Here is a 72,089-nt window from a genome sequence, read left to right as displayed (position 1 = left end):
GAGACGATAAACCGAGGTCCTGTGTGCAGCATGCACTTAGCGCACGTAAAAGAACCCACGGCAACAAAAGGGTTGTTCCTGGCAAACTTCTGTAGAAAAATCCACTTCGATAGGAAAAACAAATAAAACTGCATGTAGGAAAAAAATACACACACACACACACAAAAAGGGTGGCGCTGTCAGTGTAGCGACGCGCTCTCCCTGGGGAGAGAGCTGCCCGAATTTCACACAGAGAAATCTGTTGTGATAAAAAAAGAAACACAAATACAAATACAGACATATTAATATTATTGCTGCTCTGTGCAGCCCGTCATGGCGCTGTTCCGGCCCCACCCCGGCACGGACAGACGTCCCCTCTTCAACTGGGCCCACTGGATGGTGGGGTCCGGGGCCCACATCCTGGCAGGTGAGACTGTGCTGATCTCTGCTGTCCACTGGTAATACACCCGACTGGGAGTTGTCCGGGATGATGATGATGATTGCTGTTGTTGTTGTTGTCCTCCTCCTCTTCCTCCTCCTTCTTCTTCTCCCTGATAACCTCCGTCATTCTGATTCCCTCGCATCTTTTAAATCTCGTCTCAAAACTCACCTTTTCCCTCAGCAATAAGTTCAATTGTGGCAGGTCCACTTCCTTTGCGTTAGCTGTGCTTGACTATGTGTGTATACATATGTATGATTACATAACTACATGCATGTATGTGAATGTGTATTGTGTGTGCGTGTGTTTATGTAAGTTTGTGCCTGCCTATGTGTGCGTATGTGTTAGGGTAGCTGTTAGATACACATGTATGTTAAAATGTATGTATGCAGCGTGTGTGTGTGCGTGTGTGTGTGTGTGTGTGTGTGTGTGTGTGTGTAGTCACATTTTGGTGGGTGTATGTAAAATAGATATGATGTATTTTGTTAACAAAAGCGTTTTTGTAAAGCACATAGAGCAGATTTCTGGATAGTGTGCTATATAAGTATCCATTATTATTATTATTATTATTCTCCTCCTCCTCCTCCTTCTTCTTCTTCTTCTCCTTCTCCTTCGTTTCGAGGGCTGCAACTCCCACATTCACTTGTATATACACGAGCAGGCTTTTACGTGCATGACCGTTTTTACACCCCACCATGTAGGCAGCCATACTCCGTTTTCGGGGGTGATGATGATGATGATGATGATGATATGGATACTTACATAGCGCCAGTCCTCGGTCGGAGACCTAGCTCTATAAGCACTATACAAACACGGGGGCCATTTCTTGCACAACAGGCTGCCAGCTTGGATAGAGCCAACTGCCACTGGGCGCTCATCATTCGTTTCCTGTGTCATTCAATCAGATTTCAGGCACGTACACACACTCAGACAGACATGTAACATTTTACGTGTATAACCATTTTGTCTATTTACCCCCGCCATATATGCAGGCCATACTCCGTTTTCGGGGTGTGTGCATATTTTAAATAATATTTTTAGATAGATTTAGATTTTTTTTTCTAATTTCACCCAACCCCCTCCCTTATTTGTCCGGTTTCCCCCAACTCACCATTCATCCACATCCCCCCCCTCTTCTAAACGATAATACTCAAATGTATACATTAATACTCTAACAAAATGTCTTCAATCACCGATGATTTTTTTTGTGTGTGTGACGGGATATTAAACAAAATTCCTCCTCCTCCTGGCTAGAGCTCAACTGACGGCTGCCACTGGGCGCTCATCATTTGTTTCCTGTGTCATTCAATCAGATTTCAGGCATGCATATATGAACACTCGGACAGACATGTAAATATGGTAATAAAATGAAGAGAGAGAAAAAACAACACATACACACCAAGGGTTTGGGTCCCATATAGAGACCAGGATTTGAACTTCACACCCTTACCACACCCACTTCACTCGATCATGAGTTGTAGTCTGAATGCTAGTCTTTGGGAAGAGATGATAATAATAATAATAACTGGACATTTATCAGCGCTTTCCTCATTGCACAAAGCGCTTTACAATCCACACAGACACGCATACAAAACACTCAGTCTTCAACTCACAATCATGCACAATAAACATATTTTTTATATATGCGCATACAATTTCGTACGTACAAAACATACATGCATGATAAACGCATGTAAAAGAAATCACGGTAGCAAAGCGCTTGCCCCTGGCAGAATTCTCTAGAAAAAGAACCACTTTGCTATTAGAACAAACTGATACACTTGCAGACAACAAAGAAAGAAACGGAGTGGTGCTCTATCGTAGCGACGTTTTCCCACATAGTAGAGCATCCCGATTTTCGCAAGGAAAAATATGTTGTGACAAAAAGTGATTCCAGTACCAATATCCAACAGCAATTCAACCATGTTTGGGGAAAAAAATGATGGTTGACCTTTGCTGTCAATGACAAGACTGACGCTCTGAAAACCCTGATCTTATAAGCATCAACCGATAGGTGGTTAAACTCAGCTCTTTAAACGAGTCTTTCTAGTTATGTATATCAAATCCATGCGCCGAAAACGCCGTCTGTTGTTTTGCAGCATGTTCATCAGCTTCTTTCCATCCCCCAGTTCCGCATCGTTAGTTTGACGATTCTCTTCTTGGCCCATGGATGCGCTGTTGCAGAATCGGTCAGGTGTTGGGCTTCAGATCACCAGTGAACAGGGTTCCAGGCCTCGTTTGGGCAGTGGCGTTGTGTCCTTGGCAAAGGCACTTTACTTTGGTTTTCCTCACTCCACCCAGGCATGAACGGGTACCCGACTTCAGTTGGGGAAGGTCAATACGGCTGGAGTTAGAGTATTTTGGTCCCACCTTTCTACGTCCAGCCCAAGACACCGTATGTATGAATTAACTGTCCCCATGGAAGTGGAGTGTCATGGGGCCTTTAACCTTTTTGGTGTCATATACTGTACCATGTCAAACTGACGCAAACTAGGCCTGTCGGTTTGCTGTGCTTGGCCAAATTTTGCGCGGCTAACAGTGAAAAGACGACATGTCTTGCCCGGTCCGTTCTTAGCCAATCAAACGCTTCTAAAAGCTACAAGCGCTGAATCATTCCTTTGGCCAAAGCTCTCGTAGTGCATTCTGTAAGAAGGATCCTGTAGCGAGAACAGTGTTGAAATTACCTTGATTTCTTTCTGAAATGTCCACTTTGATAGTCAACGAATACATTTGCACACAGACAAAGAAAAAAAGGACAGCACTGCACTCTGTCGATACATTGTCCCTGGGGAGGGCAACCCGAATTGACACAAGGAAATATGTTGGGACGAAAGTACACTTTTAACTCTTGGAACACCACAGCACACTTTCAGTCAAAGCTGATCTTTTCTTTTCGCCCTTACAAATAACGTACTTTTCTGTACAGATGAAATGTTTTACAATCGATCGATTAAGCACAACTAGACATTATAATACATCATTTCAAAAGCTGTTTTTATAAGCAGTAAAATCAAATAAAATGCTAATAATTGTTTCAAAAAGGTAGAACCAGATACGTCATTATAAGGTGTAGCAGTGCTGTAATATTTTCTAATACTTCAGTGGTATATCCACTATTTTCACAATGGAGATTTATGACTGTGTAGTCATGTATAGTCTGCAGAAAATGAGCCGCAGAACCGTCTACCTTTCTGTACAAATTTTCTCACAGTTTTTGTTGAACTAAGGCGCCTAGGGCTTTTCAGTGTGTTGCTTTGACACAATAAAAAAAGAGAAAAGAGAAAAAGTGTTTGCTGGCTCTTCAGGTTGTATTATGATGTGCGGTGTTGATGTTGTTTACAGTGATCACCATATTTTTCGGCGTGCTGCTGACCAAGTCTGACGCTCCCACGTACATCATCTACATTCTGGCAGCTTACGTGGGATGGCAGGTCCTCATTCAGGTCATGCTGGAAATCGCACAGTGCATGGGACGTGATCGCAGTAAGCAAAATTGCTCCTCTCTCCCCTTTTTTTTCAGTGCAATAATGAGTTTAACTTATTCAGCGAAAAGTAATGATGATGCTAACAGATTATTTGCAGCAAGGTTTATTGATAAAACAACAATCAGCTTTAAACAAGAAGGTTGATTCTAGCTTCTTCAATGAACACCACTTGTGCACCGGCCGTTTTGCAGTGTCTTTTGGTTCCCCAGAAATTTAGACATTTTGTTTTCTATATATCGATGATTATGAATGATGATGGGGGCGATGAAGATAACTGCTATGAGGGAGGTGGGGTCAGTTTAAGTTTGAGAGCGCTTCAAAAGCTGTACTCATGATATATTCAGAAAAAAGATACACACAGCTGCAGTGTTTGTCAGGAAATATGAGCAACACTCCCAAATACGCATCCGTGAAGCGGATGACCTTTCGACTGTGCATCCCAGTTTTTCTGCTGGAGCCGAGAGCACACAGCTGTGGGAAGGAGCTGGCCATGGGTCGATGAAGCCCGCTGCTGATGGGGCTCGAACCTATATCGTCCCAGTCGTCAGTTTATGACGAAAAGCACTTCGCCACGACTGCTGGTACTTTTGCACCTGTTACGGAGCGATGGGGTTTCTTGTTTAGTGTTTATGATCAAGCTTAGACTGATGCTGCTCCCACGTATTCTTCAAGAAATTATCCAGATAGTACGTCAAGATCTGGGCTGCTCAGGTTTGTTTTGTGCATAGCATAAAATTCATTTTTATGTGTAGTTGTTTTTTGTGGGGTTTTTTTTGATGGTTTGTGTTGGTTTTGGGGGGAGGGGGGCTAGGCGGGGGGGTTGGGTGGGGGGGTAAAAAGGAAAATCTTAGTGTGCTTTAGATTGACTTTTGGATTTTGGTACACAAATCATGGGTTGGTTAAAAAAAATGGTTAAAAAAAAGAAAAGAAAGAAGAGTGGACCTGATGCATAGTTGTACTCACATCAAAAGTAGACTAGACAGTCTGTCCTTATAGAGTCAAAGGTTGCCGCTAAATTTGTTTTCAATGTTTAACCCCTTGACTACTGACTGTAGTGAAATGAGAGCAGTGTGGCAAGAGTTTGACCTTTTACATTGGTGCCTATAGTCCAGCCGACACACAGGGCCTTGCCAAGACCTTGTATGAGTTCGAAATACAGTCACTACTTTGTACTTTTCAGCGGTATAATAGATTTTGCTGAACAAAAGTTATGCAATCCCAGGACAAAGACTTTCAAATACAGTGTAGTGACTGAACACCTTGACCTGTAAGCCCTGTCTCATCTCGGTCAGGTGACAGCCCTTCACTGACGAGCATATGTGACGGCGGCATTGAAGGAGTTAAACTGATGAGCATACGTGTCGGTAGCATTCAAGGAGTTAACAAGGTTATCAACAACCATCTACCTGAAGATCTAGTCATCAGACCTATCCATATACGATATGCAGCTTCTGTTAAGTGTGTGTGTGTGTGTGTGTGTGTGTTGTGTGTGTGTGTGTGTGTGTGCATGCATGTGTGTGTGTGCAGTGTGTACATGTGTGTGTATGTAGTGTGTGCATGTGTTAGTATGCGCAAGTTTTTATGCACTTGTATGTATCCTAATTTCTACTGTACCTGTGTTTGTGTATGATTTTAGATTTATGTTCGTATCTTGTTATGTACTATCCCCCCCACAATATTCCTTGTGACCCCGGTACACTTGGTAATAAAGACATATTCTATTTTATTCTATTCTTAATATTGAAATACACTGCAGAAGATCGTTTACTTTGTTTGCTGTCCAGTGTTTAGCAGAGAGTCAGGAACACGGCACCGCCCTGATTTTGGGTTGTTTTTTTCTCTCTCTCTCCACCTGTACAGTTTATGCTCAATCAAACTGGATGTGCGCAGGTAATGTCGAGTCGTACGAGATGACATCCATTCGTGGGGGAGACCCTTCAAAACCGCCGTCACGGACAGAGGTGAGTGCCCGTCTGAAGGTGTTTTTTTTGTAGTTCTTTTTTGTTTGTTTGTTGGTTGGTTTCTTTGTTGTTTTTTCGTTTTTGTTTTGAATGCCTCAGAAAATGGGACATATTGTTTTATTTACAAGTTTTTTTCTACGGGTATTGAAGAACAGTATTTATATGGAATTTTCGTAGTTTTTTTTAATTAGCCTAGTGACAGAGCTGGCTAATTGAGAAAGAAGTTTCTCATCCCCTTATTTTTGTACTTGGACATGAGTTCTCAATGCTGGGAGAAAACAAGAGCCATGTGACAGAAAATCTGTATTGTTAACACTGATGAGCCTTAGCTGACCATTCTGCAGTGTTGCTTACCTGTGTGGTCTTTAATATATATATATATTGTGTGTGTGTGTCGTTTTAAAGTATTTTTCATCCTTTTTTAACGTTTTTTTTTGTAACCTGAGGATGTTTTTGTAAATTGCTGAATGAATGTTATACTTCAGTAGTGGAGAATGGTAATGGTTTTGGTTGTGTTCCGTGCTGCAGGCAACGCTGAAGAAGCAGGTACTGGTCTTCCTGCACGTTGTGGTCATCATGGGTTTCACTGTCGCCCTCATCGTCGTCCTCAACATCGGCAAAGACGACAGTTAGGATCACGTGACTGACTGCAGCAAAGAGATGTGTCCGCCATGGCGTTCTCCCTGTGTTGTATTGTATTGTACTGTATTGTATTGTATTTACGGTGCTGTGCTTGGCTGGATTGTACTGTACTGTACTGTACTGTACTGTACTGTGTTATTTATTTTGTCACAAAAGATTCCGCTGTGTAAAATTCGGACTGTTCTCACTGGGAAGAGCATGTCGCAACTGTGGAGCGCCGCTCATATTTTGGATTCCTTTCTTTTTATCTGTCTGCAAGTTGTGTGTTTTACAATCAGAGTGTATTTTTTCCTACAGAATATTGCCAGAGCAGCCCATTTGTTGCCGTGGTTTCTTTTACATGTGATGAGTGCAGGGTGTACAGGAGGCCTCGAATGGAAAGGAGTGATAAATCCCCGTCCGTACATAGGACTCGACTCCAGGGGCACTGGCTTCCTAGTCGTGCATTTTAACCACTGGGCCACGGAGCCACAGGGATGTTGGTGCAGATTTTACCACTGGGCCACCGCTCCACAGTGATGTTGGTGCAGATTTTACCACTGGGCCACCGCTCCACAGTGATGTTAGTGCAGATTTTACCACTGGGCCACCGCTCCACAGTGATGTTAGTGGAGATTTTACCACTGGGCCACCGCTCCATAGTGATGTTGGTGCAGATTTTACCACTGGGCCACCGCTCCACAGGGATGTTAGTGCAGATTTTACCACTGGGCCACCGCTCCACAGTGATGTTGGTGCAGATTTTACCACTGGGCCACCGCTCCACAGGGATGTTAGTGCAGATTTTACCACTGGGCCACCGCTCCACAGGGATGTTAGTGCAGATTTTACCACTGGGCCACCGCTCCACAGGGATGTTAGTGCAGATTTTACCACTGGGCCATGGAGCCACAGGGATGTTAGTGCAGATTTTACCACTGGGCCACCGCTCCACAGGGATGTTAGTGCAGATTTTACCACTGGGCCACCGCTCCACAGTGATGTTAGTGCAGATTTTACCACTGGGCCACCGCTCCACAGGGATGTTAGTGCAGATTTTACCACTGGGCCACCGCTCCACAGTGATGTTGGTGCAGATTTTACCACTGGGCCACCGCTCCACAGTGATGTTGGTGCAGATTTTACCACTGGGCCACCGCTCCACAGTGATGTTGGTGCAGATTTTACCACTGGGCCACCGCTCCACAGGGATGTTAGTGCAGATTTTACCACTGGGCCACCGCTCCACAGGGATGTTAGTGCAGATTTTACCACTGGGCCACCGCTCCACAGTGATGTTAGTGCAGATTTTACCACTGGGCCACCGCTCCACAGTGATGTTAGTGCAGATTTTACCACTGGGCCACCGCTCCACAGGGATGTTAGTGCAGATTTTACCACTGGGCCACCGCTCCACAGGGATGTTAGTGCAGATTTTACCACTGGGCCACCGCTCCACAGTGATGTTAGTGCAGATTTTACCACTGGGCCATGGAGCCACAGGGATGTTAGTGCAGATTTTACCACTGGGCCACCGCTCCACAGGGATGTTAGTGCAGATTTTACCACTGGGCCATGGAGCCACAGGGATGTTAGTGCAGATTTTACCACTGGGCCACCGCTCCACAGGGATGTTAGTGCAGATTTTACCACTGGGCCACCGCTCCACAGTGATGTTAGTGCAGATTTTACCACTGGGCCACCGCTCCACAGTGATGTTAGTGCAGATTTTACCACTGGGCCACCGCTCCACAGGGATGTTAGTGCAGATTTTACCACTGGGCCACCGCTCCACAGTGATGTTGGTGCAGATTTTACCACTGGGCCACCGCTCCACAGTGATGTTGGTGCAGATTTTACCACTGGGCCACCGCTCCACAGTGATGTTGGTGCAGATTTTACCACTGGGCCACCGCTCCACAGGGATGTTAGTGCAGATTTTACCACTGGGCCACCGCTCCACAGTGATGTTAGTGCAGATTTTACCACTGGGCCACCGCTCCACAGTGATGTTTGTGCAGATTTTACCACTGGGCCACCGCTCCACAGTGATGTTGGTGGTTTTTTTTACCCTTTTGCTTGTTTCGTTGGGTTTGTTCTTTTTGTTGTTTTGTTTTTTATCGAATGTCAAAAATGACATTTTTTTTCTAGTTCTTTCATAGGAACGTTTGATTGGTGTTGATTTTTTTTAATTAGCTAGTGACAGAGCGACTAAGAAAAAAGTTTCTCATCCATTTGAGAACAGGATTTCAAGGGGCGAGGGAAAAGCTGCCAGAAATCTGTTTAACATTTTCCCTAGCGACATTCTGCAGTGTTCTGATTGTTTTTAAATATATATAATTCTACTAATGCAGTATATATTTATATTTATATATTGAACTGTAAGTGTTATTTGGGTGGTGGAAAAGATCATCAAAAGAATTGTTGTTAGCATTTTTGTTGCTCTATGTATGTTACTTCAGTTGGTGAATGAATGTTTTGGATTGGTCTCAAGCTGATGAAGCAGCTTTTCCTGAAACTAGTGGCTCAGGGTTTCACGTCCCCTATTCGTCCTCACATCGTGGTGGACATACTACGACAAAAAACCCCATCCACCTTGATTGTTGTTTTTATTTTGTAACGTATTGGTATTGATTTTCTTCTTGGTGTTTTTCTCTTTTAATTTAGAGCACAAGATTCTGCTTGAATTGGGATAACATCGAACTTCTCGCCATATTTTGGATTCCTTTCTTTTTATCCACAAGGTCATTTTAAAATCTGTATGTTTCCCTGTAGCAACACCAAGACAAGCTTTTTGTGTTTCTTTAAGCATGACACACAGTCCTACGATTTTGATATGTCCAATGTTTTGGGGCACGGTTTCCCACGTATTTTACAGGGGAAATGATTTTGCAGTTTTTGTGGACCGCAGTGATTGTAATTTTCACGTGGGCCATTGGTGTTGTGGTTTTCTGGCACGTACGATGTTTCATTGATCGTTTCTGGGGCCATGGGCTCACATGATGTGTTCAAGATTTACACTGCTTGATCGTTTGCTTTTTTGTGTGCAGTTAACTTCAGACAATTCTTTTCTGCATTGGCTCGTTGATGGTGTTGATCAGACATGAGGGGAAAAAAAAATGGTTGCCAAGTCGAAGGACAAAGTAATTTGGCGGATGGTTGCCGGGGAACGTCACTTGTTAAGTTTGCATGTTTTAAGCTTTATCTGATGTAATGTTGTAGTTTAAAACTGTATTCTCAGTATGCTGCCGTTTGTTGTTTTGTTGCTTGTTGGGGTGGTGGGGACCCGTGCACAGAAAGAATGTCGTTACATTTCCTGCCAAAGTCGCTTTTATAATTATCACAAGTAGAAGGTCCAAGTTACTGATAACGTGTGACAGAAAGGGTTGGTTTTTCCACAATATTGCTTTTATTTGTGGTGGTATCGATAGCCCCCATCCACCTTACATTTTCATTTGAACGAGGGAATTTCTCTATGCTATTCTTTAGAACTAAAGCATGTTTTTTTGATTGTTTACTCCCCCCCAATTCGTCATATAGGGCACTACTATATCTGGCGGTGAAGTGGTTAAGCCCCAATGACTTCACGATTTGTTCGCCCTCGTTTCGCCCATCGCTCCTCATGTGTCACTGCCTGTCCTCACTCACAGATCGGATTAGGTTTCGGGTAAGGAGGGGGAGGGATTATATTACGATGGTGTGAGGTAACGGGTTATCCGTTTTTGCCTTATAGAGCAACACATTTTGAACTAGATATGTTCTTTATTCCCAGCGTAAAACAAGGATTATTTGGGGAAAAGTGGGATCGCATCGTGAAGGCACGGGAATGAAATTAGGATACATTCAAGTGCGTATCAATATAAAAAATTGTGCATACTCACACATGCACGCACTGCACACACACACACACACACACACACAAACTCTCTCTCTCTCTCACACACACACACACACACACACACACACTCTCTCTCTCTCTCTCTCTCACACACACACACACGCGCGCGCGCGTTTGAACAGAAGCTGCATATTACATGTGGATGGGGCTGATGACTAGATCTTCAGGTAGATGATACACAATTCTATTTACCATACTGGATTTGTTCGAGAGACAGGGCATTGACTGCTTTGGAGAAAAAGCTATTGGCGAAGCGATTGGTTTTCGTCCTTATACTTCTGTACCGTCGACCAGAGGGGAGCATCTCGAAAATCCCAAAAGCTGGATGTGATTCGTCCTGGTTGATTGATTTTGCTTTTTTGAGTAGCCGCTTATGATATATGTCTTCTAGAGAGCCCAGTACACTTTGAACCTGAATGAACTGTCCCCACTGTCAGAAAAAAAAAGGTTATGGGACGTTTAACCTGAAAATGCTGTCCTTGCCGTGGTAATCTACAGCAAACACCCGCCAGTCAGTAGAATAGTATTTATTGGTCAGGTCTAACAGGAGTACTGCTGATGATCTTCACTTACAAAACGTTTGGGGCAGGAAAATGATGATCTGGTGATCTTCCAAAACGTTTTGGGGGTAGAAAAATGGTTCCCCAGTTCCGTGAGATACAAACCAGAGAAACAAAATGACTGACCTGCACAGTGTGGAGCAAGCCTGATAATGATTGTTGATGAACAGAAGTCACTTGATCGTAGGTCACAAAGAGAATGATGGAACTGAAGACTACACCAGGACCTACGGGGGTTTTATTTATTTACTGGAACTATTTGGACTATTTTAGTTTTGTCTTGGGCGGGTCTAGGGAGAAGTAGGCTTATGTTTGAAGAGATGAAGAACACGTTTCACACTGCAGGTGGGAGGTGTAGGGTGGTGGAGGGCCATGCAGACCCCTTCTCTCGGAAGTCAGGGCTAGTTTTTGGGCCTTGATTTGAGTGGCTTTGAGCTTGCTTTCCACGAGAACACGCTCAATGTCAAGAGCTGCTGACTGCTAAAGGTCACGGATTCGGTGACAAGGTTGCATGCTTATGTTCAATTATATGTGTGTATGTTTGACATAAATGACGTGTTTGCTTTTTGACGAAGAGAAAGAGGATGTTGAATGTGGAAGTTACTATTCTTTTTGATTACGTCCAGTTGTATTGTCAAACATTTTATGCTGCTTATGGGTTTCTTTTCGATGATGTTTCTTGTGTTGTAATGTTGTGTGAAATATTCTATACTGGTTAAGGATTTCTTTTTCATGATGTTTCTTATGCTGTATTGTTGTGAAATATTTCATACTGGTTGTGGGTTTCTTTTAAATGATGTATAGTGTTTTTTCTGATGTTGCTTTCGACTTTGGGAACGAGGGGGTTGGGTCGGGGGGCAGGTGGGGTGCACGGGGGGAGGGGGGCGTGTGGGGAGGGGGGATAGACATGTTCGTGTTTATTGGATTTTTTTTCCAATGCCAATTCAGTCATTCATGTGTTTTTTTGGGGGGGTAAACATTCCGTGCTTTTGAGTGTCTTGTTTTAATGCTAATTCGCTCGTTTTACAACACCTCCATGACCAGCGTGTTCGTCAGGCGCCATTTCCCATGGCGATGTGTTTCCCCTTCAAACAGTTTTGTCATCCTGCTCATGTGAGGTATGTAGTCACTGCTTTTTCGGGTAGCAGCGGGGGGAAAAAATAAACAGAACGCCGCTGAATGGGACTGGACTGTTCTTGTTGTGAATAAAATGAGAAAGAATTACAAATTTTAGGAACGACCTGTTCCACAAACTGGACTTTGTATATGCATTTAAATAACGTAAAAGATAATAAAACAAATAAGATCACAGGACGTGTGAAGTTTAAAAAACAAAATCAAGCATTCAGAATGAACATTTTTTTAAAGCAATAACGTAAGCATGTAAACGTAATTATCTATCTATCTATCTATCTATATATATATCTATATATATATAAATACGATTTTGTGAATCGTTAGTTCTTTCTCTTGGTACATCGATTCTACACCCTACCTATCACTGTCTATTTTATGAGAAATATAAGAAATAATTTTTTTCCTATATATTTGTTTGTTTGTTTTGTTTAACCTTTGCCCTCTGCACCCTCCTACTCTGTTTATCGCTTTGTGTGCGTGCGTGCGTGTGTGTGTGTGTGTGTGTGTGTTATGTTGAGGCATATTGTTTTCATTTCATATGAATATCATGTTGAAACGAAGTTATTACTTTTGCCAGACACGTTTTGGGGATCTCTGGAAGGAAGGAATGAAAGGAGGAAGATGGGAAGGGAGGAAGGAAGGAATTTCGTTGGTTGTCTTATCACACATATAGGTGATGGTAGACATGAATTTTAAAGTATCAATTTTCACATTTGAATTTCATCATTAAAGATACAAAAGTAGTAGAGGAACGGGCAGTTGTGAGTAGCGAGGGTGTGTGTGTGTGTGTGTGTGTGTTTACGCATACCCAGATTCAAACACTTCACTGTTGGACGCCGTTCTTTCTCTGTCTGTGGACCTTGCATTTGGAATGAACTTCCTCTTTCGCTTCATCAGGTCTCCGCACTCACCTCTTCACAAGACAGCCTCCCTCCCCTGCCTCTTCCTTGTCCTCAGTTTCTTCCGTTTTAGAGTTATGCATGCGTGTGAATGACTGGTGTGAAGCGCTTAGATTTGTCTCTGCACAAGATTCAGCGCTATATAAATACTATCATTATCATTGCATGTGTTTGGTGTGTCGATCTGTATGCTTTAAAGAGCGCAGCACGTCTGAAGAAGAGTGATCGTAATCCTAAGTCGTAGAACAGAACCCTTTACACACTCTCTCGATCATCTCACTATACAAAAAAACACATCGCGCACTGATACATAAGAAACAGTGACTGCGAGTTCCAAAAAAATGGAATGATGGAATGAAAAGTGGAGTGACGGCCTAGAGGTAACGCGTCCGCCTAGGAAGCGAGAGAATCTGAGCGCGCTGGTTCGATTCACGGCTCAGCCGCCGATATTTTCTCCCACTCCACTAGATCTGGAGTGGTGGTCTGCACGATAGTCATTCGGATGAGACGATAAACCGAGTCCCGTGTGCAGCATGCACTTAGCGCACGTAAAAGAACCCACGGCAACAAAAGGGTTGTCCCTGGCAAAATTCTGTAGAAAAATCCACTTCGACAGGAAAAAACAAATAAAACTGCACGCAGGAAAAAATACGAAAAAAAAAGAAAGAAAAAAAAAGAATAAAGGGTGGCGCTGTAGAGTAGCGATGCGCTCTCCCTGGGGAGAGCAGCCCTAATTTCACAGAGAGAAATCTGTTGTGACAAAAAGAAATACAAATACAAATAATCTTCTTCATGCACTGCGCTTAATATTTACTATGCATAGACCTTCCATGTCTTTCCAGTGACAATCAGCTGTAAGTCATGTAATCTGTGTGGGTGTGCGTGGTTTGTGTGTGCGTATGTGTGTTTTGTGTGTGTGTGTGTGTGTGTGTGCGCGCGCGCGTGCGTGTGTGTGTGTGTGTGTGTGTGTAATTAATGTAATACGCGTAGTCTCTGATTCTGTTGTTTGCTTTTGTGCGTTAAATCTTTTATGCTTCTTGTATAGCGCTTTGAGTTCCCTTTGAGGGAGGACAGCGCTCAACAAGTATTTATTATTATTATTATCATCATCATCATCTTTACTCACAAAGGTGCAGAACAAGTGGGCTCAGGCTTGTGACCACTCACATGCACGTCAAGGCACAAACTTCTTAGGGACACAGATTTCAGCTGACCACAGTTTTTCATCAGTATGTCTCCGGTCATTTTCACGTTCACGAATGCGAGGAAACAAAAACCCCGACAGGTCCACAGGTCCACACACACACCAGACTGTGGGCTCTTCGTTGGATAGCTGACAACTCCATGTGCTTTCTGGCATTCCAACGCCTTGAGTTGCTTTGCGCAGCTGTTGTCTCCAACAGAAGTCTGGAACATGGTCAGTGGCAGGCATACCCGACTCTGCAGTCACCGTGAAGTGCTTGGTGAAGTCAACTGTCCATGACACTCAGACAGTGTATGTTCGCAGTGGAAACAATGATTCACTCAGAGAAAGAGGAGAGATATCAGTGAGTGAGTGGAGTGGTTGAATCTCTCTGAAGGTTAGTCCAGTTCAGTTACTCAAGAAAGTGTCACTGCGTTCGGACAAATCCATATGCGCTGCAACACATCTGCGAAGCAGCTATGCCCCGACCAGCAGCGTAACCCAACGTGCTTTGTCAGGCCTTGAGGAGAGAGAGAAAAATTCTTTATTTTCGAGGATAATAGATAAGCACTGGCGCGCTTTTTTTCATCCAGTTCCCGCCCTGAAACAGGGTCTACACTACACAATACTACATTATATATGTCATTGCATGCACAACACAATGCCACTTGAAGTCATAGCTTGCGAATACAATACGTATAAAGGCTTAAGCATGGTAATAATAAGACACACACACACACACACAGAGGCACAAGCATGGTATAAATAAACGACATATGAATAAAGGACAAAAAACAAAACAACAACAAACAAAAATAACACACACACACACACACACACACACACATTCTCTCTCTCTCTCTCTCTCTCTCTCTCTCTCACGCACACACATAATTATACATCGTATGTGTTAACAAATACTATAGTAATGTGAATATAAAACAGTCTAATTAAAACATACACATAGCAATAACAGGGTGGTGGTGGTGGGGGAGGGTTGCTTATTGCCAAAGGAAGCGTAATTCAACATATAAAATAGTATGAGAATAAAAATGTCACAGGTGAACGACAGAGAGAGAGAGAGAGAGAGACTAAGAGAGACGGACAGACAGACAGAGAGGGAGAGAGTAAAATAATATCAACTAATGAATAGACAACCTCATATTACATGGAACATGTGATAGACAACAGCAGGTCAGTAAGGAAGACAAAGTTACATGCATTGTATCATCAACAGACACACACACACACACACACACACACACGATAGAGAGAGAGACAGAGACAGAGAGAGGGAGACAGAGAGACAGACAAAGAGATTCACACACACATACAACGTGCAAAAAGGCATGTTGGCTGTATGCAATTTTTTTTTCTTTTTTGACAGGGGAGGGGGGTGGGGAGAGGTTGTACCAGCAAAGGTTTCAAATCTTGCTGTACTTGGAAATGAACTGGAACCACCTTCATAAGAAATTATTTCAATTCAGAGCTACATACATGATTTACTGTAAAATGTGCCTTGATAAACATTGTCACTCGCATCATTCGTTACCAACCAGAAACATTGTTTTGCATATCAGTTTTGTATACTTAATTAAAACATCACATAAAAAAACAACAAACAAACAAAAAAAAAAACCTGCTCAAGAATTCTTTCTTCTTCTTCGTAAGTGGGCTGCAACTCCCACGTCCACTCATTCGTAAAGAGTGGGCTTTTACGTGTATGACCATTTTTACCTCGCCATGTATGCAGCCATACTCCGTTTTGGGGGGTGGTGGGGAGGGGCTAAAGAATAATGATGTGAACTTAACTTCCTCATGATCTTGCCATAAGCAAACAATCTCTTTCTGCAGCTTTTTTTTCTTTTCGCCCAGTTGACCACACAAGGCTATAACAGGGCCGAAAAACTGTAAAGGCAGTCTTGTATGACCTTGCAAAAAAGATTATATGAATGAAAAAGAAAGTATATATATATATATATATATATATATATATATATATATGTGTGTGTGTGTGTGTGTGTGTGTGTGTGTGTGTGTGTGTGTGTTCTTCCTTTTTTTTAAGGAAAAATGAAAAGAAAATTCAATCAGGAACATATACAATCACATTCATGCACACAAGCCAAGGGCATATGAGTCTGACGTTGACATTTCCGTCAGGTTTTCATCAGATCAGAGAATCGAAGACACTAACCTGAACATAAACAGAATTATACATAATAAATACACAGAAGGTACATACAAAACTAAAATCAACTGGCAACAGGCACCTCAAATGTCCCAGGCTAAAAAAATATATAACATAGTGAGAATATCCAATCATCAGGTCCAGAAAAAAAATGTATCCATGGTCTTCTAGAAACGAAAGCAAAAACAAAAAACAACACATGAATGGACAAGCAGAAGAAAAGTAATAATAATAATAATAAAAGAAAGAAAAATTGGGTGATTTTTTTTCTTTTAAATAATGAACCTGTAGAATAGAATGACAGCAAAGCATATCGGGACAATCACAATTTTTTTTAATTGTTGTGACCTTTACCTTTAACCTTGAATTCCGAAAGTGTTGGTATTCAAGCCATCACCGATAACTTGAACCAATTATTCTAATGATACTAAAAACGAAAAACACCAACATTTTTTCTGTTGACTTTGAACTCAGACCTTGACTTTGGGTAGTTTTGTTTCCTTGACCAATCACTATACCAAGTTTTATAGACACACAAGACCTCTTTTGTACTATTTATTACATGACATGTAACCTTGACCTTGACCTACATTTCCATAAAAACGTCACCACGGCCAGTCGCGATACAAAGTTGAGTACAGGACATCAGTTCTGTCAAGCCTTTTCCATTTCGCTAAATAATGGCCTTCACCTCTCACCCCACTTACCACAAAAAAGGGAATGACCTGGTAAAATATGTCATACATATAATCCTACCAAGTTGGGTCCCTGCCCCCACGAGATTGTAGAGAGAATTCCAACCTTAGAAGTTTTAACATGGACACACAAAACACACTTGCACAAACGTAATGCCCATCAGGGCAGTGAGTTTATCTTCAGTGTCTAGGGATCAGCATAGAAGTGATAGCCTAGAGGTAACGCGTCGCCAAGGAAGCGAGAGAATCTGAGCGCGATGGCTCGATTCACGGCTCAGCCGCCGATATTTTCTTCCCCTCCACTAGACCTTGAGTGGTGGTCTGGACGCTAGTCATTCGGATGAGACGATATACCGAGGTCCCGTGTGCAGCATACACTTAGCGCACGTGAAAGAACCCACGGCAACAAAAGGGTTGCCCCTGGCAAAATTCTGTAGAAAAATCCACTTCGATAGGAAAAACAAATAAAACTGCACGCAGGAAAAAAAAAAAAAAAAAAAAAAAAAAAAAGGGTGGCGCTGTAGTGTAGCGACGCGCTCTCCCTGGGGACAGCAGCCCGAATATCACACAGAGAAATGTTATGATAAAAAGAAATACAAAATATAAATAGGAAGGCAGGGCCAACCTGCTGTCGCTACTAACTTCCCCCAAATGAAGAAAATCAGAGTAAAGTGCCTTTCCCAATGACACGTACCAATGCAAAACGTGGCCCTGAACTCTTTCAGTACTGGTAATCTCTGGACCCACACAGTCCTACACCTATCCGATTCAGCCATGGTTCGTCTGTGGCCATAATAGAGCTTATTAGGATTTTTTTTTTCTTTTTAAGAAAAAAATTCCAATGGATACTGGGCACAGGCTTGTGTGCTACAGTGGTGGGACAAACTTTGAAATGTAAGTTACTGTATGTCATTTGATGAAAATCTTCCCCCTTACTGTTTCCAGTCTGTTGTGTGTGTGTGTGTGTGTGGCTGGGTTTAGTGTTGACTGTTCTGGAACCAGTATTGTTCGTTTGGTTGAACATTTTGTAGTTTCGATGTCAAAGAGAACATTTTGTTATGATCTGCTCAAATTTCAGGAGCTCAAAATCCACACACACTGAGAGAAAGAGAGAAACAGATAGAGAAGGATTTGGATGGATTTATGTTTTCAAGACTGAGAAAGCCAGGCGGATTTTTTTTTTAAGGCACTTAATTGTTTATATCATATTGTAACTTTACTGTGGAACTGATGTTTTTGTGTTAATTTGAATTAAGAGTCTAGAGGCTTCGTTTCAGTACAAAGATCAAAGTTGAATTTCACCGAGGTAACTGATGTTCATTTTTGTTTTACAGCTCGACACGGTTTTACATTGCATTGCATTGCATTACTCTTTTCCTCACAACACATTTGTGTGAAATGCGTGCTCTTTTCAGGGAGAGCGCTTCATTGCAAAGAAAACACCAGCCCCCACCTTTTATTTTTTCTGCGAGCAGGTGTTTGTTTTCCAAAGTAGATTTTTCTACGGAATTTTACCAGGGACAACCCTTTCGTTGGCATTGGTTCTTTTACGTCCAGAAAGTGCATGTTGCTCACATGACCTCAGTTTATCGTCTCATCTGAATGACTAGTGTCCAGACCACCACTCGAGGTCTAGAAAAAGGGGGGGGGGGGGAAAGAATGGTGTGTGAATCGAACCAATGCGCTCAGATTCTCTCGCTTCCAAAGCGGATGTCTTACCTCTAGGTCAACACTCCATACCGACTTCACTACCGTATTTGTTCAATATACAAAACATATATATATATATGCATATGCAAATGTGTGCATGTGTACGGGCGGATGTGTATTTTGTCTGCATGTGTGCACACAAACATGTAATTTTTTTTTTTAGATACAAATATAGTGGAAATGTGTTTCTGTTGGGTTTAATTTGTTATAGCTCCGTTGTGTAGTTTTCGTTGTAATGTATGCCAAACTTTACTGTTCTGCTAATAGCCTGTATTTATCAAGACTTTGCACACTTTGTTTTACTGAGATAATTCAGCCATTCTGCACACATGTGAGTCAAAAATCGGTAACATCAGATTGCTTTTACCTGATCACTGCATCGTAAGATCACATCTGACATCTTTTGTCTGGAGAGAAAAGTTAACTCACTGTTCACACTTCACGTTATAAGCATTTTCCTTCACACACACACTCCTGAAACAGTAAAAACACCCCACTCCAAGCAAAACATCTCCCATTTGGGTTCAGTCCAAAATGTTTCTGATAAGACAAAAATTACACGGTACATGCATTTCTTGACAAGTACAACCACACATACTGGACAGGACTGGGAAAGGGTGGAGAAAATTTGCAATGTGTTTCGGCAACAACACATCTTAGTTGAAATTACCTTTTTTTCCCCCCACATGGGTGGCACTGTAGTGTAGCGACGCACTCTCCCTGGGGAGAGCAGCCTGAATTTCATGCAGAGAAATCTGTTCTGATAAAAAGAAATACAAATATAAATTAACACTTAAAAAAAAAAAAGAAAAAAAAAAGTGAAAACAAGCAAAAGCTTCCCAGTCAAAGACTTTGGTGAGGTTTCTGAGGCATCATGAGTAGAGTTGAAGGAAGAGATATTAATGAAACCAGTTTTTGACTCACTTGTGTAAACAAAGTGAGTCTATGTTTTAACCCGGTGTTCGGTTGTCTGTGTGTGTGTGTGTGTGTGTGTGTGTATGTGTCTGTGTGGCCGTGGTAAACTTTAACACTGACATTTTCTCTGCAAATGCTTTGTCAGTTGACACCAAATTAGGCATAAAAATAGGGAAAATTCAGTTCTTTCCAGTCATCTTGTTTAAAACAATATTGCACCTCTGAGATGGGCACAAAAAAAAAAAAAAAAAAAAAATGAAGCCTAATTATATGCAAACTGCATTTACTGTTATATTTATATTTTTTGTATTCTCTAAACTTGGTACTTTGATCTGATATTCTGACCCAACAACTAGAACAGTCATTATTATCATTTTTTGTTCAAACAGGAACTTCTTTTGCTAAGCATGGAAGTTTTATTTATTTTGCAAACGTTTTGGTGCAGATAGTAAAAAAGGGAAATTACTCCGTAATTAATGCTAGGGGACTTAATTCGCTTTAACTGATCTTTCTCATCTTAAACATTACATTTTGAAATTATACTCAATACATAAAAAGCTTGGATTTTTTTTTAAAGTGTATCACAAGTGAGTCTTGAAGGCCTTGCCTCTCTTGTTTGTTTTGTTTTATTTACCTGACCTGTCCATCACGTTAAACACCCACAAATAACTAAATGTACCCAATAAGCTCAGTTCTTTGATCCAGAAGCCTCAAAAGATTGTATCAAAACAGAAAAATACATTTTTTCCCCCAAAAAAACTGAAAAAGCACCTTGACTGAAAAACAGCAAACAAACAAACGAAAACACACAAAAAACATACATACATTGTTCTCAAAAAGACAAACAGCACAGCAACACAACACAGAAGGCATTGTTAACACAAATTAACTGGAGTGCAATTCTGGACCCATCCAGGAATGGGGAAACATGGAGGAGGTGGAAGAGACCCCACAAAAGGTGTTACGAAGCATCATCATGAGCTTCACTATCAAACAAATACAACCACATTTTATGTGCATACGTCTTTATAATATCAATCAAAAATCAATGGCTCTTTTGGTCACACACAAGAAAAATACAATCACACATTTTATTTGCTGATTTTTTTCTTCTTTATAAATTGAGCAAGTAAACTTTACCTGCATTTGGTCACAAAATAAGATCACATTTTGTTTGCAGATGTTGATCCCCTGAGATCAGTTTTATGCTCCATGATTCTACTGGTTGAGAAGGAAAAGAAGGCTCGTCAAGAAAGGAAGATCAAGATAAATATAAAATATATAAACACAAAAAGATGTTGACGACGATGCAGCAGCTGTGTGTGTCAACAGTGATATAAGGCACAGAACTGAACAGAAACAAATGTAGAAGATGCTGAAAACATTTGTGTCACAGGTGAGGTGGATCCTCATTAGACTCCATCACTGTGGTAAATGGCAAAGCTGCACCAACAAACTAAATAAAAATCTTCACAACTCAAGCCATAGTATAAACATCTTGACACAGATTTAAAAAAGAAAAAGATGACTGAATAAAATTTCCGCATTGATATACACTTAGATGAATGGACAGGTGATCATCATTTTGCCACGGCTCTGCCACAGAGTGCTGTAAAAAATTGCCCAATTACTATCCTGAAATATTTTGATATTCTAACCATTTTACCAAACTTCTGTGGTTTGATTTATTTCATAAAACTGCTGGAGACAATGTTTGTGACATAATGATGGTTTGATAAACTCAAAAACATGGTCAAATTGTACAATTAAAACGACTATGCTGTTGAAGGTTCTTGGTTCTAGAAGTCCCGTCTTTTGTGCTCTCCCTGATCAGATCTGCTTCCAGGCAGGGGTGAACTCAGGTGGAGAACTGTTCCATTGTTTGTTTTTTCATCTTGTGGCAGACTGACTAAGCATCTGCCTGCTTGTAAATCACTACTGGTGACCAACATTACTCTTTTGCAAGGAATTTTGTAGGTCATTTTATTATCAAACCATGTAATCCAGCTATTCCTGAGTGAGTGAAACACACACACACAGACACACACAACAACAGAAAATCAGATCTGAATCATACTTCTGCACTCATTTGAAAGAGGGAACAGCATCACACACAATCACACACTAGCAACAGCAAACACTCACATTTATAAAGAAACAAAAACTGCCCCAGTGAAATCATAATGGCACATCCTGTACACATAATACTGTTGGTAGTTAAACACAACAGGCTGACAAATCAACAAACTCCATCCTCTGCCAAAAGACAATGCTGATGAGAACACTTCAAGGTAACACACAACCAAAGCGAGTTAGCAACAAACCCGGATTTGCTTTATGATCACTAAAAAAAACAAAAAACAAAACAAACAACAAAAAAAAACCCCAAAAACAAACAGACAACCCCCCCCCCCCCCCAAAAAAAACCCCACACACACACAAAAAACAAACAAACAAAAAAAAAACCCACAAAAAACCCCTGTCTTCTCAAGACAAGCTGCTTTCTGTTCTTGAAAATGTCATGTTGCCAGCTTTTTTTTTTTTTTTTTCATAATCCTGTACAGGAATGCAACAAAGGAGGGTGCAGAATAAACAACAAAAAAACCAAAAAAACAAAATGCTCCTTTTTTTTTTTTTTGAACAATTAAGTACAGCATATGCATAAAATTGCCAAGCGCTCCATGCATGCTCAAACATTTCAAAGTGCTCCTCACAGCACACCAACCAACACATATTTACAAGACCAAGTTTTCCTTTTTTTCTTCAAAACCATTGTGCATCGAAAGTACCCCTCCTCAATCACTCGGCACACAAGTATCATCTTCTCTCTCTCCCATGGGGCAGCAATGTTTGTGGTTTATATACTAAATGCAGTCACGTTTCACACCCAAGTATTATAATACAACTTCCACTCATATAATGAGCACGACTTGTTGTCAGTGGCATCAAACACACACACAAACATCCAACAAAGCCACAACTGTCATCAAATCACACAAGCAGTCTTTGAATTATTAAAAAAACAGAAGAAAAAAGCTTGAACAAAAGTCAAATATCCATTATCATATATTGTGCTCAACAATTCACAGTAAATTCCACAACCATGTATCTATATTTTCATTTCTTCTCCTTTTGTCTACAAAAGCTGATGATGTCGAAAAAAAAGAAAGAAAAAAGAACAAAGAATGTAAAACAAAACATGTGCTGGTATAAAGTAAAAAAACAAAACATAAACATGATTTTTATCCCCAAGAAACAAATAAAGCAGAGCACAGACAAGGGATCTTTCAACAATCAAATAAGAGACTTGGTTTAAGTATGAGTATAAATAATCCCATTAACCAGATTCTGACTACTAACGACCTGTAGTGTGTTATGAAATCCCATTTCCAGTTCATGTGTTTCTCCAGGCTACACTTCTGTAACAAGACACCATTCCCCTCCACAGAAATACACACTGTCAACAAAAGTTGATACAGATAAACATACTAGTTTATTGTTTTATCCACATGTTTGTACTTCTTTGCAATTTGTAATACACATAGTTTATCATTTCATCCATGTTTGTACTTCTTTGCAGTTGCTAAATGAGTATCTTGTTTATTCTGCCATCTTACATAATTTGTGAACCCTATTCTTTTGTAAAACAGTGGAAAAAAATTCCTTTAACAACAGAATCAAATAACTCTCATCACTGACATCACTTCCAACAGAACGCTGAACAGTCATTTGGAATGGTCAATCACAAAATGAGTATCATGAGAAGTTTGCGAACCACTCACATTTATAATAGCAGGTACAAGGAGATCACCATCTAAAGATCAAATATACAATAAACTTTTACTAGTTTCAGCATGGCCTGTAGAGTGCCGTCTGCCATACGCTGAACAAGTCTCACAAGATACATTCAGTGGACTACCTCGACTTTTACTTTTATCGTTATTTTCCTGATGGGAAATAAAAGTAATGACCTGATTCTGATTCATGAATTAAGCATCAGACTCCCTGAAGTCCTATCTCAATATCAATGGAATAAGATGACTTTCTGAGACAGAGTCAAGCCTATTTCCAACACACACACACACAAAAATTCAAAGCTCGTGATTTCAGATTTTCAATATGCATTGGCAGAATTTGTACTTAAAAAAAAAACAAAAAACCAAAAAAAACAAACACCTTTGATTAATTAAAAACAGAAAAGACAACCCAAACTATTCCAACCCATGTTTTTGTGTATGTGTGTGCTGGGGAAGGGGGTGTGGGGAGTGGGGGTGGGGCAGGAGCGGGAGCTTGTTTTGCACCATCAGTACAAAAATGTCCATAGCAAAAGATTCCCTATCCCCCCCGCCCCCAGGGGTCAAACACCAAGCTTAAATTGCAAAGAACAAATTAACTCATGATTTTTGTTACAAATGGATCTAGTGATATCTTAATGACTTTAACATTCAAGGTTTCTGATTTGCTTTACTGTTAGTGTTACTGTTGATTCATTTCAAACATTCACATAACACTGCTATGACACATCACATCACTTTTGATGATGAGCTGCCTTCATTACTACAAAATTTTGCAAGCACCAATCTTTTATTCCACAACCCTGAACTTCATAGGCACCTTCAGAGGTAATATTTCTTAAAAGTAATAAAAAAAAATTTTAAAAGAAAAAAAAGAAGAAAGAAAACAACAACAACAACAACAAAAAAACAACCACCAAAGCTAAGAAGGTACATGGAGTAAGTTACAATTGTTTTTTTTTCTTTCTTCCTTTGTTATGAGAAAAAACAATTTAGTCAATTTCTTGATGCCGTTCTGTTACAACTGTGGCCCCCACCCCAACCCCCTCTGTAATGAGAAACACACTGAATGCGCTCAACCTTGACCCAAATATATGGATGCAATTAAATTATGCAGCACATAATTATATAATATATCACCCCATCTCCCCACTGCCCACAAAGGAGGACAGAAGAAGAAGCAACCTGAAATCACTCTTCTGTACAACTACTGTTTTATCTTAACTCTTTTCGCACTGCTGTTAAGTAGTGCTCAGGCACAGATACCACTACCCCCACCCCCAGGATTCTTTTAATGGATCTTTTTCAACAAAGCGTTTAATTATTGATGAACTTGTTTGACTTACTGATTTTGTGTGCAGTTTGAGCATTTTCAAGCAGTGCTGTTTTGCTACTTTTATTATCAGTACTAGAAAGGTGTGTTTCTCTACTTGGCAGGTAATGTACATATCATAGGAATCCAGGAACAAGTGAAAGTAATCGTTCATAGAAAATTAGGAATGATAGAGTTAACACACTGAGTGCCCAAGGACCCCCTTTTGGTGCACAAAAAAAGTGCCCAAGGACAGAAATTTCCGTCTGTGTCATTGTAGGAATCTTCCTATTGCAAAATCATTCAATTCATGTGAAATTGTCGCAAGTGGAAAGTGTGTTTAAGTATGGGTTACATATGTTTTCTTTTAGTAGTTTGCATGCTTTTGATATTGAGTACAACTGTTGTGAACACTAACAAATGAAGCAGTTATGAAAGATCTGTGTAAACTTCCATTCTTTTTAGTTTTTTAAATCATCTAAAAAAAATCACTGCTGAAACCTCCCAAATGAAGAATGCTGCACATGCTGTAATCCTTGCAGCACTGAAAGGGTTAAAACATTTCCAACCCCCAACTCCCTCTCCATGTTTCAAACAGACTTCATGAGTCATCGGTGTATTCTACATATCTGTCCATACAAACATTTTAGTTTCCAAACACTTTCCACTGGGCAGAAGATAGAACGAAACCATGGCAGCTTCAGGTAAGGCATTTTGCAGGCAGGCAGGCATAAAGCTATTGTTCACTGGAGCACAAACCGACACAACAATACAACTGGAAGTCTGCTTGTCAATTGCGGTTGTTTGGGCGCTTGGACTGGCTCGGCTGGATGTTCCTGCTCAATGTCTCCTCTTCTTGCATCTCCATTCGGAACACCTGCACCTTTTCTGAAAGAGAGAGAGAGGGAGAGAGAGAGTGAAAGCAGAATGCCAGGGATGATAATTTTTGGTATCAGTTCTCCATCCTTTCTTGACACTCACTGAAAAAAAACATAAAAGTTCCAGTCCAGTCCAAGCTATAATTTCTCAAGTTTTACTGGTCAAGAAAACTGGGCAAAAGCACTATCAAATAATAATATGATTCAAGCCTGATGTAAAATCAAATATGCTGAAGTAAGATCAAAATCAAATATGATAGATGAAAACAAACTACGTGGTAGAATCAGTTGAACAATTCCATATCCAAATCAGGAGAGAAAAAAAAAAGACACTTGCAGACACGTATGTCAAAACAATAATAATAATTTTTAAAAAAAACAAAAAAACAAAAAAAACACCAAACACTGCTTTACATCCTTACAGACAGAAGTGGCAACTAGTAAGTGCAGGAAACTGATGGTCTGAACGCATTTGATTGCACTCTTCCCAGCCTGTGACCTAATTTCAATGGATTTTCAAACATAAATCAAGATAGTAACAATATTGTTCATACAAAACATTTCATTACTTTTGTTTTTTTTATACATTGTCCACATAAGCAGAGTAGCAAATGAATGCTTCTCACCTTTTAAAGATTTCAAAGCTTGGATTCTCTGGGCCAGCAGAGTGTCTAGACGTTTGGCGTATGCTGAAACAAAGAAAATGTCATCTTCGTTCAAGAATTTTAGAATTATGAGGCACAGACAGGTTATCTTGCATGTAAACACATGATGCAAACTTTGCAACTGCTGATCTGTTTTAATTTACTTAGGCCTTTCATCCTGATCAACAAAAAACCTCCCTAGTCCTACACCCTGTGCCTTTGCCTCTGTCTGCCACCAGGTAAGGCCCCATCTTCGCCTGCAGGTCTCTTCACCAGTTTTTCCAGTTGGCATTTCTTTCTTTCCCACTGGGGGTTCCATGTCTGGGCCTGTCTAATGCTGCTTGATGCTGGCTTTTCCCAGCGCATGCCTGATCCACCCCACCTTCTTCCAATTTACTTCCAGCTGGAAGTTGTCTTCCACAGGTTAAAGACATTCATTTTGTCTGGCCAGCAGATCTGGAGGATTTTTTCAGACAGCTGTTGATGGAAATCTGCACTTCACTGAGGTTAGTCTTTGTAATCCTACATGTCTCAGCACCATACAGCAGCGCTGACTTCACACTGGATTTGCTTTGATGTTTCTGACTATTGGTGGTGTGTGTCCATTGAGATCGATGATGACCATCGTTGTCATCCAGCTGGGGGATGGGGGGAGGGTGGTGGTGGGGTGAGGGGATGCTCATGAATCTATCCATGAATGTGCAGATGGCTGAATAGTCCAATCTGCGCACGAAATGTTCGCTGACAGTTGGGACAGACAAAGACAGGCATATCATTGTCAGGGAGCTTGTTTGCCTGTGACTTTCTGGCCTGCCTCTTCTGAACAGCTGCAGCAGTCCTGTTGGCCTCGCACAACTTGGCGCCTTTGTGCACAGCAGTGCGCCATTTGTCACGGTCCACTGCAGATTCCTCCCAGGAGTCAGGGTTGATATCAAACGCTTTCAGAGAGACTTTCAGAGTATCTCTGAAGCGCTTCTTCTGACCTCCGTGTGATCTCTTCCCTTGCTGCAGCTCGCCATAGAAGAGCCTTTTGGGCAGCCGATGGTCTGGCATGCACGCCACGTGTCCAGCCCAGTGAAGCTGGGACTGCATCAGGATGGTGAAGATGCTGGGAAGGGTGGCTTTTGCAAGCACCTCCGTGTCTGGGGTCCTGTCTTGCCACTTGATGTTCAGTAGTTTCCTGAGGCATGTTGTGTGGAAGTGGTTCAGCTTCTTGGCATGTCGTTGGTACACTGTCCAAGTTTCGCAGGCGTTCAGTAGTGTGGGGAGAACTACTGCTCTGTAGACCTTTAGCTTGGTCTCAAGAAGAATGCCTCTTCTGTTCCAGACATTTGCAAAGTCTGCCAAAGGTTGCGCTTGCTTTTGCAATCCTGCCCTTCACTTCATCGTCGATGGTCGCATTTCATGACAGTGTGCTGCCAAGGTATGTGAACCGCTCCACCACACTGAGTCTTTGACTGTTGACTGTGATGTTGGGCTCAACGTGGGGTTTCCCTGGGGCTGGCTGATGGAGAACTGCTCGTGCTGATGGTAAGGCCGAAGTTCCTGCTGGCAGTGGCAAACTTGTCAACGCTGAGTTGCATGTCAGCTTCAGATCCAGCGTTGAGGACACAATCATCAGCAAACAAGAAGTCTCTGATGATGTCTGTCATGACCTTGGTTTTTGCTTGAAGCCTTCTGAGGTTAAACAGCTTGCCATCTGTTCGGTACTTTAGGCCGATTCCAACATCGCCATCTCTGAAGGCATCAGTAAGCATTGCAGAAAACAAGAGGCTGAACAGTGCTGGCGCCAGGACACAGCCTTGCTTGACTTTCTGACTATTAACGGATGGGTGGATGCAGTTGATGTTTCATTTCCCCGGGAATACTGCTGACACTGGTTCTGCCATCACACAACTTCAGTGTCTCAAGTATGTCGAATGAGAGAAGTTAAATGAATCAATGCTGGGTCTCCTCTCCTGTGTGGCGTCATAAAAAAAATTAACAATGACAGTTTCCCTGTTGAGTGCTGGCACTGCTGTGACATAAAGGGAGTTGGGTTGTATCCCTGTTTAAGTGAAGTCTTTATCACCCAGCTCACCACACAGGGCTGCATCATGGCTGAGAAAACAACTCCCACAGACCCCGATTAAATGAATATAAAAAAAGAGGAAAACAATCATGGATATAAAAATAGGCACAAGAATAGTCACATTCATTCACATAAACCTAGGACAGGCCCCTGACACTCCCAACTTCTGCCAGAGGATTAAAAAAAATCTTAAACAGAACATGAACCTGTATGATGCACAAAATTTTATACAATAACAGGTTATAAAGCCAAAAACTGCCAACCAGCATCTATGCCCCCTGTGCAAAAAGGAATGCAACACAATAAGAATGCCCCATTATCAAGCCAAGAAAAAGACAAAAATATTCAAGGCTTTCCCCTCAAAATACGTGAATGGACCAGAAAGGCAAAAAAGTAAGAGATGACAGAAAGAAAAGGAAAAAACAAAAACAACAATAAACAAATAGAGCAACAGAAAATAATAACAATGGACATTTATGTAGTGTGTTTCTCCAGAAATACTGCTCTAAGCACTTATCATTCGTTCCCCACTTCCCGCCTCCTCTGCACCACCCCACCCACACCCACGGAGACATGTGCCAGAAAAAACACACAACTGAACATTGGAAACCACCCACCCACCTATGACTCCCCCCAGAAAATGCATCCCTGCAACATGCACTCAAGCACGGACACACACATACACGAACGCACAAAAACACATGATAAACAGATCATTCCAAACACAAAACTACCAGAAGGTGGTGGATACTATTCGTACTGGAAAAAACACCCGGCATCCTCACAGGGAACTGTTCAATATGAAGACTAATGGAAAGAAAGTAATGCCATGACAAGAGCTTAGAAAATGAGACAAGAATGAGCATTTTTTAAAGGAAAATCTAAACAAAACACTTATCCCCATGGACAGTGGTAAAAATATATGCAACTAACAACATACACAGTGAAAATCTACAACTGGAATCCTCTGACAAGTCATTCACTCTTTCTTCTTTTCTCAAAGTGACTCACCTTCTACATCATAGTCTACCGACTCTGTGGCCTTGAGAAGCTTCTGGTCTTCCAAAAGCCATTTCTGGGTTTGCTGCAAAGAGAAAGGAGCAGCAGTTACCAATCTGTGAAATATCTTTGTTACCATTATCAATGTTTCAATAAAAGAAATAAAAAAAAGGAAAAGAAGTGCTGATTTTAGTCAGCATTCTAATCAAATTATGTTGCCCAGATGATCACAAAGGGTCATCTCAGGGCTGAGCACCAGTCAGTTCTTAAAACCAGTTGAAGATTATCTAAAGTAATGTTCAAAGGCTGGATAAAACAATGGTAAACAGAAATCAAGTTAAAAATACTGAAAATAACAACAACAACAACAAAAAAGAGCAATTAACCCATGTATATTTCTATCCTTGTAAATTTTACACTCAAGGCTTTGTGGTCCCACTGTGGCACCTCCAACACTCAAACATCCACACTCACACATACACGCATTCACAGTCACAGAAACTCACATACACACATGTAAACACGCACACGCACACACACAACCACACCTTCTCACCACACACCCATACTAGACACATACACTGATCTTAGCGATGATGTGGTTGATTTTTTATTTTATTTTATTTTATTATGATTATTTTTTTTAAAGTTAAGATGCCTGTGGTTAATGCTCCCACACCATGTTTGTTTAAAATTTGGTTGAATGTTTTACAGAGCAGTGTCAATTTATATTGATTTTACCATTATATTAATCTGATCATGTGTATATACAATAAGTGTGCATGTGCATGGGTGCTTGCATACGGGCGGGTGTGTGCGTGCGTGTGTGTATGTGTGTGTTTTAAAGGATGGAAAGTTATCGGACTTGTTTTGCTATGACGGAGTTGAGTGTTATTTTGTTATTTATATGTTGTTTGTCAAATTTTACTGTTTTGCTTATAATCTGTATGTATCACAGACTTCACCACACTTAATTTCTCTACGAGATAATGAAGGTATTCTAATTCTGATTCTGATACACACCTCTATGAAGGCTTTGTGGTGGTCCTGCACATCCTCCTCCATCTCCTGCATCTTGTTCATCTTCTGGTGGAAGGTCAGCAGCTCTTCACTCACCTCCTCTTCCTGAAAAACACACCAATGCCTATCCTTAGTCTTCCTTTCTCAGTCACACTTGACACTTTACTGTCACTAGCTTAACAGCCCACAAGACTGCTGCGGGAGGGCGTTTTGGGATGGAAGTTAGTCTTTTTTCCAATCATCAGAAAAAACAAAACACAACAGCACAATATATTACAATGATTATAGAAAACAAATACAAATATATCATACTGTAAGTGACATTTTTGCAGTGTTGTCAGTGTGAGAGTGAGAGAATGTGAGAGTGTGTTTGTGACAGAGTGAGACCGTGCGAGTGTGCATGTGTACTTGTGTGTGTTTAGAGTGTGTAACTGTAAGAAAAAAACAGTGAGAGTGAGTGCATGAAAAAGAAAATGTGTTGAGAGAGTGCTGTCCCATGGACAGCAATGAAACACCAGTCTGATTATTAACCTTCCCCTGCATCTCCCCTCCACACACACCCACTCATTACTCCTGTCACCCTTTCCCTGACTCACGTTGGTAGTTTTGATGAGGGCCAGGTCAGAGTTCTGTGGTGACATGAGGCCCTCAGGCATGTTGTTGCTGGGTGGGAGTTCGTCTGAAGGCCTATCATCTGAGAGACCCCCCGGCCCCAGCTCCTTCACTCTGTAAAAACAACAGCAGCCATGCACAGCTCCATGCAGCCACACAACTTTGGATGCAGAGGGTATTACCTCAAAATGCTGTTGGTGTACCGTTCAAAAAGTTTGTTGTCTTCTCATAGCAGTCAATGGGAATAAAGCAAGCAATGCCAAAGTATATCTTGCAGTAGCTGCCAGGAGCATACTGTTTTGCCCATCATTGATTCCTGCATTATCTTCTTTTTCTTTTGTGTGTGTGTGTGTGTGTGTGTGTGTGTGTGTGTGTGTGTTGCTCATCTGTGTCAGCAGCCACATTGTTTTTACTTCACTTTGGCATGTTCACTGTGTCAAAATGGCAATCTCAACAAGCAGTGTAATTTAGTGAGAGTCACTGTATACTGGTCAAACACCAGTAACCAATCATTTTGGCACATCATAACAAATACCATAGTACCCCTCCACCAATACTCAAGGACTATTCTCTGAGATAATTCAGTCCTTTTTTATAAGTTGCCTGGATTTTTTATCATTATCTTTTTTCATGTATACAGTATTCATCTTATTTTTGCAAAACATGTGCAAAACATGTTCTTATATGAGTAAACAGGCCTGTATACCACTCAATGGCTCCACTATTCCATTACTTATGAGCAGTTGGCATGCCACCAGACTTAATTTTTGTTTTGAATCATGCGCTGACACAACTGGACTGTAAGCTGAGAATGTTGAAGCAAGAGTTCTACTCTCCAATTAAATTTCACACTCCAGGACAGAAGATCTCAGCTCATCAACAACTTAAAATAATATATATCAAAGCCATATCTACTTACCTACCAACACAATATTGCTGTGGGTGATTCTCCTTACTGGCTAACCAAATTCAATGTGTATTTACTGGCATATTTACTTCCAACCAGCATACTGCTGTTGGTTAACCAGTTGCAGCATACTGACTGTGTAACCACAATCTGTATTATACTGCACTATATCATACTCATACTGTAGCATTTTTTGTCAAAACAGATTTCTCTGTGTGAAAAATGGGCTGCAATCCATGGGGAAAGCATGTCACCACAATGCAGCATCAGCCCTCTTTTTTCTGTTTGCAAGTATATTTGTTTTTCAATCCATCTATTCAATCATCAGTAAGTAAACTGCAATTTGATGAAGGAATGAATACCAATACACCAAGAGGTGTGATCACATGGAGTTGAAGTGCCTTCCACTCACCGATCGGCATAGCGCAAGGTGTTGAGGGTGTGTTCACAGCAGTTCATCCCAGGAGACACCATGGCAATCTGAAAACAGCCAGCTTCAATCCCTTACCCATGGCTTGAGAGAACCAGCCTCACAGAAACCTGCACCATACACTGGTAGTTATGCTATCAACTTGTACACCAAGAAGTTCAAACAATTATAAACACTGTTGAAGATCCCCCCACCACAATGATGCATATGTTATCTACCATGCTTAAAAATGATACACATGCAACTCACAGTGTCTGGACCCATTTATTTTATTTCTTCTTTCTTTTTTACCGACTGCTGCATCTGCTCCAATATTTCAATGACATTACTTCCATGCCACTCATCCCAAGTCCCCTGTACACAGCCATACCTATGATGTCTGCCACAGTCAACACCGGCAGTTCACAGGGAACTATAGGTATTTGGTTACAAGGAGGTTGCCACACACACCAGAGGAGCACTCACAGCAACAACTACCACATTTATCATAACCACAAAACCATCTCTTAGGCACACACAAACTTAACGAATGGGAAGCTGACAAATTTCACTGCTACTATTGATCCTTGTGTCATCTTAGTGTCAGGTCACAAGGACCATCATCATGCTACTTTCAAGATTCTGATAGTATTTCTCTATCTTTGTTGCTTACAGCCCAGCTGACCATATGGGATCATTATAGGGCTGAAAAACTAAATATGGATCCAGCAGAAATCTTGGTAAAACAAACAACAAAAAACCCTGGAAAGAAAACCAGGCAAAAGTAACAGGCATGTTTCAGTGAGGAATAAAAAACAAAACAAAACAAACACAGACCCTGACCATACAACATTCATATCACACATTATCATACATTATAACAAGCATGCACACTTAACAACAGGCACCTCACATATCCCAGGTGCAAAAAAGGATACAACACTGTAAGAATGCCCTATTATGAAGTCCACAAAAGACCCCCCTAAAAATATTCAAGGCTGTCAAGAAAAATATAGCTGAATGGACCCCCAAAACAGAAAATAAAAAAGAAGACAAGACAGAAAGAAAAGGACAAAGCCAGAAACAAAGAGAGAGAGAGAGAGAGAAAAAGGAAATTTCTAGCACATAATCTCCAGTAGGTGGGGATACTCTTCATAACTGAAGGAGCTCCCAGTATCCCAAAGGGGGAGAATTCTGCAGTAAACAGCATCCTTTCAATACAAGGTGTGCCTCCAGGCAACACGACTCACCATGCATGTGCGAGACTTGTCCCCAATAAAAGAATCCCTCAACACCTGCGTCAGCTTACTGGCTCGGAAAGGCAGGTAAGCTCCGTTACGACCCAGTGCTCGTATACATTCCTGAAACCACCACCAGCTGCTGATTGAACAATTTGTACCAAAAGTGCTGATTCTATTCCATCAGTAACATCTGGTTGCTTCCTATGCACCAAGTACGGATACATTCTGTATGTTCAGTTTCGCTTTCTTAGTTTACTGCAGTGGGCACATTCAGTTTTATTCTCTCAATCAGTTGTAGTCTCACTCAGTGATTTTAGCTTGTTGGATTTAGCTTCTTTGTTGTTTGCTGTTGTTTGCAAGGGGACTGATGAGCATGTTTTTGATGCTGCTGCTTGTGTTCTGTGTATGAAGCATGGCTTCAACAGTGCTCTCAGCTGTTGCAGGATGGTCCACATGAAGTGCAGTGCAGCTGCACTGATGGAGTACAAAGTGTTAAGAAACCAGTGCGCAAGACAAACACAACAGAGCTGCTGCAAAATAATACTTGACGACAATTATCATCATTACATTCACCCTTCAATGGTGTAAACATGCTTCCTTGATGTAAACACCACAAAATTCAAAGACCTTTGCAGTATACTATGCACAATTAGCATGCATTTTTTGAGAATGTGTATATATTTCTATCATAAAAGAATTGCATAACTTGACCACTTTCTTTCACAAGGCCACCACATCCACACACAATGCAGGTGCCTGGTACGCTCCGCTGGCAGAGCAACAAGCTCACCACACTACACAGTCCAGATGTTCTGAGTTTGAATCACACATCACAAAACTGGCATTTTCACTGCCCATCTTAATGTGGTATCATTGTGGTGGTGTAAGCAGTGTTAGATATGCTCCCCAACAACTCCCCTCCATAACTTCCTTGGGATGCTTATCCCCTTTGGCCCTATCAACTGAGGTGTGTGTGTGCTCTTTAAACATGAATGTAATAACCTACCTAGACACAGCAGTACTGGGAAGACTGATTCAATACAATTATCTGCACACACTTAACGGTACACCAGGAATGAGGAAAGAAAAAGATATTGATTTATAATCATTTACACAGACAACTGTGGACAACACACACACACACACATACACACAAAACTATAAAAGAAAACCAAAACAACCAATGACCAATAACACCAGCTAAAAACCGTGACACTTCCTGTGCACAGCCAGCACCACTATCCCAACACAATGACATTACATACACACAGAGCAACAGTTCAGGGACAGAACCATGACAGTCCCTATACACACCTAGCACCACTGTGTTAACAATGACATTATGTACACACATACAGAGCAACAGTTCTGGGATAGAAACCATGACAGTTCCTATACACACCCAGCACCACTGTACTAACACAATGACATTACATACACACACACTGAGTAACAGTTTTATTGATGATGCAGACCTTGAGTGCCAGCAGACTTTTGTTGATCTCGGCCCCTTCCATGCGAGTTTGTCTGTCCGCACTGGACGTATCCACCCCTCTCTCATTCCCTGCACACACGAACATAGGCCACTTCAGTGTCATTCAATATGGCAGCTGCTTTTTCCTAGTTCATCTTCCTTCTAACAATCTAACAGTTATAGTGAAGTTCTAGCTTAGAGGTAACACGTCTGCCTAGGAAGTGAGAGAATCTCAGCACATGTTCGAACCCCACACTCACCTGTATTTTCTCTCCCACCACTAGACCTCGAGTGGTGGTCATTTGGATGAAACAATAAACCAAGGTCCCGAATGCAGCTTGTACTTTATGCACGTAAAAAAAAACTCACAGTAAAAGGGTTGTCCCTGGCAAAATTCTACAGAAAATTCACTTCGATAGAAAAAAAAAAGATATGCTTCCAGAAAAAAAAAAGGTTGTTGTTGTCACCCGCTCTCCCTGTCAAGAGCAGCCCTGATTTCCCACAAAGAAATCTGTTTGAGCTGACTTCACTTTCTTTTACAACTCAAGATGCTGATCCAGAATTTTTGCAACATCTTGATCACATTGACATACTTCATTACTTGAGATTGCCTTTGGAACATTTTCAGACTTTTTCAGAACATGAATCCTCTTTGGAACATTTTCAGACTTTTTCAGAACATGAATCCTATCTAGTTTTCCAGAATAAGCAAACTAATTTATCCTTGAAATAACTTTGCTGGTCAATCCAGTTTTCTGATATTATTCCAAGATCAACATTTTTTTTTATCTATCTATTTCTAAGGGCAGTGTGCCAATATGGAGTCTGTCAAATTCAGAACTGACATTTTTAAAAGTTTGAAATAATTTAGATTTTTTCATTCTGTTTTCATACTCATACATATCAGAAAACAACAACAATAATAATTTTTTAAAAAAACCCATTCAAATTCTTACCAGCTAAATCAATGAGAGAGAACTTTCCATGAAGCTCTGGTCTTGTTCTGAAACACAGCAAAAGAAAACAAAATTAAAATTGAGCCTTTACACCTCAGCCAATCCCTTAACATTGAGGAGTTGAGGGATGGGGAGGGAGAAGCGTAGGAGACCGAGAAAGTGACCTGAAGGAACATCTAGAAGTCATATCATTCAAATGAATTATTCCCCCCTTTTCCTTCCTGAAAAAAAAAACAACAACAACAAAAAAACAAACAAACCGGGAATGTATATGGGAGACTAGAGGGGGGAGGGAGAAGGGTCACAGACCTCATGAACTCTCATGGTGGAAGCCCAACCCGCCAAAAATGGTTCTGCTATCATGTCAGCCAATATACATTATTTCCATTCCATTCCATTCCATTCATTCTCCTGCCCGGGATGGGCGTAGAGGAGACATGAGGGACGATTCCGTACATTATTTACAACATGTTATTCCAGACTTTAAGTTACTTTTTTTTTCCTTTCTGAATGATCAATAATAAAACATGAATACCTCAACTGACAACAAATAAAAAAAAATTTAAGTTTAAACAAGAGAGGCAAGGCCTTTAAGACTCACTTGTGATACACTTTAAAAAAAATAAAAATCTAATCGTTAAAATGTGTTTTGTATTTGTTATTATAAAGCTTCGGGTTAAAAGAAAAAGAAAAAGAAGTCCTAACGGCAGATTTGAACCCTGCGTGTTCGGGTGAGAAGAAACTGTCTTACCCATTACACTGTCGTGGCTCCTTAACTAACGTTCAAAAACATAATATATAAACATGCTTTTTTAAAGGGCGATAAATGCATTGCAGTATTCGCAGTGAGAATGCTGTTTAAAACATATTGTTCTGGTGTATCTTGGGTATTCAAAAAATCTTTAAGGGCAATTAAAAATTCTTTTTAAGTCCGCGGTAAAGGAGACGTGGCTATCGCCGCAATCACACTGCAACATTTAGCCATTTTCTCTGGATCAAGATAGATGTACAAGTTAGTTACACCCGGCTGACATGGTCAATTCGATTTCTCTTTTATGTTCATTCTAGTTTTATAGTTTTAAAGTTGATATGAAACTTGAGTATTTTGTTAAACTAATAACATGTAGAGCCAAGTACAAGTACTTCTAAACGTCGTATGAAGTAAAAAGTACTTCATTTTGAGAAAAGTCAAGACTGGAAATTTTTATGTTTCATCAATTCAAGGGTATTAACTCTCATGGTTTATTATTTTTAACTGTGAATTCTGACTGATTCTATGGATATTTTTATGGCAGTTTGGGGCATAATCCAGTAAGTGATGAGGCGTTCACAAATCTTTCTCTGAAAAAATATTTAACGGTTTCCTTCTCCAACTTTCCATCCGCATGTTATCATGTACTGTTGATTGAATATAGGATTGAACGGGCAGGTCAACAACTTGAAACAAAATGGCGTCATTCGCGTTCACGAAGAATATGAGCACGCGCTTTGAATATGTATAAATATGTGTACGCAATTGATTTTTGCCCATGACCTTCAGGGCTCAACCAATAGATCTATAAAGTACACTCGTCATATTGATTTTAGTGTTTTCCGAAAAAGACCACTTGGGCGAATGAACATAGTGAAAGCCCTGTACACTGAGAGTAAAACACACAAACTTTTTATGTATTGAGCGTAATTTCAAAATGTAATGTTTAAGATGAGAAAGATCAGTTTAAAGCAAATTAACCCCCCTAGCATTAATTACAGATTAATTTCCCTTTTTTACTATTTGCACCAAAGATATGCAAAATAAATATAACATCCATGCTTAGGAAAAGAAATTCCTGTTTGAACAAAAAATGATAAAAAATGACTGTTCTTGTTGTTGTGTCAGAATATCAGATCAAAGTGCCAAGTTTAGAGAGCAAAAATATATAAATATAACAGTAAATTCAGTTTGCATACAATTTGGCTTCTTTTTTAATTTTTTTGTTCCCATCCCAGAGGTGCAATATTGTTTTAAACAATATGACCGGAAAGAACCAAATTTTTCCTATTTTTATGCCAAATTTGGTGTCAACTGCCAAAGTATTTGCAGAGAAAATGTCAATGTTAAAGTTTACCACAGACACACACACACACAGACAACCGAAAACTGGGTTAAAACATAGACTCACTTACACAAGTGAGTCAAAAATCACACACACCCCTCGCCAAACATCCATATTATAAATTAAACACTGACAATCCTAATCTGACAAAGGAGCTAATCAGCAGCTACGTTGTTTAGGGAGCAGAAACACAAGCACAGTTCCCACATACCTGTAACGTAGAATAAGTTGAAAGACGGCATGGGATCGTGAGGAATGTTGATTGGCAGACGTCTGCCCGGAGGTTCTGAAAAACACCCCCCCCCACCCCCCCAAATGAAAGTGTTCAGTCACCAGAAAAAGGGTCAATGACATTTTCAGCTCAATGAAGAGGGTGGGATGGGGAATGGGCCTGGCAGACATGAACTATGGAGAATTTATCATATGGCATATCTTAAACTTCTCAAAGAAAGAAACCTTACAGACCAAACTGATCGTCCATAAAGACTTGTTTCTATTCATCAAAGTCCACTTTATGAGTGTTGATATTTTCTTTTCATATTATCTTTTTACGTCATTGCTGGGGTTTTCATGAATGAAATTCTTCCTTTTTATGATCGTGATGATCAAAGAGAATCTGAAGAAGTGATAATGTGGTGTCTCCATGAAGATCCATCAAAACACAGATTACATATCTGGGTTTGCTGCAAACTCTGCCATCAATCTGGCATAATTTGTTAAAATGTGGATTTTTCTACAGAATCTTACTGGGGACAATCACTTTTGTTGTCTTGGTTTCTTTTACATGTGCTAACTGCATGCTGCAAATTGAACCACTGTTTATCACATTGTTTCATCCAAAACACTAACATCCAGATCACTACTTAAAAGTCTAGAAGAGGAGGGGGGAGAGGCGGAGGGGGGGAAGAGAAAATTCCGGCAACTGTAGGATTCAATCCTGTGTCCTCAAATTCTCATGATTCCTAGCCAGATGTATTACAACCAAGCCACCACCATACAAATAATAAAGTGCCAGGCTGACTCAACATCTAACGACTGAAGTGACTTCAGACAGGATTACCTGACGTTGTTGCCGTGCTGGATGAGTTGGAGGACGTCGTCCACACTGGTGACGGGTTCCTCCCTCAACCCCACCACCTGCACCTGCTGATTGTGGTCCTCCAGCACCCGCAGACGTACCTTGTTGTTCAGCAGGTCAAATACCTGCACACCACATCACGTCATTTCATGCTGCTTAAACTAGCCCCCCAGCCAGCCCACCATTAAGGGGCCATGTCTGAATCCACTGGTCTAAAATCAGGTGAATAGCGCATGCCTTCTTTGAGCCCCTTTGCAAAAAGCCAGCGGAAGTGTTCAATCAGCAATTTTGTTTCTCCTGTCTTAATATGTGTAGCTGAGAGCTCAGCTGGCTTCACAGCAGGCTTTCACTTGCTCGTGGCGTTAGTAAAGTGGACATTCCTGTGTGTGCCTCCACTGCAAGTTTGCACCATGTGTCACTGCACTTTTTTCCTGTAATAACTTTGGTAGATGAACCATTGGCAGATTTCAATCAAGACACAACATTTGGCATGTCGTGGGGGCAAGCCTAACACGATATCATCAAAGATACATGGTTACAGTTCAGATACTACCACCAGTTAGCAGACGACTTGTCAGCAGACTGATGGCCGGATACAAGTCTCAGTATGGTGTCCAGTTGGCTTCAGCTTTCCTGGCCAATGACCAATCCCTGAATATTAACACCCACCAGTTCTTAAAAACCAGAAAAAGAGAACACAAAATAATGTTAAAAGGTTGTTTAACTCTTTCACCTCCATAGACGTCTTTTTCTGACCAGACAGTTCACTTCCTTAGGTGACTTAGTCAGATTAAACAGACTGTTTTTCACATTTTAACAAAGCATGACAGATGCACCTTACTTTCCTGCGCAACTGGAAACTGATCGCCCCTTGACTGAGTCTGAAGTGAACAGGTCCACTGTTTTGAAATGAAATGAATATTGTGACTGAAAGTGTCAAGTCTAAAATATGGGAGTGTTTTTAACACATAAACCTGGCAGCAAGTAAGTTAAAAAAAACAATTTACTCTGTCCAGATCAATCAATCCAAATCAATTTGAATTACTGAAAACAGTGTAAAAAGATGACCTTACCAACACATGTATCAAACCAAGTAAAATTCAAATCAAGTTAAAAACATTGATTTCTGTCAGGAATGTCCAGAATCATGGAGCCAGCATTTAAATGTTTGTGCCTGATATCATGCAGATCTCAGCAGTCGATGTCTGACACGTTGTTTCTATCATACACACAGCATTGCATTTTTAAAATAGGTGAGACATGAACAGATAAATCGGTTTAGGCAGCGTTGGACTTTTGATCCAGTGATCACCAGTAATCAGGGTTCAAGACCCAGTTTCAGCACGGTATTGTGTCCTTGGGAAAACTTTTTACTCTGATTTTCCCTCTCTCCATCCCGGAGTGAATGGGTTACTGGCTTGGGACAGTTAAAATGGCAGATGTAGAGGATAGAGCCTCGTCTTCCTATGCCGAGCCACAGTTAATATGAACTCATACCCCCTACAGCCACAAAAAGCTGTAGGACCTTTAACCTTTTTGCTGCCAGGAAAATAATAAATATTTAAGTGAAATCTATTTGCTAGGGATTTTTCTCACGAAAAAAAAAACGGTATAAATTTTCAAAAAATTCTGTGCTCTTTGTTACTGGAGAAAGACCCATAAAAGTATATATTTTCTGAAAGGTAAATGAATAAAGAATATAAAACACACACAAAAAACAACAACAAAAAACAACAACACCAAAACACATGATGTTTTTCCATTTTATATATTTTTAGTGACATGCTGTTGTTTTGAAATCAGTGTTTTGTTTTTTGTCACATTTTCAGCTTGTTCATTACAATCAATCAGGTAATTTGCACTAAAATATCATATTTTCTGGACAAATGGATGTCTGCACACACAAAATCATACTAGAAGAACCACAAAAAAAAGGAGGAAAAAAGGAGAAAAAAGAAGAAAAAAAGAGATAGACACACAATGCATTGTGACTTCTGCAAGTGATAATATGGATGTGAGGTCACGCCCCCTCAGTCTCCATCCCCCTCCCTTTCACCTTTCTCACATGATCACTTCATCCAGTTCTCATCAGACCGCGTTGGCCGAGTGCCAAGAATATCGCTCACACTGTGTCCTGCTAACAATTCGGTCACTTTCTGTCTCCTGCTGTAACTTTACAGCCGGCATCACTCACTGGTAGTCCTATCTTGGCCACTCTATTGATTGCTCCCTTTATTTTCTATCAAATCGTCCTATAAATGTTCATCACTGTCTTCTTCGAATTTACGCTTCAATTCTTTCTGAGCATCAGCTAAAGAAAGCAATCTTGGTTGATTTAGTCCGCCACGATCGCATGTCTTGAACACGGCGTCAGTCCAACATTTTGTTAAGCAAGCGAGGAAAGGAGCCAGGCAAAACGCTGCGACGGTAACCCAGCCACAACGTTCAAATAAAAGACTGCCTCATGATGTAGATGGTGTTTCTAGTTATGAATAGAATCTAGAGAGATTCCCCAAGCTACAAGTGACCAGTATTTTTGTCAACGAACTGAATGCAAACCAGGGAAAAGTCAGAATATTTCGATGACGATTTATCTCGTCACTGTGGCAGCAAAGCGTACATGCTTGCGATAAGTTATCTCGTCATATAGGCAGCCTAGGGGTTAACCTCCTCCCAGTGGGTGCAACCTTGCCGTGGTTGGGGGGCTTGCGTGTCTCAATAACCCTGAGAGCTATGCTGGCGGGAGATTCGTCTCCTGGTAGGGCCACCCAAGTCAGACAGGTCAAAGGGTAGAGACCAGACGAATAGTACCCACTGGTCCTCCAGGTTGGGGGTTTGAATTAGGCTAACAACCCGGTTCTGTAAAAAGAAGACTGTTACAGAAACTGCAACAACAAACTCTGAGAACTGCTTGGTCCAGGAGGGGTACTCTCTGGTAGAGCCCATGACGCGAGCTGGTGAAAGCCCTTGGGAAGCCAGTGCGCCGACAACTCTTCTGACGACCAAGGCCAAAACCAGGATAGGGACCTGGAACATCAGAACTCTATACGAGACAGGCAAAACAGCTCAAGTCTGTCGTGAGATGCAAAGGTACAACTTGAAGATTCTAGGCCTATGTGAGACAAGATGGACAGGATCAGGAAGAACGCAACTAGTAAGTGGAGACACCATCATCCACTCTGGACAGGAAGAAGGCCAACCCCACACCCACGGAGTAGCGTTGCTGATGACACCCGAAGCAACACGAGCACTGCTGTCCTGGAAGCCTATGTCACCAAGGATCCTCACGGCACGCTTCAATTCAAAGGGCAGGAAAGTTACCATCATTCAGTGCTACGCCCCTACCAACGTGGCAGTCATCAAAGAGAAGGATGATTTTTACCAACAAGTCCAAGCAGTCATAGACAAGACACCCAAAAGAGATATGAAGATCCTCATGGGAGACCTGAATGCCAAGGTAGGCGCCGACAACACAAACAGAGAGCTCATCATGGGCAGACACGGCACTGGAGTACAGAATGAGAATGGAGAACTTTTCATGGAGTTCTGCACCTTCAATGACCTGGTCATTGGAGGCACCTTGTTTCCCCACAAGACCATCCATAAGACCACGTGGGTTTTCCCCTGACGGCAAGACTGAGAACCAGATCGACCACATCACCATCGGTCGTAAGTGGAGACGAAGCCTGCACGACGTCAGGGTAAAGTGCGGCGCAGACGCAGCATCGGATCACCACCTGGTTGTGGCAGCACTCAAAACCAAGCTGAAGGCCTACAACGACCAGGCCGCAAGACCATCGCACAAGTACAACGTGCACAGCTTGAAGGAGAAACTCAAAGCAGAAGAGTTCAAGATTGAATTGAGGAACAAGTTCAGTGTGCTTTCCCAACTCCCAGAGGACTCAATAGAAGAACACTGGCACAGCCTTCGAGAGACCTGGACAACAACTTGCAAAACAGTCCTGGGCAAGAAAACGAGGAAGCACAAAGAGTGGCTATCAACAGACACCTGGACACTCATCACTGAGAGGAAGCATTTGAAAGACCAGATCAACTGCACACAAGATCAAGCCGAGAGACATGAGCTACAAGCACAGTACTGGGAGACGAACCGACAAGTAAAGCGAAGTGCGAGAAAAGATAAAAGAACCTACATCGAGGAACTGACAGCAGAAGCTGAGAGTGCAGCAGGTCAGCGGAACATGAAGCGCCTGTATGAGATCACCAGGACACTCTCCGGGAAAAACAGCAACCCAAGCCAGCCCGTCAAGGACAAAGACGGAAACACCATCCTTGGCGAAGAACAGCAGAGAACAAGATGGGCGGAGCATTTCAAAGAAACGCTCAACCGACCAGCACCACCCGCCCCACCAGACATCCCGCCACCTACCAAGCTCCTCGACATCAACACCAACCCTCCCAGCAAGACCGAGATCGTCAAGGCCATCAAGTCCCTCAAGTCCGGAAAGGCAGCCGGCCCAGATGGAATTCCACCTGAAGCTCTGAAGGCCGACATCCAGACTTCAACTGAGATGCTGCACCCTCTCCTTTGCAAGATCTGGGAACAGGAGCGAGTGCCAAAAGACTGGAAAAGAGGACATCTTGTAAAGCTGCCAAAGAAAGGGGACCTTTCATCCTGCAACAGCTGGCGGGGAATCATGCTGTTGTCTATTCCAGGCAAGGTACTGAGCAGAATCATTCTTGAGAGACTGAAGAACGCTTTGGACAAGACACTTCGGGACGAACAAGCAGGCTTCCGACAAGATCGCTCGTGCACGGATCACATCGCAACCATGTGCATCATCATCGAGCAGTCCCTGGAGTGGCAGACCCCCCTGTACACAGTCTTTGTCGACTTTCAAAAAGCTTTTGACAGTGTCGACCGAGATGTCATCTGGAGACTGATGTACCACTATGGATTTCCACCAAAGTTTGTAAGCATCATTCAGCAAATGTACGAAGACGCCACCTGTCAAGTGATCCACGACGGGAAACTGACGGAACCTTTCAGTGTGCAAACCGGCGTCCGTCAGGGTTGTTTGCTCTCACCGACCATTTTCCTGATGGTGGTTGACTGGGTCATGAGGCAGTCTACAGCAGATCGGAGGACAGGCATCCAGTGGACTTTCACTAAACAGCTGGAGGACCTAGACTTCGCAGATGACATAAGTCTTCTCTCCCACAGGCAGCAAGATGCACAGGAGAAACTATGTCGTGTGGCAGAAGAAGCTGAGAAGACTGGACTCCAAATCAACATTGGGAAAACAGAGGTCATGAGGGTCAACAACAAGAAGCAAGATCCAGTGCAACTACACCAAGAGAACATCAAGGAGGTTGACAAGTTTGTCTACTTAGGCAGTGTTGTCAGCAAAGACGGGGGGACGGACGAAGACATCAAGAGCCGTATCAACAAAGCAAGACACGCCTTCAACACCCTTCGACCAATCTGGAGATCGACAGCCCTCTCAATCCGCAACAAGATCCGGATTTTTAACACCAACGTGAAGTCGGTTCTACTCTATGGCTCAGAGACGTGGAGAGTGACAAAGACCAGCACCCACAAGCTTCAGACATTCACCAACAGATGTCTAAGAAACATCCTGAACATCAGATGGCCAGAGGTTGTCTCCAATGAAGAACTTTGGAACATGACAAAACAGGCCCCACTGGAGACGGAAATCAAGAAACGGAAATGGGGATGGATAGGCCATACACTACGCAAGCCTGCAACAAACATCACAAGACAGGCTCTTGATTGGAACCCACAGGGGAAAAGGAAAGTTGGCCGTCCGAAGCAGACCTGGCGGAGAAGCATTGAGGCAGAGACAAGGGCGGCCGGAATGACGTGGGCTGAACTGAAGAAGACCAGCCAGAGCCGGGTGCGTTGGAGGAGTGTTGTTGCGGCCCTATGTTCCCCAAGGAATCAAGAGGAATAAGTAAAGTAAGTAAGTAAGGGGTTAACCTAAATATATATGCAAAAAAACCTCTTTACTGTATGGTAGCTATTTCTGAACATGTGTAAAAATTTTTATTCACAGAAAAACAACAAATCTCTAGGAATCTTTCTGTGACAAAAAAAGTCACTGAAAAATAAACCATTGTAATGAAAAGAACTGAGAACTTCACAAACTGATTCTTCATACACTCTATGGGTATTCTAAGATTAAAGAATGGGTGCAAAGAAAAATGTTCAGCCGTTGAGAAATAAATATCGGTTTTTTTTCGGGTTTTTTTTTTCGTTTCTTTCTTTTTGTTCAGTCTCTCACTCATATCAAGATACAAACACATGGGTAATTCAGCAAGAAACACTCAACTTACACACACACACACAAGAATACCTTTCCACTGTAGATCTCGAAGAAACTGGCTCCTACTACAAGGTCTAACTTTTTGTACTTGGAATTCAGTAACCTGAAGACATCTTTGGCTGAAACGACAATGACAACAAATTCAACACTGAAAAAACAACAACATATTATGTCAATGTCATGCTACTGACATTTAAAACACATTACCTAATATCTGAACAATGGTTTATTCATTTTGTTTCCATATAAATACCTTGCTGAAAAAGACATCACAACCCCCAAACTGAAAGTTAAATTGATCAATGCATGCGCACATGTAAGACCACACCTCTACAGCATATGATACACTCATACTAGAAGCAAAGTTTCTGGAGTCTAATTTTCAAAACTAGCAAAAGTTATAAATAGGCAGTCAAACTCAAGATAAATTCGTGCCAACCAATAAAACCCATCACCTTGAAACCCTGCATACAACTCAGCGGTGCTTTGTCTGACCACTTTGTACCCCTCCCCTCATGCCAAACAAACATATAAGCTGTGCAACTCACCTGCTAAACAGTAAATGCCTTTAGCACAGTCCTGCTGCCCTTTTGTGCTGAAATCTCCCCCCATTGTCTGCACAATCTCACACACACACACAGCTGACCACAAACTATTCAAAAAGTTACCACTAATCAATCGGACATCAATCAATATCAGACAAGGACAGTGTCAAGCAATCTTTGACACTGATTTTTCCCCCCATTTACATTCAATTTTATGCAAAACAAGTAGCATTGGTCAAAGATTCGCATAAAATCATTGCACAGAAGTGCTACCAAAACTACAAGAAACACAAAAACATGTATTTCTTGAGTGTTTACATAAGAAACATCTGAAACACGATGTGGATCTATCAGCAGTCTAAGCATGTTTACCAACAAGTACAGAATGTGGATCGAGTTTCTTGTGGACTGCGCTATTTCTGCACTTATTTGATTTTTGTAATCCATACAACAAAAATTTCAAAAGTAGAAAATCAAAAGACAGGATTTAACTCACTCGGGACGACAAGTTTTCTCCCTTGCTTTTCCCCACAGACGACCCATTTGTAAGGGTTTGGAAAAAAATTACAAAAAATACAAAATACTGTGTAAGAAAATGAAACTTTCAGAACTGGTTTAATACCTGTTGAGCTATTACATATAAAAAAAAATCAAATTTCTCATCTTATTTTTACAGTTTTGCCATATGTAGAAAATACTGCCAATTTTTCACCCCGAATCACCATACCCATGCTCGCTTTCTGCATTAAATTCGCTTTCTTCTTCGTCATCATCCACCTCTTCAATGTCCGACCCTTCAGTTTGTAGCATTTCAAGTACTTTGGCAACCCTAAAACATTGCCGTCACTGCCTTGTTCGCTTCACAACATTCTGAGAAAAGGCCGCTTTGCTAACAGGCTGGCACGCGAGCAGCGTGTGTGCGAGACAGGCCACACATCCCAGACTAACCAATCACACTGTTCGATTGTGGAGTGACCCAGAATAGCGCACTCTGCTTGGCTAATCACAAAATCACGTGTACAGCGCATGATGGAATTTTACTTTCGGAGAATGCTATTCCATTCCTTTGTCCGAAACCGAATATGTTTTGTGTAGGAATGCGTGAGCATTCCTTTGTCCGGAAAGAGTTAAACACATACAAATGACAGAAACATTTTTTGGCAGGTATAAATTTACAATTATTGACAAACTATACAAACAAGGCTGTGATACAATCTCCTACAACTGACATTGATTTTACCAAATTTGTGATGCAAGGCCAAAGTGTAAGTGGACAGCCTTTAAACGCAGTGCCTTCTGTTGAGGTTGTGATTGTAATGTTTTCAGTTTCAAGAAGTCTAAAAAGGTTTAGGTTTATGCCGGTTGGAGAATGAGAATGGTCACAAGTTAGAATGGAGCCTGGCTGATTTTTCAAACAAAGTTTCCTTCAAACTTTTCTTTCCTGAGAAAAAAAAAAAAAAAAAAAAAAAGATTAGAAAAGACAACAACAAAAAAAGGGGGATGGGGGGAAGGGGGATGAAGAGGGGGTACATAATAATAATAAATGTATTTCTTATAAAAGAACTGGATCTTTCTTTACTGATTAAAGCCCAGCAAACCATACAAGGTCATATCAAGGCTGAAAAACTAAACACCAAACATGTAAAAACAGACTGAAACAACAACAATAAAATAAAAATTAAAAAAACCCAATCACACACAGACACACACAAAAAAGAAATTTGCATAAGAAAATTGTGCCCGATACTTATTGATAGTAGAACATTGCTTGCCACAGACCATTCTGTCAAAGAATTGACAGAGATTTTTTTAAAATTTTTTTTTTAAAGAAAATTAAATAAAACTTACCATAAGTATGGATAATTAAAAAAAAAAATCATATATAACAACAGGCAATCAAAATCAGAAATTGCCAACATGCACCTCACTGTGCACACACACACACGAACACAACACAGTAAGATTGCCCAAATTTTATCAAGTCCAGTAAAAGACAATAAATATTCAAGGCTTACTTGATGAACACAACAATATGGGAAGGTGGACCAGCAAGGCAGAAAATAAAAGAGATGAGAGCAAAACAAAAACAAAGGAACAACCAGAAACAAACAAAGAGAGTGACAGAAAAGAAAACATTTCTAGCACAAAATTTCCAGTAGGCGGAGGGAGGGTGAGGTGTGGGGGTGGGAGAGACACTATTTGTATTGAAAATAGCTTCCAACATCCCTGCAGAGGGGACATGTGATGTAACAAAATTCAACCATCCACTTACGTGAGTCTTGCCACTACCAGTCTGCCCATAGGCAAAACATGTGGCCATGCCTCCCTCGAATATACTTTCTACCAAAGGCTTGGCTGTGTACCTGAGAAAAAACAGAAAATCAAGCTAGTCACTTTTCTAGCCATCCTACATACCTGCTCATCTTTTCAAGTATTAACTTTGTTTTATCCCAAAGGTTCACTGTACACACCTGCAAGCCAGCAAGAGTACAATGTTACACTGTATGTTCATCAATTTATTTCAAAATTAACACTGGTGATCCTTCAAGCATGCCAAGTATGCGTCAATTAGCATTAAAGTAAATGTGAATTGTCTTGCTATACAATGTAAGCAGGTTAGTTTAATATTCTGACAGATATCAGCTCCAGAGTAAAACTGTTACACAAATCTGAAATGAGCGAAAAATCAATGTTCATCTACTTTCTTAAATCACAATTGAAAGAAAGCACAACTATCAAGAACACTGAAGTGTTTTCAAAAAAATATATTTATTGACTTTTTTTTTTTTTTAAGAGTGAATTCAGTCAACATTATTTTCTTAACAAGGAAAGAAATACTGCCACCAACCTGTACACCATCTCGTTACTAGAGTTCTCATCAAAGGCATAGTCAAATCGGAACATCTGATTCTCCAGGTACTTGGTGAGGTCCACTTTGAGCTTGGGTTCGTGCACCATCATGTTCTCTTTGTTTGGCACTGTCAGAACATCCGGCTCCCCTCGATCCTTTTCTGTGTTACAAAAATGACACCATCTGTACCACATGATTCACAACAGCTCATTTCTAATGGCAGGGTTTAGGTCAGGAGCTGGTCATCCGTCACTGGCACAAACAAAATCAGTCATCTGACAAAGATTTTTCAGTCAGTTCAAGCCAAAAGGGCTTTGCAAGTTTCTCTAAAAGTAACTCTAAAAGACAATTACAAACTCAGGAAACTATAATCATTACACTTTAATTCCTCTGCAGTTCAACATCAAGCACACAAACTTGGAAAACTAAAAAAATCGAAACTTGTGCCAATCTGGGAAATCAAAACAATGAGCTAAGCTTACACAATGCAACGGTCGCTTGAGTGTTGTAAACTGCAGTGGGATACAGTGCAGTTCATTTTTTTATACAAGTTTCTTCTGATGAGTATAGCTTTGATAAAACAGACAATTTGACTTAAAAAATCATCGTTCACATTATGGATCATGTCGCAAAAGCTGCAATGTCACCTTGAGAAGGATCAAACGACTCTTCAGAACAGTTGCTATTTGAATTTCCTCCACTCTGCAAACCTATTATCTGGAGCCTGAATCTGTGAGATTTCTTCAGCATTCAAAGGCAACTTACACATTTACTTCCTTGAAATGCCACAGTGTCAATACTGTGACCATTTCGACTAAAATTGAGATCTAATCAAGATATTTACGAGTGCACTTTTATGGGGCCTAGCACATGCATATAGTCAATTTATGATAAATAATCGTTTCCCATCAATATTCTGTGTGAAACAGTGATTAAAGTTACAGCACATAACAACAACACAGTTCTTCTAGTTCTTAACATAGTAACAGTAACTCTGAGAGTGACAGCACTTTTAGTGGACCTCAGTAATAACACAAATACTGTATGGTGGCTTTTTATTTTACAATTATAAAATTCAAGACAAAAGCATACACAGGAATAGTGAACCATTAAAAAAAGAAAAGAAAAAAGTACTGACAGTACAAATGTTCACCTTTTCTGTTCATGGGTCGTTTTCGGACGCAGACACATATTTGATGATTCTCTATGGGATCTGAAGATGTCATTGGGCGGAACTCTAAAGTGCTGCGGAATTCCCTGAAACAAGAGAAAAGTGTCATGCCATTCAAAGTAAACTGGTCATCCACATCAAATTCAAATTATCATACCAAGCCTTTACCAGCCCAAACTCAAAGGAAACAGACACAAGGCAACGTTCATAAGATTAAAAAAAAAAAAAATCATAACATTGTAAAAATTTATCAAAAACAAACAAAAAAACAACAAAAAAAACCTTTAAAACCACACAGTCCCAAACTTAAAAACAATCACAACAAAAACTTCAACAAAAACACAAAGACCTGTACAGACCCTACAAGTACAGTCTCTGAATACAACTCGCAGCTAGTGAGTTCTGCTCATGAATTATTCTGTGCCAGGGGAAGCCTGAAGTGATTGAGGCTGCTTTCAGTTTGGCCAGACTTCTCTCCACCTGTTTAAGTTCCACTTGTACCTCTTTTCTCTTCAATACATATGATCTTGAAGGTTATATACAATATCCTGGACCTGACAGGAAACTTGACAAGCAATTTCACAAACAGCAAACTTCAAGGGGGAAAAATGCACTGCATAACTAAAATTTTTTTCAACATGAGCAAGCATACTAATACAGATATGTATCTATAGTATAAATAAAACTTGTAGATGTACACTGATAATTTACACTCATGCACCACAACACACGTTTATCACCTACACATACATACAATGATATAGTATAAATAGAACTTGTAGTTGTACACTGATAACTTACACTCATGCACCACAACACACGTTTATCACCTACACACACATACAATGATACATTCAGAAGACTAACACACGCACACTTTCCCCTCATCTTTCTCTGACAAACGTAAAAAAAACAAAACACAACAACAAAAAAACCCAAAAAACCCGTTTCCCACTCACTGGATCATTGCCTTGAACTCCCAGTTGGGATCAGAGGTGTCATACTGAGACTCGTACTGCTCCCGTAGAGCCTGCTGCACAGCCCGCCTCTCGTCCCGCTTCTGCTTGATCTTCTCTATCTCCTTCACCACGTTCGACTTTCTCCGACCCCCTGGAACTGTCACATGGATACACTTCATGATCGTGAGTCTGATACCATGGTTGCGTCAGTGACTGTAACTGACAAACTTTCTTCCGACCATTCTGCTGTTATATTCTTGCCTAATATTTCAAAACCTACCAGAACCAAAAAATCTGTTACTCATCGCAACCTGAAATCCATCAACATTAACACTTTTTCTTCTCAGGCTGCTGAACGCCTTTCCAAAATTTCTTCCCTTACCGACATATCCACACATTACAACACTGTCCTCTCTCAACTGCTGGATGAACATGCACCCCCCACTACCCGCATGCTCCCTGACAGACCCTCCGCCCCATGGTACACACAAGACATTCGACTTGCAAAACGCAAACGTCGCCAACTGGAAAGACGATGGCGATCAACAAAACTGCAAGTCCACAATCAAATATTCCGAAAACAAATAATAAAGTCAAACATATGATCTCATCAGCAAAAACAAACTTCTTTTCTTCTCAAGTTCTCGATGCCACATCCACCAAATCTCTTTACTTTGTCATGTCAAATCTTCTCGGAACTGCAAAAAGGACTCCTCTTCCTTCTACCTACACTTTATCTGAACTCCCCAATGTCTTCTCTTTCTTTTTCGACAAAGTCCAAAATATTCGTACCATCTTAGACCAAATGTCTTTCCAACCTGTTCATCCTGATCCTCAATTCAGCGGCACTCCTCTCCATTCCTTCAATCCATTGACTGAAACAGAAGTTCATGAAATCCTAAAAGAAATGACAGTAAAATCCTGTGAGCTCGATCCTATACCAGCCTCGGTCTTTTCCCAATGTGTCTCACATCTTCTCCCCACAATCACTAATATTGTCAACTCATCCCTTCTCACTGGAACGTTTCCATCCACTTTCAAAACCTTATCGTCCGGCCTCTTCTGAAGAAACCCAACCTTGACGCAAACATTTTGAAAAACTATCGACCAGTTTCTAATCTTCCATTCATGTCCAAACTCCTTGAAAAAGCTGTCCTCAAGCAGCTTAACAACCACCTTTGTTTCAACAATCTCATCCACCCATTTCAGTCTGCCTATCGCGCTGGCCACAGCACCGAAACCACTCTCCTCCACATTCTGAACAATCTACTGATAGCGTCCGACTCAGGAAAAATTTCCCTTCTCACTCTCCTCGACTTGTCAGACGCCTTTGATACGATAGACCATTCAATCCTTCTTTCCCGTCTTCATTTTACATTTGGTATCAACGGCACTGTTCTAAACTGGTTCAAATCTTATCTCACTGATCGATTCCAGTCTGTCACTGTTGATCATTTCCAATCTGAACCCGTTAAAATCGAACATGGAGTCCCACAGGGATCTGTTTTAGGCCCAGTGCTCTTCACACTGTACACTGCTCCTCTCGCTGAAATTATCAACCGCCATAATATCAGTCATCATTCTTATGCTGATGACACTCAACTCCAGAAGAGTGATACCCCTGAAAAATTGTTGTCGCTCTTGCAAGAAACATCCAACTGCTTCCTGGACATTCAAAACTGGATGACTCGAAATAAGTTACAATTGAACGCGGACAAAACTGAAGCAATGATCATAGGAACTAAACAAAAACTGTCTTCCATCACAATTGACACAATCAAACTTGGCAGTACATCCATCCCTCTTTCCACGTCAGTCAGGAACCTCGGTGTTGTCCTTGACAATACACTGTCCATGCAAAAATTTATCAGTCAGACATGTCAGTCCTGCTACTGTCAACTGCGACACATCAGTGCCGTCCGGAAATATCTATCCACTGACGCAACATCTAGACTTGTCGTTTCTCTCATTCTCTCTCGCCTTGACTACTGTAACTCTTTATTGTCTGGTCTGCCTGCTTCATCCATTCAGCCCCTTCAGCGCATACAAAACTCTGCTGCCCGACTCGTCCTCAGAAAGAAAAGATCTGAGCACATCACTCCTCTTTTGCAACATCTCCACTGGCTCCCTGTCTCACACTGAATAAAGTACAAGATCAGCACTCTATGTTATAGATGCATTCACAACACTGCCCCTTCCTATCTCTGCGGCTGCCTTCACCTCTACACTCCATCTCGCTCACTACGATCGGCCTCGGATCCACTCTATTTACGCATACCCAGATTCAAACACTCGACTATTGGCCGCCGTTCTTTCTCTGTTTCTAGACCTTGCGATTGGAATGTACTTCCTTTTTCGCTTCGTCAAGTCTCCACACTCAGCTCTTTCAAGTCTGGCCTTAAAACCCACCTCTTCCCAAAATAGCCTCCCTTGCCTGCCCTTCCTTGTCTTTAGTTTCTGCAGTATTAGAGTTATGCATGCGTGTGAATGACTGGTGCGAAAGCGCTTTGATTTGTCTCTGCACAAGATCCAGCGCTATATAAATACCATTATTATTATTATTATTATGATCGTACATTCAAAATGACCCAAAACACCGGATGCAAACAAAACAAAAAAACCAGCATCTTGACACAAAACAACAACAAACAACAAAAACGCCTAGGAAATGAAAACGAAGAATGTTATGTCTGTTCCCTAGTTTCATGCTACAAATATGGAAGATCTTTGGCTCAAGTCAGTCTGTTCCCTCTATACCTGGTTTTATTGTTTTTCATGTTTGCTCCAGTCTTAAGGATCTAAAAAAAACTTATGACTTGTATACATTTTGTTGGATGCATTAAAAATCTGGTTTTTCTGCTTCAGAATAGGAAACGCTTCCCAAAAAGTATATATGATACATCATCTTTAATTTCATCAGAAATGGTAAACAATCTGAAAAAGTAACTTAATGCGTTTAGACATAAGAAATGGACATACTGCTACTGAACTCACATCTTAAAAAAGCAGATCATTAATTTTATCTATGATCTTGAAAAATATGCATGAACACATTATTAATGTTCAACAAAAAAAAAGTGGTCTTCTAAAGTTTCATAAAAACAAGCAAAACTAAAAGGACTCTGGTGAGTAAAAACAGTAATCCTTTAGCAGGGATCGCGCTAGACATTTTCAAAACATGTGCAGCTTACGCAAAGTCGGCAAAAAAACACGTAAGTTAGAGTCAGAATTGCGTCAGACCTAGGACACTAAATCAAAGGTTTAAGCCGACGATGTTGAAGTCGCAAGCTGTTCAGAAGCATTAGCCGGAGATTGCTCTGGAGCAATAGTTTCACGACTAGACGAAAAAAACGATGACAACTTGCGCTGCATATTGAGTCGATTCCGTGACTGAGATACAGTGGAAAACAAAAAAAAAACAAAAAACGCTAGGGCCTAGGCTAGCCGAGTAACGTTCAGCAGTCAAACAAGGCTTAACTTTCCCGCTACAGGGTCATGCCCTGTAATGACGCCACTCTGTTCCAAAACTCGTCAGCTAAGCAGTGTTGTGTGTGCACATACCTCTGTTAATTGGCTGTAGCTGTTAAAGAGTCACGTAGGCATCTCGCAGTGCTCCGCATGCACAGACACTTTGTCTTGTACCGTCTGATTCAGTATCGCAAACCTAGCTGCCAAGTCAGTCCTAAAGATGCATTGATACGGCTTGGAGTAAAAGTTGTTTTGCATAAGTGTTACGCTTGAGCGCTGTGAAAATGCGTCAGCGAAAATCAAAATGCGTCAAATACGCGAAAAACATGCGTTAACGTGATCCCTGCTTTAGTCCAAGGCATTAAAAGATCTATATGTATACCGATTGATGGCTGCTGACTTTTTCCCCCTCCTCCTTCTACTTGCCCCCAAGACAACAACAAACCATCTGGGTATTACCTGGGCCTTGGCTTCTCACCTGAAGGGATAACCGGCTTTTTAGGGTCCGGAGGTTGTGAGGGTTCTGGCTGGCGATTTTGTTCTCTGACCGGCTGCCGTACGTAACTTGGCCTGGTACGCGATGTAGACACTGCAGGAAGACATCATCATTGACACAACTACTGAACTAGTCAAAGCATCTGAGTGAATCTGTTTGCTCTCACTGTATATCTATATGTATCATTTTGAATGTTGTAGCCTAACAGTAATATACTGAATAGCATATCCTCATCCTTTTATTTGTTTTATGAAACAATATTCTAAGAACAGTTTCCATTCATGCATTCTTTTATTTGTGTGTGTGTGCGTGCGAGCGTGTCACTATGTGTTTTGCCACAAACACATTTCATTTGTTTTGCCCGTAAGTATGTTGTTAATTTTTTTTTTTTTTTTTTGTAATCATTTTTCCACCCTTATTTATTGAAAGCATTCTGGGACCCTGTGGTAAGGAGGCAGAGCGCATTCCAACCAACCATTATTACCACCATCATCATAATAATCACATTCTTCTTCCTCACCTTTGTTGGATACTCTGCCATTGTTCTCACTCTTGCTGCTCTGTAGACACACAGTCATTGTCAATAATTATGATACGCATATATATATATTATATATATATATATATATATATATATATATATATATATAAAATTATATATATATATATATATATATATTGGTGTGGAGCCAGAAAGTAACGTGAGAAATGAGTGTGATTAAGTGTGTGAATGAGAGAGTGAGCAAGAGTGAGTGAGAGTGTGAATGTGTTGTGATGTGTTGCGTTGCATTGCGCTGCGTTGTGTGTGTGTGTGTGTGTGTGTGTGTGTGTGTGTGCGCGCGCGAGCGGGTGCGTGCGAGCACACTTATTTTTGGACATGACTTTGTGAGTTCATGAACATGCTCATGTGTGGTTGGAAGAAATGTGTGTGCATGTACCAGCATAGTGCATGTATATGGTTAGCATGAGCGTGATGAATATATATAACAGTGTATATGATAGTAATATATGCACAATAAATAAGTGGTTCTCTGCATGTGTTGTATACCTACTGCTGTATCTGACAAGAGTGTGCATGTTCAAAATGCAAATTGTTCACAGCAATACATCCCAAAATAAACCTATTTCAGTATTAGAGATATTTACAAACAGATACATGTAAAACTTTTAAAGTAAATTTCAATTCTACTTATCAAGCTTCATACTCTTCTCAAATCCTACACTGATTAACTTATCAAGTTAGTAAAGAATGAAAATAAAGTATATCAACAGATCAATAAATGCACAAATGAATGGTTAGAACAAATCAAAAAAGAACAATAAACAAACAAAAAACACAACCAAAAACAAACAAAATAAACCTTACATGATGTTTACGATTCATTTTACACCAGGAAAATCTTCTAACCTCTAAACACATCTGATCTTACTTGTCAGATCCAGAAGTTCACCGCCTACATCAAAGGCCAGATAAGAAAAGAAACTATCCACAAAATGTCACTAAAATTAACTTAAAAAGAACCTCGCCAAAATGAAAATTAAACTAGAATCTCACTGTGTAAAAAAGCAATTTAACCAACAGTCAATGCCCTAGCTCTGATGAAATAGTCAGCTGGAATGACCGAGCAAAGCACAAAACCAGCTTTGGTTTAAAATACAGGACTGGTGCCACCCTGTCCTTACGAACACAGCTGCAGTAATTAGTGGATCAAAGCACACCCTGGGACTGTTGCTATGGTTGCAGTGTATCCCCTAATAGCACAGTGATTATATGAATTCTGACACCAGAACCTACTGGCACCTTATCACCACTGCAGCAAATTCCTGTCCAACAGATTTGTTATACAGTCTGACAAGAGAGGTTTAAGCTTGTGAAAACCCTTCATTATCTGCAATGAAGTAAACAGGACTGTTTCAGCTCCTGCATGGATCTTTTACTTCTGACACAAATGTCTGGGCGGCATTAAAAAAAAAAAAGAAAGGCTACTCAGGATATTCTCTGAGCTGATCCCTAAGAAAAGTCTCTCAGGTGCATGATTATTTTTCAAATAGACAAAATTGCAATATCAAGTTGTTTTTTACGCAAGTGAGCAGCCTTCTTTGACAGAGATCGGTTTAACATGGTAGTCATTAAGTATTTTTCAATATTAAGTAAACATGAAAATATGGATTCGCATCACGACTTATAAACTCAATAGTAATGCTTATTTAATGTCTAAAACAGCCTCATATCTTAATTCAAATTCCCCTAAACTAGGCTAAAGAAGAAAAATGTTGCGAAATGATTCCACATCTGGCCACATTCAACAACACTGCCCAAACTACCCATGATTACTGGCAGTTCTGCCAAATGGCAATGAAGGGCAGCACACACAAATGTGTATTCTAAGACTGACCACACTGTCACCTGTCAAAATAAAACAAGCCATTCCTACCTCCACACTAATCACTACTTGTATAACTTATACTAAGATACAAACTCTGACTTCAACAAAAGAAAAACAGAATGTTTGTTGTTACAACCTGAAGCAATGAATACACACTGAACCAAGATTTAAGCACTAAAGCAGAGCAGACATTGTATTTGTAGCAATTCTGACAATGAAATACAATTCTTATTCTGACAACGAAATACAGTAAGGCTTATTGGTAACAAGTGAAAAGATGCATAGTAACTAGTACACACTCTACCTTAGCACCCACAGCCTTGCGCTTTGTCGGCTGGGGAATCTGACGGCCTGCACTGGCACGTGCTGAGCCTGAAGTGCTCCTAGCTCTGGTGGGAGGGACGCTTTTCTTCCCTTCCGAACAACTGTCAGCCACGCTAACAGCGTCCTCATCATCTATCACACAGCCGCCCCCATTTGCCATTTCTCCCGCCTTACAAACCCGGCGCTGTGTGGGAAGGGATAATGGGGCAGAATCCAGTTCAACTTTCACAATGAATGACACGATACAACCACCACCATGAACCACAAAAACTCACAAACGATACATATCATACAACTACAAGGGACAGTCACCAATGCATCAAACCAGAGGAAGAAGCCAAAAACAAAAGGAAAATAATGCACTTTTCAGCAACTGTAAAATGATTTATCTGATGTGTCATGAATATAAATTTTTTTTACACTATATAAAAAACCGCAGAAAACTCAACATGAGTTTCAACATATCTGATGCATTATAATTACATACTTAGTCCAACCATTAAACAGCTGATGAACACAAGAATTTCAGACAACACACACATGCTGATCAGGTGTGGATAAATTTTGAGTAACTGTCTGCTGCAGAAAATGACTGTTCAAAGTTACCTTATTTCAGACAAAACTGACATATTTTCCCCCCTAGTTATTTTTTTCTCTCCATCTAATGCAATGCATACTTATAAATGGTCATGAGTGACTGCACTAAATGCTTAATGACAATTTTTTTTTTAGCTTCCTGATACTAAGAAATTTTGTCTAATTTTCATTAAATGTTACTTAAACATCACCACACTTATATTTTTATTCTCTTTTTTTTAAATTCCATATCATATATTGATATAATTTACACTTAGTGTTTGCCAAGTACTTTCCACAGCAATATTTTTCCTCCTCTTTCTGCAAGGTGTAAACATCATCATAAAGACCCTCATACAGAAACAGAAAACCAAAAACTTAACATGCAAACCAAGCACCAAAAGCAAGTATCAACAAGAAAATGCAGACATACAATGAATTTTAAATGTAAGTATAAATTAAATATCAATCTAAAGAACCATACTGAGCACAATACTCATCTTAAGAAACCCTATGCCAAACACCAATACCTACGACCTCCCTAACACTATCTGTATTTTCTGGTGGTTGTTTTTCCCCATGGATTCATTGTTTTCAATTGGCTTGACAAATCAAGCATCAGTCTTTCAGCTGTGCTGTATTCTTTCATGTTAAATAAGCATGAACCATGAACATGCTCTTACTCTTAGATTTTTATTTTAATCTACAGCTCAAAGTCCCTCTTCTGAGATATGTGTGTAGGGCACTCAGCCCTGTATTACGTGTCATATACTTTTTTATTTTTTTTTATACTTCCAGTTATCTCAAACACACTTAGTCTGCCAAAAGATATAGTATTATATCGCCTAAAAAATCAATGAATTCTTGAAATCCACTACACTGTATAGAAGTGATACACATTTATTCAAACAACACCGACACAAAACCCTCACATCCATACCTCTCCTGTGTCTGCATTTGAGGACCCATCTTTGTGATTAAATACATTGGGATTCAATGCATATACAGCATCTAAATCAATCTGAAAAATAAATCAAAACATGTTAATGCACACAATGAAGACCCCAACCTGGTCTTCCATACAATATCAAACATTTTGACACTAAATTACAATGTACAATTGATACAGACTGCCAGTTTGGAAACTCCTAACTCCCCAATCCCCCATTAGCACTGCCCCCCCCCCCCTCCCTTCCCGACCCTTTTCCCCACATAACCTGACCTCCCCTCAGCATGTATATTCAAAATACAATATATACAAGTCATAAAACAGAAGATAGATAAGCGCTTGTTTACGACAGCATTAAAAAGCATTTTAAAAAACAACAAAAAACTAACTAAAACAGTAAAAGGTCCCACAAACTTTTACGGCTGTCAGGACAGTTAATTCATGTTAACTGTGTGAAAAGCTCAGTATAGAAAAGCAATGCCCAATCCTCTCCTCATGCCAACCTAACTTTCCCCATCTGGAGTCAGATAACTCTTTCCGCCAGGTTGGAGTAAGGAAAATCAGAGTAAAATGCCTTCCAGAGGACAAAACACCATGCTGAAATAGGGAGTCAGAATTTGATCACTGATGAACACTGGATCAGATTCAGAAGTTCAATGTCGTACTGATTCTGCAAGGTGCAACCTGCTCCAATAGTACAGTTCTGCTAAAAATAAATAAAGTGAAGTTTTCAAGTGTTATTTTTTCTTGTAAAAGACAAATTCCAAGTCTGAAGCATGTCACAAGTAATGCTTAAAAAATTAACACAGTGAAACACATGAAACAATCCAGTCTAATAACACCTAGTGAATAGACGTTAAAACTTAAACTGAAGATCTCATACATGAAACAAGTCTCACCTCTTTTCCCTTTGTTTCACCTTTCTCAAACCATTCTACCGTCACACTCAGTGTCTCTTGGTTGACACCACTGATTACTGCTGAATGAATCCGTCCTGAACCACAAAACACATTTAAATAATATTATCTATAATATTTGCAATAGGAGAAATTTTCTGTTATCATTATGATTATCTAATGACTCAGTTGAATATATCTATCAATCAATATATATAACTATCATTTCTTTTTAAATGGACTGCAAGGTGCCCCACCCAAGAGGGAAAAAAAGGGGGCAAGGAATATACTATTTCTTACATCCTTGTATATTTTTAAACATTAAGTGATTAACATCAAGTATTACAGAACAGAACAGGTCGACAAGCTTGAGAGGCTTTTCTGGGTTTTTTGTTTGTTTCGTTTTTTGGTGTGTGTATGTGTGTGTGTGTGTGTGTGTGTTTTTTTTTTTTTGTTTGTTTGTTTGTTTTGGTCTCCTACTCTGGAATCAAAAATTCATATCAATCATCATTGCCTTTTCGTTAGCTGCATTTTCGAGTGTTTTACAATGCATGTATAGCATGCAATGCAACCAATTTGCAATTTGTAGGGGTGACAATATGAAGGAGGTAACATGCTAACTAAATGATACTCTTATCCGCCCCACCAAGTGGCGAGCCTCTCATTCATTCATTAATTTTAGTTGTCTAAATCCCATTCTCTCCCTTTGTCATAATTTTTCATTGTCTGCATCCCCATTTTCCCTGCCGGTTCAAGAACGATAAAGTTGTAAACACTTTTACCAACTACCCCACCCATCCAAATATTCAAACTATGGTATTCAAAGCAGACAGTCTTGTGCTTGGCATACATGGAAAATAAATAAACAAAACTTTAAAACTCGGACCGCGAGTTGAAATTTGAATCTTGTTCATCGAATGAATCATCACCCGCTGGATACAGTACATTGCAAACTTAATTTAAAATGTCAATAAAGAAGCAGGAACAGCGTGTGAAAATTTTCTTCGTTGGTAAACTATCAACAACACGCCACCTCATTATTATTGCAACATGAACTTGCATGTGTTTCATTTTTTTAATTCCAAACAAATTCATGACTCTTGACACTTTCGCGACAGTCTCAAAACCATGCTGATTACAGATTAGCAACCCGGCTTACCATCAGTTCGCTGAATGTCCACATTGACTCCAACCTGCAGCGATGCAATGTCAGCCATTCCCACACAAATAAAAGTACAGAAACCCAAATCCTATTATGCAAGTGTTTTTGACAATGTGTAACAACTTAGTTCGTTGACCATGATAAACACAACCCTTCCGTTGAGAGTTTTGAAAAAGATGTCTGCGCATGCGATGTTCGAATACCTGCGCATGTCAACAGAGCTTACAACACGCTGAATGGTTCGTCTGAAGTTTTGTTCACAGCATGCCAAGCAGACGACAGGTTGAAGGAAAAATAACAAATCTCTTCTTCCAGCCCTTTATTCCATGTGTGTGTGTGTGTGTGTGTGTGTGTGTGTGTGTGTGTGTGTGTGTGTGTGTGTGTGTGTGTGTGTGTGTTTGCTAAGTGATGAAAATTAATAGTGAACTGTGCCATTTTTTACGAACTGGGCTCCCACCTCAGTAACCTCAGCCGTGCCCCCGCCCCACCCCCGCCACCGCCCCCACCACCTGACCTCCCACTGACCCCGGCCGGCCACCCATTTTTTTCGACTTCACTAAGAATTTACTGAATTTTTATTAAAGCTTCACTGTGGCCTGAGAACAACCATCAACTTGACTCGCGGGCGGAACTCCAAATCAAATTGTTCAGTTATGAATGCATGAATTCAACTGAGGCCAATGAAATTCCAGTCATTTGACACTAATTCCGCTGCTGGTCAGGCATCTGCTTGGCAGATGTGGTGTAGCGTATATGGATTTGTCCGAACGCAGTGACGCCTCCTTGAGCTACTGAAACTGAAACTGACACTAATATCTCAGTGTGTCAATGCCGGTACGAGGTATAGACGTACTAAATTTTGTTTGGTCTCTGAGAGGCTGGCAATGTATATTTCACTGCTGGGCAGTGGTAGAGAGCTCGCATTTTCAGCAAAATGATTAATCATTGTTTAGCAATAAACTGCAACAACAGGGATGGGAAAGAGTACTTTTTGTTAAAAAAAGAAAAGAAAAAAAAAGAAACTTGAAAGAAAAAAAAAAGCAATGAAAAAGCGATAAAAAAAATTTTTTTTGGACATCTGTGTGTGTGTGTGTGTGTGTGTGTGTGTGTGTGTGTGTGTGTGTGTGTGTGTGTGTGTGTGTGTGTGTGTGTGTGTTTGCCATCATCTCTTTATCTCTTTCTCTTTGCTTGCCACCTCTGTCTAAATAAAAAAAAGAAGTTAGCGCTGTCCTGTCTTCAGACTGAAAACATTTTTGTATCAAAAGTACCGTTCTTTGCAATCGCCCAAGAACTGACCTTTACATGTCATCTCTGATATATTCTGGTGATAAAGCATGGAATGAAATTCCAGACTATCTGAAAAAATAAATCTACTTTAGTATGATTTTTTAAGCATAAAAAAATATCTGATGGAACAATTTTAATTTATTCCTGTATGCCATTATATAATGTCTGGGCTTCTAGTAATTCGATAATTTTCATTTGCTCTTCAACAATATGTGACCAGGAAAGAGAGATCAGAAGTATTTGTGTGTATTAACATGTGTGTATTTGTATTTGTGGATGTATTTGTGTATGTGTGTGTGTGTGTGTGTGTGTGTGTGTGTGTGTGTGTGTGTATATATATATATATATATATATATATATAATGTGTGTGTGTGTGTGTGTGTGTGTGTGTGTGTGTGTGTGTGTGTGCATGCGCACACTTGCTTGCTTGTGAAAAGTTTCATGTTATCGTTGATGTTTTTTGCGTTAATTTTCACGAAGTTTTTGTGTGTTAAGATTGTCATGGGTGTTCTCTGCTGTTTTGTTATTCTCATTTTTATTATTTACTATTATTATCAATAATTCTATTAGAGGGAATGGTGTAAAGAAGCTTTCAATTTATCCTGTTTACCCTCAATAAAACATCTGTCATTGTTATTTCACACATAATACACACACACGCGCGCGCGCGCGCGTGCGTGCGCACATGAATATTCGTCGATGGATACCAATGCTCAACTGACGAGTGTTGCGGTGACGAGTACGAGTTTCACGGACGATCACGCTTTCAGTTGCGTTGTTGTGTGATTATTTTTTGGTTGTGGCAAGGTTTCCTTTCTGCTCCCGCTCCGCCCAAAGATGAAGACAGTGGGCTTGTTCTTAAGATTGTAGTTGTTTCATGATTTAACCTTGACACCATGACTGGAAAGGATGAAAATTAATGTAGTTTGGTTGTGGCAAGATTTCCTTTCAACTCCCGCTCCGCCTAAAGACAAAGACAGTGGGATTAATGTTAAGATTGCAGTTGTCTTTTGATGCGTAATGTTTTGACGTGGGTGTTTAGGAGCAATTATAAAACCAGTTTCGAACAAAATGAAGATGAGAAAATAACTTGGGAGAGGGGTGGGGGGGAGGTGGGGCAGAATGGTAACTTTTAGGGAAATTTCTGGGATGCGAAAGAAATACTTTAAAACAAAGTGCGTGGGAAAACCTGCAAACTGAACACCTATGCGATACTTTGTTTGACACCGTTCTTTCTTCCAGAATATCCCTATCCCTTTTTCACGTTTGAACTGAACCAAGGGGAAGATTCCTATCCTTTTATACTTTACAGCTTTCAGCTTTTTTCAGAAATGGCCAGTTTAGTGAAGCTACAGTGTTCCCTTGACATTTATAGAACATTCTGAGTAAATTCAAATTAGACTGAAATTATTCTATTTCTACAGGGATTGGGGAAGGGTAAAAGACAAGTGGGACAGTGAGGTTATCTTACCGTGAGCAGGTTTTTCGTTCCTTTACGTGTCATTTCGTGATTTCAGCCGAAATCAAAGGGAGTGGGGGACGTGTATGTTGTCAAAAAGTTGCAAGTTTCAACAATTTAATTCCGAATACTGCTGGCAGGATTTCCCCCCACACCCCACCTCCCACACACCCATCCCCTCTCACTCAGTCTGAACTATGAATGTACATCTTCAGGCAAGCCCTCCAGAATAACCCTCCGATGACCCTTTCCAAGCTGAAGATTAATATGCTTTCACAAGTTGGACATTGAAACTGTTGAAGATCGTTTTCCTTAAACGTCTTGCTCATGACTTAAGCATTTTTTTCTCTACGTATTTCACCACTTCATGTCAAATGTCAGGGTACGGATGAAAGTTCACCCCCTCCTTCCGTCCCCGAGGAGGGGGAAGGGCGATGGAAATCCTTCCCTGTTATTTTAAAGTAGATACACCTTATTAGCGTGGTGTATGCACAAGTTGATTGGTTCCAAAATTTCAGATCTCCTCACCACCCCACTCCTGTACCCAAACCCGGACGTTCTCACAAAAAAAGAGAAAAAAAGAAGAAAGAAAAAAAAAGTAAGAATGAATTATCATCAGGTCTTTGTTTTAAGGACTATGAACAATCATATCCCCATCTACAACTATTGCCAGGGTACTTGCTGCCCAGTTGCGGAATGCCCAAGAAGAAATCGGTAAACTTGAAAACACATTTTTTCGATTAAAAAAAAGAAAAGAAAAAAAAGCGCTTTGTAAATGACTTTCATGGCCCCACCCCCTCAATTTCCTAAACAACTTGGATGATGAATATTAAACGATGACTTCACTTATTTGAAACATGGGAGAGGCCGCGTGATAAAAGGTAATAATTGTTAACTTGGTTTTGTTTACAAATTGAATAGTGGCTTTTAAGGGGGTGGGGCATGGGGGGCGCGCTAGATTAATTAAATCAGAAGACATCTTCAGTCTGGGAAGTGCTGGTTCTGTTCAACAGCTATTCAAGGTTATAGTTTGGGACGTCATCCGTGTGATAATCAAGATAAGTTGCCTCGTCACGGTGGGACAGAATAGGAAAGAGGATTCTTCCCACTCGGTCACGGTCTTCTCCGCAGCCCTTCCTTTATACTCGCCGATTCAGCGTGAATGATGTGGTTGAACACTGATGGGTAATTTCATTCTTTATTGTGCTATTGCCGGGTTTACTGTAATATTAACCAGGTGACAATTTGGCAAAATCCACGTTACTGGCGGGCACCGAGATATTTTCAGATGGATGGGCTGCCTACGATGGCCTGAACCAGTTAGGGTACAATCATTTCACTGTGTGCCACAAGACTACATACAAACAGACGTATGTGGACGCGTCAGGCAGTGAGAAGACGGTGCACACAAATAAAATAGAAGGTGCCTGGAAACATGCTAAAGCCCATTTCCGCCGAGTGAACGGCACACACCTGGCTCACTTCGAGGGCCATCTTGCCGAAGTGATGTGGCGCAACTGGCACCGGCAAGATAAGTACACCAAGTTCTTCGAACTGTTAAAAACAGTATGCCCCCTTCCGCGTGCTCCCCACTACACCTACAACACCCCGCTGTTTCCAACGTGGACCAGTCAGCCGGATCTGGAAAGGAGCACTCTCATAGCAGAGGACAGTGATGATGAGGGGCCACTGCCCAGCACGCCACCGGCCGCAAGCCCACAGACAATGTAATGTCCGCCCACAGTCAAGTAAGTGTTATAGTGCCTGTTGGTAGAGAAAATGTATACTTACCATGAACATGTAGGTGTGTGTGTGTGTGTGTGTTGTGTGTGTTGTGTGTGTGTGTGTTGTGTGTGTGTGAAAAGGTATACTTACCATGAACATGTAAGTTGTGTGTGTTGTGTGTGTGTGTGTGTGTGTGTGTGTGTGTGTGTGTGTGTGTGTGTGTGTGTGAACTCAGAACTCAGAACTCAGAACTCATTTAATTGTCGTAAAACCATCATAGGAATTATGGACACTATAAACTAAACACAACAAGCAAACAAAAAGTAAAAGCAATAAGTTGTGAGCACATGCAGGATATTCCATAAGACATAGCTATGGACTGCGAACTTTAAAGCATTCATATATGTATTTTGCCAGTTCTGGTTGGAAATAATTTTGTGGCAACAGAGAACTCGGCCTTTGGATTATTGTGTTGCCAGTGCCATCTGGCCAATGATTCGAAGACTGGGAATTGACTGTCACAAGTAGGCGAGACCTCAAGTTAGAGTACACACTACACTTGTCCAGAAAATGCAGTTCATCCTCTATAACTCCACATGATTTACATAGCCGGTCTTTCCTAGTTACGTTGTAGTAACGTCCACGCTCAATTTCAAGTTCATGTGCACTTATTCGCAATCGACATAGTGCTCCTCTGTGTTTAGTATTTTTGCAGCTGATCAGGTAAGGTTGTAATGTATAAGTATTTGCAATTTTGCAATAAAAGGAGAGCCTTGAAATGGTCTCGTTCTTTCTGCTGTTCCAATATTGAACATATTTATCCTGTAGTTTATTCAAGACTGAATATTTTAGTCGCTTAATGCTGAGTGTGCCTTGGTTCTCCCACACGTGGGAGAATCCAATTGAAACCAGTATCTTTTGATAAAATTAAGCCAAGGAACTTTTTCCAATGAATCCATCGATAACATATCATCATATGCTTGCCTCAAATAGCTATCTTCTTTTGATTCTATGATGTGTACCCAAAATGAGATGACCTGACACACTGCGGTCAGAGAAATGGGGTATCTGCCCAGTTCTGCCAGGACTGGTAACTTAATTGATCTTTTGTGTACGCCCATTAAGCTCCTACAGAAGTTGACATGTACATTTTCTGATGGGCATTTTGCGGAGAGAAAGGCATCAAATTGGTTGAACAGCATAGAGGGCGTGGAGAAGTTTGTCGCAGTTTGATTGAATGGAAACCACACCTCAGCGCCGTAACTGAGAATTGGGGTGACTAAAATGTCAAACAGTTGCGTCATTACATCAATTTTTACTTCTTTCCCTCGCACACTGCGTTTCAGAGCATGCGCTGCTTTATGTCCTTGTTTGGCTAAGTGGTCTTCAGCAAGGTGAAAATTTCCACTCTTATGAAAAATAACTCCCAAGTATTTATATCTATCCGTCGTTTCGATGCAGTTATCGCCACATGAAAAGAGCACTGGTATTTTGGGGTCGTTTTTTGTGAAAATTACGACTTTTGTTTTGTCCCTGTTGATTTTAAGCCCCCATTGCAGACAGTATTCATGTAGTTGGTCTAGTTTGTTTTGTAGTCCGACTTTTGTTGTCGAGAGCATCACAATGTCATCCGCATATAACAGATAAGGGATCTGAGTCTTGGTTGTTTCATTGATGTATGGTGAGGTGTCATCGTGTATATATTCTCTTATGTCATTAATGAAAATATTGAATAGCGTGGGGCTAATAACATTTCCCTGAAGCACTCCTTTTTTAACTGCGATAGAATCTGTGAACCCGTCGTTTGATTTACCACATACAGTTGAATTTTGGTACATCTCTTTTATAATGTGGAAACATTTTCCATTTATCCCAATTTTGTTTAGTTTCAAAAGAAGTGCATCATGCCATATATTGTCAAATGCTTTATTAAAATCAACAAAACAGCTGTAGAGACGCCCATTTCTTTTATTTAAGGTGTTGTCAATTATCTTTTTCAGGATGAATATGTGATCAGTGGTTCTAGAATGCCTTCTGAAACCAGCCTGCTCTTTTATTAGTAACTCGTTTTGTTCTAGGTATGTTTCAATTCTTCTGTTGATAACTTGACAAAACAGTTTCCCAAAGGTGCTGTTGAGTGTTATACCCCGATAATTGTTAGGATTGGTTGGGTCTCCACTTTTAAAGATAGGAACATTTATTCCGTCTTTCCACTGACTGGGATAAATACCAGTCTGAAATATGGCATTGAATAACTTGCATACAGTAGCACTGATGCTGGACATGCTTGCTTTGAGCATTTCGCTTGTAATTCCGTCTTTACCGGGGGCTTTATTGGTCTTGAGACTCTTTACGGCTCGCATTATTTCAGTCATCGTAAAAGGATTGTCCAGGACAAACACTGGCATAGTCTGTTTTATTCTATCAAGTTCTTTTTGTACGTGTTCTTTCCTAGCTTTATCAACGGGTACTTCACTACTTATCAAGTTTTCTAAATGATTAATCCATTTACCTGCAGATAATGTGTGTCTCTGCGGTTGAGTAGAACTATCTGCATTTTTTAGTTCAGATAGTATTTTCCAAACTTTTTGGGGGTCGTGCTCCATTGCTGTGTTTAAACTTCTCACAAGTTCATTTCTGTACGTCTTTTTTGTTTTCTTTATGGTCTTCTTGTATGCTTTCAGGCAAGAAAAGTATTTATTCTGAATATTTCTGTTAAAAGGATTTCTGTTCAATGCATTCAGTAAAGATCGCACCTCTTTCCTTTGAATGAAACAGTCATGTGTGAACCACTTTTTAGACGGCTTCTTTTTCCGTTTCGTGCATCTAATCTTATGTTTGATCGATAAATCGGCCGCTGCAATAATAGTGTTTGTGAGATTTGACACAGAGTTTTCAATTTCTTCTTTGGCAGTATGTACGTTTCGGAAGTTAACTTTTTCGAGTCCTTCGTTAATAGAGATTATCTTATTTGAAACTGACAAAGTCTTAAGTGCTGATGCTAACTTTTCGGCAGAGCCCTCCTCCCAAAAGAAAGAACGGTTGTATTTTGAGTCTCTTAAAGTGGGACATTCCTTTCTACTGACAGAACTAACAGGGGGTGAACTCTTTCTTGTGACTGGTAGATGAATGAACAATTCGATAGGACAGTGATCTGAAAACATGGTAAGATTTTTGACCTTGCATTTCATCACCTTTCGCATAAGGTCCTGGGAACACGTAAAGTAATCTACGACACTTTTCCCTGTTGGCGAAAAGCATGTGGGGTTACCATGTAAGTCACCAAGAGTTCTCCCATTTAAAATATACATATTATTTTCCATACATAGTTTAACAAACCTTCTTCCATATTTCTGTACTACTTTATCTGACGAACTTCTTTTGTGCACATAATCACATGTGTAGTTAAATGGGATATCATACATATTGTTCTCACCGTCCATCTGGATAAAATCATCTAGCAAACCAGTTCGTGCATTGAAGTCACCACACAAAATGACATTACCTTTTGTGGTAAACAGTTCTACATCCTTATCTAGTTGTTCCCATATGTCCCGTGTGTGGTCACGTCCAAAGGAGGAGAATTCAGGTGGTATGTATACACAGCCAACATAAGTGTCTTGATCTGTATTAAAACTTTTTATCAGCATCCACACAATGTCACTACTGCTCTGTGGCAGGAACTTAATACCTGGTCTTAAATATTCTTTCACAAATACAGATATTCCACCAGAGGCTTTCTGTGCCTTTGCTCGCTTTGTCCTACAGTAGTGTACCCCTGTTGCAAAGCCAGGTAAAAATATATCTTTGGTCTTATCCCTGTCCAGGTGTGTTTCCTGGCAAATAACGATATCATAGCTTGAAAATAAATCTGTCACTTCTTTTTCTGTGAACTTGTTTGTTTTTGTTCCGTCGATAGTTTCCCTAAAACCTTTGATGTTCCACGACAGTATCTTCACAACGGTATTTGATTTAATGGTGTCTCTAATTCTGTGCTACGGTGCTATGGTCTTCAGGAGAAATTACGATCGTTTTATCAAGTATCTGTTTGTGTTGGTACAGTGCTAAGGTCAGTGTAACATAATGGTCAGTAAAACGCATACTTCCAGGACTTATCTTGTAGACAGTACCTTACATTAAGCGTGTCTCACTATCTGTCAGTCCAGTGAATATAGTGTCTGTCTCGACGATCACTATGACGGGACGCACGGTAGTCACGGCTTCTCTGATGCCCCCGGAAAGCAGTGATCCTATCGTCTCTGTCCGGGTGGAGCCTTGTCTGACCAGTGTATCGGTGGTGGTTGTCGTGGTAGCGTCTCTCGTCTTGGTAGGCACGGTGGTTGTCATCTCGGAAGCGGCGGTTGTCCCGGCCACGATGACTGTTGCGGTAGTTGTCCCAGTCACGATGGCGGTTGTCACCAGGACGGTGATTGTCGTCCCTGTCCCAGTCACGGCGGTAGTTGTCCCAGTCACGATGGCGGTTGTCACCAGGACGGTGGTTGTCGTCCCTGTCCAAGTCACGGCGGTGGTTGTCGTCCCTGTCCCAGTCACGGCGGTGGTTGTCGTCCCTGTCCCAGTCACGGCGGTGGTTGTCCCAGTCACGGACGTTGTACCGGTACCGCCTGCTGTAGTTGTCATGGTAGTGCCTGCCATGATCCCGATGAAGGGTGTTGTGGTCATCACGCCTGGGATGTCTGTCACCGTGGTGGTCCGGATAATGCATGTGGTAGCGGCCCCTCCTCTTGCCCTGTGGCACGTTGTCATGGTGACGCTGGTCGCCTCTGGTCACCTGGTCACTGCGCCCGGCGTCTCTGTCCCTCGTCTGTCCACTGGCCCGACTGACAGGAGCGCTCCTGTGTTGTCCCCGTCTTTTGGCCTTCTCCCAGAAGAGACCGTGCACATGGCGACCAATGTTGCCAGCCATGATGCCAGACCCCTTCTGTGATGGGTGGAGGCCGTCCTTCAGGAAGTGCCCCTTCTTCTCCTGTCTCTGCAGTTTGTGGTGGGAGATGAAGGACACCCTCTCCTCAGTCAGGAACTCAGCATACAGCAGGGCGTTCAGAACGGCTCCTTTAGCGTTGAGATGTTCGTCCCTTGTTGGTGCTGTCTTGCTGATAATTATTTTCCTCTTGTTGTTTTTTCTGAGGAGCATATAGATGTGGTTTTTGATATCAGTCCCTACTGCCTCTGGTTCCCTTGTTTTCAGGTCGTTCACCCCGACATGTAGCATGATGGCGTCGAGGTTGTCGCCTACTTCTGCACCACAGTCTTTTACTGTGCTAGCCTTTCTTTTTGTTACTTTTAGTCCGTATGATTTCCCTAGTCTAGCACTGTCTACGTCGTTCAGGGTGGAGTCATGCACTATGAGGAGGTGGGGGAGAGAGGGGTCTGTCTCTTCACTATTGACGGTCTCCTTGTTCACGGTATGCTTATCTGTCTCGTCTTCTTCTTCGCAGGAACTGGCGCACGTGTTGTCATCGTCATCGCTGCTATCTTCCGACATCTCTGTGGGTGTCGGGCTTGCTGCTGGCTGGTGAGGCGTGGTGAGGGGGGCTTTTCCTCCTGTGCTGCAGAGATGGTTAGAGGTGGAGGGAGGAGGGTTCCGTGTGGTACGGAAAGGTTGAGAGGGATTTGTAGTGAGGGGAGGGGGAGGGGGAGTGGAAGGGGCGCAGTCTGGTGTCTTGGCATCAGCGAGAGGGATGGTGTCCGGAAGCGATGCGGAAGGGACCGGAGTAGTGTGGTCGTCTTTTCTCTGCTCGCTGCGGGGCTTTTTCTCTCCCCTTATCTCCGAAGACTGTGGTAACTGTTGAGTGACTGTGTATCTGTCACAAATTAGTTGAGCCAAGGCATCGCCTCTCGTTTCCTCTGCCAGCTGTACCTGCTCAGCAAGGGTCGTCATGGCTGCCTCGATGTTTCGCAGCACTGTGGTGGTTTCCTGGTGGTGGGAGATAATTAGCTGGCTGACGGATGTGTCAGACACGCCCGATGCTCTGTCTTGGTGTGGGGCAGTACTCAGCAGTGTTTCCGGCACAGCGTTGGCTTTGAGAGACTGCTGGATCGCCAGGAATTCCTCTGCAATTTTGTCCTTTATGTATTTAGCCGCACACATCCCGCAGGTGAATTTTCGCTGTGTGTTGATATAAACACACAGCTGATACAGTGGTAGCTCAGTACAGGTCCAGTGAATCTTCCCCCCACAATCACAGCACTTTAGCGTTCTTTCTTTCTTTTCTGTCTTGCAAAAACATTCACAACTATCGTTTTCACAACAATTGTTTTCAGAAAATTCCTTCCTGTCAGTGTCATCTTCTTCGCTGTCATGTTCACTTACTTCTCGATCTGCTTCTAACTGGTCCTCAGCCCAG

The 72,089-nt window shown here is 41.0% G+C and overlaps 2 protein-coding genes across 2 annotated transcripts in view; one reads left to right on the top strand and one right to left on the bottom strand.

Annotated features, from left to right (window-relative positions):
- The window catches only part of LOC143280331 (putative ferric-chelate reductase 1), a 51,758-nt gene extending 44,648 nt beyond the window's left edge, over positions 1 to 7,110 (top strand). Inside the window, exons 15-18 of the mRNA XM_076584965.1 lie at positions 307 to 406; positions 3,761 to 3,901; positions 5,794 to 5,864; positions 6,393 to 7,110. Coding sequence (XP_076441080.1) covers positions 307 to 406; positions 3,761 to 3,901; positions 5,794 to 5,864; positions 6,393 to 6,497 — 417 coding nt within the window. The 3' untranslated portion in view covers positions 6,498 to 7,110. The remainder of the gene's footprint in view (positions 1 to 306; positions 407 to 3,760; positions 3,902 to 5,793; positions 5,865 to 6,392) is intronic.
- A 15,016-nt stretch (positions 7,111 to 22,126) lies between these two features.
- Positions 22,127 to 61,403, bottom strand: LOC143279997 (kinesin-like protein KIF2A). The gene is made up of 23 exons (XM_076584405.1): positions 61,251 to 61,403; positions 60,095 to 60,189; positions 59,187 to 59,267; positions 57,651 to 57,854; positions 55,480 to 55,519; positions 54,942 to 55,052; positions 50,996 to 51,152; positions 50,019 to 50,122; positions 48,863 to 49,025; positions 48,287 to 48,377; positions 46,018 to 46,084; positions 45,500 to 45,588; positions 39,144 to 39,286; positions 38,295 to 38,369; positions 35,988 to 36,034; positions 35,033 to 35,121; positions 33,567 to 33,677; positions 32,320 to 32,387; positions 30,985 to 31,114; positions 30,392 to 30,493; positions 29,381 to 29,453; positions 26,281 to 26,343; positions 22,127 to 25,664 (listed from the first exon to the last, which is right to left on the bottom strand). The coding sequence occupies exons 1-23, from the start codon at positions 61,306 to 61,308 to the stop codon at positions 25,567 to 25,569; spliced, it is 2,259 nt and encodes a 752-aa protein (XP_076440520.1). The 5' UTR covers positions 61,309 to 61,403; the 3' UTR covers positions 22,127 to 25,566.
- Between the last annotated feature and the right edge of the window lie 10,686 nt (positions 61,404 to 72,089).

The sequence above is a fragment of the Babylonia areolata genome, chromosome 3 (genome assembly GCF_041734735.1).
Source record: "Babylonia areolata isolate BAREFJ2019XMU chromosome 3, ASM4173473v1, whole genome shotgun sequence".
Taxonomy (NCBI): Eukaryota; Metazoa; Mollusca; class Gastropoda; order Neogastropoda; family Buccinidae; genus Babylonia; species Babylonia areolata.
Note: the sequence above shows the minus strand (reverse complement) of the source record. Positions and strands in the feature narration are given on the sequence as shown.

Excerpts from the sequence above, each read along its gene's own strand:
- LOC143279997 (XM_076584405.1), bottom strand. The coding sequence starts at position 61,308 with ATGGCTGACATTGCATCGCTGCAGGTTGGAGTCAATGTGGACATTCAG. Across the intron at positions 55,053-55,479 it reads TGGCAGAGTATCCAACAAAG|TGTCTACATCGCGTACCAGG; the intron begins GTGAGGAAGAAG and ends GTCTTCCTGCAG. Across the intron at positions 35,122-35,987 it reads CTCTCTCATTGATTTAGCTG|GGAATGAGAGAGGGGTGGAT; the intron begins GTAAGAATTTGA and ends TCGTGTGTGCAG.